The sequence below is a fragment of the Malania oleifera genome, chromosome 6 (genome assembly GCF_029873635.1).
Source record: "Malania oleifera isolate guangnan ecotype guangnan chromosome 6, ASM2987363v1, whole genome shotgun sequence".
Taxonomy (NCBI): domain Eukaryota; kingdom Viridiplantae; phylum Streptophyta; class Magnoliopsida; order Santalales; family Ximeniaceae; genus Malania; species Malania oleifera.
In genome coordinates, this window is record NC_080422.1 from 16,463,111 (window position 1) to 16,533,310 (window position 70,200).

Sequence of the window (70,200 nt, forward strand, 5' to 3'; positions counted from 1 at the left end):
AGGGTAGCTAACTTTAATAGGCAGAAAATGAGCTATTTTTATCAACCTATCAACAATTACCCAAATGGCATTCTAACCATGCGGCGCCTGCGGTAGTTCAGTAACAAAATCCATGGATATATAGTCCCACTTCCACTCGAGAATGAAAAGTGGCTGCAACTGTCTTGCCGGCCTCTAGTGCTCAGCCTTAACCTGCTAGCACGTCAAACACTGTTGTACAAATTCTGCAATCTTCTTCTTCATGCCACTCTACTAGAAATACTCTCGCAGATCCCTATATATTTTCGTACTGTCAAGATGAACAATGTATAGAGATCTGTGAACCTCTTCTAAAATTGTTCTCCTAATGCTATCATCCGTAGGCATGCACAATCTGATGCGAAATCTAAGAGCCCCGTCATAAAAAATGCTGAATTCCTCTCCTTGACCATCTTGTATTATGGCTATGTCTTCTGCTAATTCTGGATCTTTCCCTTGAGCAACTTTAATCTTTTCATATAGTGTAGGCTGTACAACTAGACTGACAATAAACGCCTGAGGATCATCTTGCACCAACTCTACGTTGAACCTTTCCAAGTCCATCTGAAATAGGTGCTGAATTGCTACTGCTAACTGCATTGTATCCTCTGATTTACAGCTCAGTGCATCAGCCACCACATTAGCTTTACCTGGGTGGTAACTAATGGTGCAATCGTAATCCTTGATGAGTTCTAACTACCTTATTTGCTGCATAGTCAACTCTTTTTGTGTGAATAAATACTTTAAACTCTTATGATCAAAAAATATTTCACATCTCTCACCATATAAGTAATGCCTCAAAATCTTCAGTGCGTGCACCACTGCATCCAATTCCAAATCATGAGTAGGGTAGTTCTTTTCGTATTCTTTCAACTTTCTGGATGCATACGCTACCACCCTACCATGCTACATCAGTACACAACCAAGCCCTTTCATAGACGCATCACTGTAAATTACATAACCATCACCTTCTGATGGAATTGTTAGTACCGGTGCAGTGAAGAGCCTCTACTTTAATTCCTGAAAACTCTGCCCATATTCTTCATCCCACACAAAGCTGGCATTTTTTCATAGTCAAACGCGTGAGAGGCCCTGATAAGGCTGAAAACCCCTCAACAAATCAATGGTAATAACCTACTAGTCCCAAGAAACTTATGACTTCTTGCACGTTTTTCGGCCTGACCCAATTCACCACCACATCAATCTTGCTGGGATCCACTGAAATACTATCTCCTGAGATTACATGGCCCAAAAACGCCACTTTCTCAAGCTATAACTCACACTTGCTAAACTTGGAATACCTTCAAATGCACCTCATAATCCTAAAAAATCCTCGAATAAACTAGTATATCATCAATAAAAACTATTACAAACTGATATAGATACTGGTTAAAGACTTTATTCGTCAAGTCCATGAACACAGCTGAGGCATTCATTAGACCAAATGGCATAACAAGGAATTCATAGTGCTCATACCTGGTCCTGAAGGCTGTCTTCGCAACGTCCCCCGCTTTTACCCTCACTTGATGATAACTTGATTTGAGATCGATCTTAGAATACACCCGTGTACCCTGGAGCTGATCAAATAAATCATCTATATGGGGTAGAGGATATTTGTTATTAATAGTGACCTTGTTTATCTCCCTGTAATCAATACACATCCTCATACACCCGTCTTTGTTCTTTACAAGAAACATTGGAGCTCCCCACGACGATACACTGGGTCGTATAAATCCCTTGTTCAGCAAGTCTTGCAATTGATCCTTTAATTCTCCCAATTCAGCTGGAGGTATACGGTAGGGAACCTTAGAGATTGGTGTTGTCCCTGGAGGTAAATCTATAAAAAAATCCACCTTGCGCTCGAGAGGCAACCCAGGTAGCTCCTCTAGAAAAAAAACATTTGGAAATCCTCGTACTACTAATGTACTGTCCAACTTCAATTCATTTTCTGACATTTTCTTTACAAAAGCCACAAATCCCTGACCTTCGTCCAAGAGCAATCTGCTCGCCTACATAGCTGACACTAGCTGCAACGGAGCACGTACACTTGAACCAATGAATCTGAATTCCTACTCACCAAGGGGTCTGGAAATTACTTCTTTCTAATGACAATCAATACTGGCGTGGTTAACCGCCAACCAATTCATACCCAGTATTACATCAAACCCATACATATCTAACACGATCAGGTCAGCTGGTAACACTCTCTCCTAAATTTCTATTAGATGGCCTTTGAGTACCATTTGACACCTCATCACTGACCTTGATGATGTAGCCACTGACAATTTTATATCTAATGACAAGGTCTCACTTTCAGATAATTTTGACATAGGATGCAGAGACAAAGGAATGAGTAGCACCTGAATCAAATAAAACAACAATTGGATATGATAGAACAGTAAAAGTACCTGTCACCACATCCGTGGCAACCTCAGTATCACCTGGCGTCAAAGTGTAAACTCTCGTCGGGGCTACATTCCTCTGTTGACCTCCCCGAGCCACTTAATATCCTCCCCAATAGGGCCTGGGGGTTGGAACCTGGTCTGGAGGTCTTGGGCATGCACGTGCCATGTGGTCGGGTCTCCCACAACGATAACAAACATCTCTCCCTGCCCGGCACTCCCCCAAATGTCGTCTCTTGCACGTCTAACATACGAGGAAGGTCTGCATACCCTGATTCTCCCGAGGTCCTACCATCTGCCTCAGACCTCCTCTATCACGGCCTCCTCTCCATGGGCCTCGACTAGACCCTGTCTGAAAACTCTGAGGCGTAGGCCTCTTTCTCTGATTATGGGCTGTAATACCTCTCTATATACCACTCTCAATAATCGCAATCTTATCTACGACCTCTGCAAATTTCTAAGCCCTAAAACCAATCACCTGCTCAAACAAGTTTTGCCTCGGACCTTCTTCAAACTTTTTTGTCTTTTTCTCTTCATCTGGTGCTAAGTGTGGGGCAAAACGCGACAACTCAATAAATCGAGTTACGTATTGGGATACTGTCATCTGCCCCTATACCAGATGCATAAACTCTGCTGCCTTTGCACTTCAAATGATAGCAGGGAAATATCGCTTGAAAAATAGCTTATTGAATCGGTCCCATGTCATTGGCACTGGAACTGGCCTCTGCTCCTCAATTAGTCGCACTGATCTCCACGAGCGCTTCGCCTCTCCTGTTAATTTAAATGCCGCAAATACCACCTTCTGTTCATCCGTATATGGAAGCACAACCAACGTCTCCTCAATGTCCTCGACCCAATTTTCAGCTATCACTAGGTCATCTCCTCCAACAAAAGATGGGGGCTTCATCCATGTAAACTACTCGATCGTGCAGCTACACTCCCCTGAGCTCCTGGCCATCTCAGCCATCACCTACTGGGTGACGCTACGCAGTAGTGCATCAGTATCTCGACCTCCCATACTAGAAGGTCCTAGCCTGTGTTCCCTGGTATTCATATCACTGCTTCCTGAGTCCATCATGAAAAATAAGGAACACACTTTAAGAACTTTATCTCCTATACAAACCTAACCTATTTCATTCGACTTGAATCTCATATTCACACTTTACTATCTCCCTTGTTCTAAATTCAAAATCAGATCCTGTAACCCAAACACACAATCCGAAAATAGTTTACTATAACTTTCCTGAAATCGTCACCCTAGGAAAAACATAAAAACCACCACGAAAATCCTGTACCCAGACTATAGAACAAACCTCAAATCCTTTCCTATACTCTGGTATTGCTTCTGCTGCACTCTAAAGTCTACAGAACCTAACAACCTAGGCTTTGATACCGAACTGTAACGACCTGCTAAAATTATAATAAATACTATGAAATTCCGCTACTCCGATACCTTCTAATAAATATACAACCAACAACCTAAGTAGCGAGAAGCTGAATTCATATAACCATAATCATATACATACAAATACTAGAGTGTCAAAATACTCCCAATTCAAAACATATACAGTTGTATCCAAAATACCCTCAACTGAAACTAGGGCTATATGTAGATAACCCCCCAAAACATACTCACTCTACTGACAGGGCAGTACAATAGCCCTTTTACCTGTGAGCCTGATCTGCTTGTCTAACTAGATCACCTGAAAAATATTAAACCACTAGGATGAGACAAAACTCAGTAAGACAAAATATGTTATTGCTAGTGCGTGGCAAGTGAGCTACATGCTCGTAAAATCTGATTTAGAAAATATCATAAATATGTAAACTAAGAAAAACCATATACGTGTTACAGTGTAAATCATACCTATGTTGCTTAACTTAAACTGATTTTTCTGGATATTCTATTCATAATACTTCTAAAATCTATAGGTATGTCTATTTTCTGTAAAACTGATCATACATATATATAATAACTGAGAAAATTCTCTAGATGGATAACTGAAAGTCATGATTTAACCCCTCATGATAGGGTTGTGTGGCCCGTAGGCGAGACCTAACCTGGCTAGTCGACCAGGGTAAGTCAACTGAACTCCAACAGTTAGATCAGCCCCCTCAACCCATATCTAATGGGGAGCCTGTCCACAACATAGGCACGATCGACTTCTAAATACCACATACTATATGAGTAATGTGGTTGCACTCTGAACTGAATATAACTACGGTACCGAGCTCTGCTGATTGAATCTGGTCCATCAGGGTCCAATACTATATAGGTAGTTGATATCTCTAAAATACTGTTTTTACAATGATTTTAAAAATAACCATAGCCCCGTAAAACTTATCTGAGAATCTGAATAACTGACTGAATATTTAGTTTTTGTATAACTGAATAGCTGTCTAAATATCTGAGTATCGGGGCGTTATGGTATTGAAATCATGATATTCTGAAATTGCTGAAAATATATGTTTCTGAGCATACTATACACTGAAGATTCATCATTCTATAAACATGCAAATATCGTGATATTTCTGCTAATAAACTGTAAACATGGTATTCATAAATTGTACAAATATTGTACTGTTTTGTTATCAACTCATGCCACACAAATAAATATTAATGTTATTAGGCTCTGAAAACTGTATATATGGTCTGAATAATAATTTGATTAAAACATATAATTTGTACTGAAATCATAAAAAGGTTTCCTAGAATAACATATTTCCCTTACCTGATTCTTGCTAAGGTATTCTATTGTGACGGGTCCTACACCCGCAGGGTTCTCCACTCAACACCTTGAAAGAAACATTCCCTATAACAAAATATCATTATCTCTTCAACTACTACATTTCCTATAATTGTTGGAAGGCCAAATGTTAAATAAAAGGCGTTACTCTGGATTTGGGATGAAATTCAACTCAGTCCCACCAACGATCTGCTCCAACAAACTTGGAGAGAACTTCCCCATGAGCGTCATAGTGGCCTCAAATCGTCGATTCGACGACTAACGAGGCCGAAATCGAAGAGAGAGAGAGAAAACTTTTGCTGAAAATTTTACGTAAGAAAACCGAGTTTAGGGTTATTTATACTATGGACTTCATCGACGAGGTCAAGAAGGAGGTTTATTGACGAATGCTATCTCCTTGTTGATGAAATTCAGAACTTGGAAAAACAACCTCTCGGTTTCTTCTCGTTGACGAGATGTGTCCTCATTGACAAGATCCTCATGTACCCTTATCAACGAATCCCTTGTGTTCGTCGATGAGGCCCTGATCAAATTCCTTGGGTTATTACAAGAACTACTCTCCTTTTTCTAGTTGTAATAAGAGAAAAAAAAATAAAGCAAAGTAATAGGAGAGAGAGAAATAGAGAGAGAGAGAGAGAGAGAGAGAAAGAGAGAGAGAAATAGAGAGAGAGAGAGAGAGAAAGAGGGAGAGAGAGAGAGAGAGAGGGCAAGAAGCCGTGAGCTATGGCAAGATGGCAACAACAGTTTTCGGGTGCCCTTGCTACGAACCAGAACAAACCGAGACCCCTATGAAAAAAAAAACTTCATAAAAAAAAAAGAGAAGATAGAGATTAGAAAAGAGATGAGAGAAAAATAAAATAAAAAGAGAGAGAGAGAGAGAGAGAGAGAGAGAGAGAGAGAGAGAGAGAGAGAGAGAGAGAGAGAGAGAGGGCGAGATGCTTGCTACACGAGACTCCCCTTGCTGCCCCCTGCTAAAGCAAAAGTTGCTTCTGTCCATTGCCTCTCTAAAAGCACCCTACAATTAAAAATAAAAAATAAAAACTCCAAGAAAACCTTCCTAAGCTGTCCTCTTCATGCGCTACCTCCCACCTCTCTTGCATGGCCGAGTCAAATCAAGCCCGACCTCTCCTTTTTTTTTTTCTTCTTCTCTTCCAGCGCATACACAGACCTAATTTCATGAACAACCCTTCACGAGCTCCTTCACAAGCCCATGTAATCTTCTTAAGCCCTCTCCACGTGGCTATCCGACTACATGGGCTTCAAAGCCCGTGCACATACACACGCATGCCTCACTAAGCTCAAGCCCTCACTCTTCACGTGTATGCATGAGATGGCCAAAGTAGCTTCTTCATCTCAAACCCATACACCCATCTTCCTGTGTATGACTCTCATTTATGGCCCGGGTCTTTTTTTTTTCTTTTCTCCAAATAATTTAATTCTCACGGCCAACTTGCATTTAATTCTCGCAGCCCTTCAAGTGCATGGTTCCTTGGTTCTTTTTCACGCACACGACTCATATACCTTTTAATTTCAAATTTAAATTTTCAAAAATTATCCTGCAATAATAAAACACGAATATCCATAAATTCTTTGACAAAATGGGATAATTATCAAACGAATTCAATAAGTAAAATAATGCACATAATCAGAAATTTAATTAAATTATAATTGTCAATGCATGAATTTAAATGTCAAATTGCGCATCTTTGACGCGTAATCACATCCAAATTGTTTTAATCCATATAAATAACGTTGAAGTTTAATTGAATATAAATTTTTGGGTTTTGCTTCCTGCAATTTAAGTCCTTCAAAAATTTTCATATAAATTTCACTATCCAACGATCCATATAGGTATAATGTTACTACGTTCATAAGACGCATGCTTAGCCATTTAGCGATTGCAAGCCCAATTAGGAATCTGAAAGTGATTCCATCTATTGCAGGAAAATATGTCTCCTCATAATCAATTCCGAGCTTCTGCGAGAAACCTTATGCCACAAGCTTTGCTTTATATCAAGTAATTTCTTTATTTTCATTTTGCTTGCGCACAAATACCCATTTGTATCCAATTGGTTGGACATCTTCCGGTGTCTGGACTGTAGGTCCAAAAACTTCTCTCTTGATAGATAGTTTAATTCTGATGTGGTAGTCTCTTTCCATTTTGGCCAATCACTTCTATATCGACATTCATTAACAGATCGACGTTCAGGATCCTCATTACTTCTGGTAATGTCATAATTACTTTTGGTAATACTAGTACAGGATTTTCATTACTTATGGTAATGTTAGTTTGGATCCTTATTACTTTTGACAATATCAGTAGCTACTGCATATGCATGTGTTTTGACAACAACTTTATTTCTATCCCACATTTCTCATGTGTAATGAATTGAGATCTCATTATTATTATTGTCAGGTACCTGCCCCTTTTCAAGGGATGTCTCTTCAGAAGTTTTCTCTTCAGGATATTCCTCTTCAGAAGGAGTTTTCCTTTTAGGAGATTTCTCTTCAGGATGTTCCATAATAGGAATTTCATTTTTAGGATAAATGAGTTTGTGAATGTCGAATGAATTATCTATCTCTGTAACCTCTTTTGGAGTGTTTACAGATTTCAATCTTCTCCTTCTAGGAGTTTTATCTTTTGCACCAACGGGCCTTCCATGCTTAACATGTGGTTTAGGTTCATTAGCCGACTGTTATCCTTCAGGGACATCAATACATGCTGGAATATATGCAGTAGGTATATGAGATTTTAATATGGCATTAGTATCTGCAAAAGAATATGGAATTTGATTTGCAACCCCTTACAAATGGATAATCTTCTAAACTTCAAGTTCACTTTGATTTGTGCAAGAATCTAAATGAGATAAACTCATGGCATTCCATGTGATTTCATGTTGCGCTTCAGACACTAATTTTTGCTCCCCCTAGTGTAGGGAATACTGCTTCATGACAATTAATTTATTTTTAAAACAAATAGTACACATGAAATCAGTTGATAAAAGAATCTTATGGTTCTTTTGTGGATTACCATGTGAATTCTTAATGATTATTCGCATCATTACATCTCTAGGATATCCACGATATTCAAGCCAAAGTGTTAATAACTTTGGGTCATTGCAGTTCTGGTGCAAGACATTGTATGATCCAACTGTTTTAATCTTTGCATAAGACAAACTAGAAAATAAAGTTGACAGTTTTTTTTAAATTTGTTTCTTCCCATATTCTTTCTCGTGGATGGTGTTCCCGGGCTAAGTTGTTGATTATTTGGGAATCCTTTTGCTATTCATCATCTTACGACTTGCTGTTGGAGGGTGCTATGCCTTGATCCATTATGGAGTGGATATCCATCATCTCATGACATTCTTTCTAGTGATGACTTGAGTTCTAAGGTATTTTATTTCCCTTTTTGATTGAATTATGGTATATAGTAAATTTTTTGGTTTTGGTTTGATGGCTTCTTGCCCCTGGGAATGCCCAGGTTTGATGTAATAGTGATAAACTTTTGATGGAAGTCTTATTTGACTTCCTTCCTCTCGGGTATGCCCAAAGTTTCTGTCCATAACCATTTGATCAATATAATTTATCATTTACTGATAATATATATATATATATATATATATATATATTTATATATAAATTCTTTATTATCTTCATTTGTAGTTTCAATGTGATATTATCAATTATCCCGTTTCTGGGGGTCTTCTCTCTTCTAGGGGTTATTCCTCTTTTGGGGGATCATAACCTCACATCTCGATGCTAGTGATTATTTCAATCACGGCCACAACCATGCCCACGACTCTACCTTTGACCTCATTCTCAACCACGAAATGTGTTCATATTCACTTCAGGGAATAGGGTCAAACCGGTTGGACGAGTTTGATAATATTTGATCAAAAGCTCATTATTTTGCTCAGCAACAAGAAGACATAATATGAATTCATAAAATTTACTAAATTTCTTATCATTATATTACCGCTGCAAGAGCATATTAGTGGGATGAAAAGTAGTAAAAGTCTTTTCAAACATTTCTTCATCAATAATATTTTCACCACATAGTTTTAGCTTCGAGCTAATTTTATGTAGAGTTGAATGATATTTACTTATTGTTTAAAAAATTTACAAATTTTGGTGCAACCGTTCATATCAAACTTTTGGTAAAATCTAATGGTCAAATATATCATTTAAAATTTTTTCGTAGGATAAATGAGTCTTTAACAGCGGGGTATTCAATATTTAATTCTTCCTCTAATTGGAGATAATAATGATAAAATAAGAATTATTAATTAGATGGGAAGCTGAATATTAAATAAAGGAGGCAAATACGTTTGAGCCCATGCATGATTATATATATAATAAAATATAATATTTTCTTAATAAGCCGCCTACTCCATGCACCTTCCACACACCATTATACGTACATGCGTGAGGAAGATCATGACTTTAACAATATATATATAGCATCTTGAGGATAACTATTTTACCATCTCTTATGGAGATTGGTACTTTATGTATATGCAGTATAAAAATAAAACCAACCATTAAGACTGTATAAACATAAATGAAACTGTCCATTAAGGCGGTGTAAATATATAAAAATATGTTAGTTGGTTAAAGTCTCGTGCTGATTATGTTTTATAAAATGATGCAAGAGTTAATAATAAAATAAAAAGAGATGAGCAGAAAAATAAATGAAGACGATACATAAATTTTACATGGTTCGGATATACCTACTCCACAGGCGGATTAGATCAGAACTTCACTCTTTCGGGAGGAATTAAAATATGATATCAATATGGTCTTATGCAAAATAACTTTCTCCTTATTTCTTTTACATATCTCTTATTTCTTTCTACTTCTATCTTTTTCTTTTATTCTTTTATTCTTTTCCTACTCTTCCTTTTTTCTTTACTCCACTAGTTATGTGAGAGGAGGTATTTACAGTATTCACAAGCTAGCTAATGCTAACTTTATTAGTGCAAACATATAGGGTAGGTTTACATGAGAATATAATTAATGCAAATATACAAGACAGGTTCATAGGGATATGAATCAGTGCAGTCATATAGGGCATGCTCATAGGGACATGAATTGGTGCAGACATATGAGACATGTTCATGAGGACATAAAAATGTGGACAAGATATGGATGAATGACATCCACACTCATCAATTCATAACAATATATATATATATATATATATATATATATATATAATATTTTGATTTGTGAGGGAACTCTAGCCATTGACGAGCCCATTGGGCCCCCGGAGCGACATCCACCCTGATGAACCTCTCGATTAATATATATATATATAGATTTGCATGGGAACTCTAGTCATCGACGAGCCATTTGGATCCCTCGGAGCGGCGCCAAACTCACAAGGCAGCGACCTTCCCCCCTCATAGACCTCCCGGTTAAATCCAAACGCAGTCACAATTATCCGTCCGTCAGGCACACCTCTGCTCGCAAAGATGTCCACTAAGAAGCCCAGGCCCACCTCCACCAACAAAGATCTCAACTGGGGCGAGTCTACTGGGAATCGAACGATACTCATACTTTATTGCAGCGTCTTTCCACGGTGCCACACCCGTGGAACTTACGTTTTTTTTTTTTTTTTTGATTATATAGGAATTCTAGTCACCAACAAGTCATTCAGTGAAAAACCTATTTTATCATGACTGATTGATGTCTTTCACTTTGAACTTTTAATTAAATTTTTTTTTTTTTTTTGTGTTCAGGTATTAAACATGCCTATACATCAAAATTTCACATCAAATTTTCTTGTTTTATTGACTTGTGGGATTTGGCGTTAGACGATGTTATTGTGGGATCCGTAGTTTCGTTTGCAAATTTTGTGAGACTCACTCTCGGCGATGTCTTCAAGAATCCTACTTTTGATCCGTTGTTATTAATGAGTCTTATTTGCGGTTTTGTTCTTTTCATAACCGTCTTTTTCTAAAAAAATTCGGCAAAACTCACCCTCAATCAAATCCAAGCGGCCAAGCCACAAGACAATGGGGCGAAATCTTCCTTCGTGGATGAGTTCAGGAGACGCCAGCAAATCCCATGGAAAGAAGCCAAATGATTTTGGTGGAGACGATGAAATTTCTGAAGGTGAGAAACTTAAACAAGCTAAAGGCAGGAGTAAAGCCAATGCGAAAAGTTCTACTTCCGAGGAAAACAAGATCATCGATAAATCATCTTCATCGAGTTCCGGTATCATGAGCTTCTCCAAACTTTTGGTACTTCACTCGTTGAAATTCAAGTTTCATATTTTCTGGAGCCTTTTTTTTTTTTTTCCGCAAAATAAATATGATATAGAGTCTCTACTTGGGCAGGAAGGGGTAGTTTTCGCACTTTCTGGGTTTGTGAATCCCGAACGCAGTATACTGCGGTCACGGGCGCTGGAAATGGGAGCAGAATATCAACCTGACTGGAATTCAGATTGCACTCTTCTGGTCTGTGCATTTCCCAACACCCCAAAGTTCCGGCAAGTTGAGGCAAATTGTGGTACTATTGTCTCAAAGGTTTCTAAATCTCTACCATATTACTTAGACATTTGATTCGTTTATGAACTCGCAAATTTTTGTACAAGTATGAATGCATCGTCTCATTTCATATCTTCCTATATTTAATGGGGGCTGGGGAGCTAATGTCCATTGAAAACTTTGTGCCATATCATTTTCTTTTGTTACGCGTGTGAAGGCATCATAATATTTGTTTCTTTTCCAAGAAAATAGGTTATGGCCATATATGGGGAGCCATATCATTTTTGTACAGCCACAATTGTTTCTTTTCCAAGAGTCTAGGTTATAAATAAGACCAATGAACACACAATACCTGGTTGTCAAAGAGCGACCCAGCCCAATCAGTGTTTGTGTGTCCATGAACACCTGTTGATCCCAATCTTGATACAAAAAGCATTTCGTAAAGGCATCTTTTAGGTACCGAAATGATATGAACAATGTCAAAATGACTTGTTCGAGGAGAATCAATGAACTAGCTTACTGCTTTTGTTGCGAAAGATATGTTTGGTCAAGTTACATTAAGGTAATTTAACTTTCCACAAGCTTATGGTATTGTCCAAATCAATTAACAAGTTACCCACATCTGGCACTAGTTTGTTTTTAGGATCCCTAGGTGTATGGTTTAGATCCTAACAACCCGGTCTCCTCTAAAAGGTCTAGAACATACTTCCTTTATAATAGGATGGTCTTTATACGAAATACAGATACTTCTATGCCCTAGAGGTATTTTGACGGTTCCAAACCTTTAGTTTGAAAGTTTGTAGAAAATACTTTAGGTGTTGTATACCTTGATTATCACCCCCAAACTAACAATATCATCCACCTACATAGAAAAATCTTATTAGCACTAGCATGGTGGTAGAGCACATTTCGAAGGCCAAATTCAAGCATTACTATACTGAACATACCAAACCATGCCGAGGATACTGCTTTAAGCATATAAGGAGTTCTTTAGATGACACATCAAGGTTGACTCCTTCTGAGCTACAAACCAATGTGGTCACCCCATAAAGACTACCTCTTGATGATCGTCATGTAGGAAAGCATTTCTTCATATCTAACTTATGCAACGGCCAATTATAGGTGGTGGTTAGATAAATATACAAACTCATGCAAGTTTGATGTGTAGGGAGTATACGTCAAAGTAGGCTAAACCCATGCACCCAATTATACCCTTTGGCAACTAGGCAAGCAATGGAACCATCAAGGTTGACCTTGGTGTACACCTAACTGACGACCACAAACTCATGACAAGAAAGTGGCACAAGCTTCTAAGTATCATTTTTCTGTGAAGCATGCATCTCTTCATCCATTGTCACTCTCCACTCTCCACTCTCCACTCTCCACCCAAAGGGAAATAGAGGATAAATTAGTAATAAAGAAATAATATGGAGGCGATAGAATATCATAACAAATAGAGTTAGATGTTGGATGTTGGGTACATGCATGTTTACCTTTCCAAACATCAACAAGTAGGCGAATACCACATGAGACTAGATCATCAGAGGAGGAATTTGAAGGCACAACATTAGGATATGGAGGATCCTCTCCTCTCTTAAGTCATAGTTGTGTGCACATGTGCTAATTAAGATGATCAAAGCAACTAGAAGGGCTGAACTAAGATGAAGGCTAGGAGGATGGCTAGGGAGAGACAATAGATGAGAATTTGGAGGACTAGGCATAGGAAAGGACACATAAAGATTGGCAAGCGGAGTTAGATTAATATGGTATGAACTCAAATAAGGTAGTATTAGCATGGATACAGGAACGATGCAAAGTGGGGTTATAACATTGGTACCTCTCGAGTACGAGAATATCTTAGAAAAATACACTTCAGAGAATGGTGATCCATTTATCTACCCCTAGAGTTGACTTGAGTAGCAAAGAATAGAGTAAGGTATTTTACCACCAAGGAGAGAGGGTGGCATTGTAGTGAGCCAACATCCCTCGGTCCATATTTACTCTTTGGTTGAAAAGAAAAAAAGAAGAAGAAGAGTAAATTTCATATATGTGGTTCCTACATAGTTGGCAATTCTCAACAATTACTGGACCAATTGTGTAGTCTTAGACAACTTCTTCTAGTGTCACTGATTATTTCCTTAAATTTTTGAGACCTCATTTATTGATATTCTCTTAGTAAGGAACTTAGAATGGTAATTTTGTTCAAGAAAGGGTTGAGGTATGAAATCAAAAGGTTTATGATTATGTGAATTCAAAAATATCCCACTACTCTATCTGAGGCTTGCCACATGGCTTTGGTAGCTGAGAGATTTATCTAGCCACCAACCTATAACACCACTTCCTATCTTAGAGAATTTCATCATTCTAGATCAATTTCTCCATGGTCGTGTAGTATTCCTAGATCCTCACAAGATGTTCAAGAGAAAACTCAAATTGTTGAGGATAAAAAATCAAATATCAAAAGTGCCAATGCGAATTCTTGTGTAATTTAGTATCATGACTACATAAATGTTTTGCATATTACTAGTGCTCAATTTTTTTGATTCCTAAGTGTACGTGACTCATGAATCTTCTCAATGCTTAGAAGGTAGTCCTAGGCTTATTGAAGATGTTCAAGAGAAAATTCAAATTGTTGAGGATATCAAAAGTGCCCATCCAAGCTGTTGCATAATACAATATCATGACTACATAAATGACATGCATATAACTAGTGCATAATTTTTTGATTCTTGTGTTGATGTGAGTCATGAATCTTCTCAAAATGAGGTTGTAGACTTGTCTTTAGTGACCCTAAGCACTTTTGGGGTCTCTGGGCCAGGGATGGGCCTTGATTTGGCATCACACTTGGTTGCTGAAACTTGCAATGAACAGCAAGATGAGTTGCCAACTACCAGGACATATATGCTTGTCAATGACCATGCTCTTCAACCTCAATTTTCCATTTCTAACCCAAAGAGCAAGGAACAATTGGCTGCTGTAGAGTTTGTTGAAAATTCTTCAATCATGGAACTGATTGTTGAAAATCTTCTTGAGATTATTTCTCCTCATTCCAGTAAACTTGCACCTCCATGCCTTTCATCCATCTTCTGTCTCTACATTTTCCTTAACCAAACTTAGTGAAACATTGTCCATCATCTTAGAGTATGGACCGAATGCATAAATTCTGCTGCCAATAGATTTGGATATTAAATTGATTTCTTGTTTGGAGGACTTGTTATTTTATCAGAGGACATTGCAGCCTTCTATGCCACTTGCGGTTGGACAACTTACTACATATTCTCCAATGGTGATTGATGATGCAATGCAGATCATGCCTCCTCTTGATTTGCTTGCATGTTTGACTTTGTTCCCATACATGGAGCTAAAGCTACTACGCCATTACAAAACTCGAGGTCGAATTTTCTCTAACAAGGGAGTTAGATGGAGAATCACCAATGGAGCATTTTAGATGTTCATGCTGTATCTTGGTTTTTATATTTTAGTTTGGGAAAGTCTTTTTATTTTAGAAGTTTAGTTAGTTTAGGTTTATTTTGTGTATTTAAGTACTTTAGGGTTATTTTGTAATTTCTTGTTTTATTGGGGCTTTTATGTAAATATGTGTTCTAGTTAGTAGTGTGTATAAGTGTTGGACATGTAAGTTATTGTTTTGAATCAATTGCAGTTTCCCTCTATCTCTCTCTGTCTCTGTCTTTGTCTTTCTCTCTCTTTCTCTCCTGCAAGTTCTCTTCTAGTTCTCTGAATTCTATTTGTATATATAAGTTCTAATACCTGTCCTACATCACCTTGTTACTGGCCTTTATAAAATCCTGTCTAAATCCCATGTTAATAGACTTAGAATTGTCTTAGGGAAAACTATCACCTTGGCTTAATTTGCTTTATCCATGACAAACATATCTTAGATGTAATGTTGGTGACCAACGAGGTTGTAGAGTATGTCAAGAGGGGCAAAAAGGGTATTCTTTTTAAAATGGATTTTGAGAAAGCCTATGATAGGATCAATTGGGGCTTTTTAGAAAAGGTGATGAGTAAAAAAGTTTTGGGGATCTGTGGAGAAAGTGGATTTAAGAGTTGTCACTTTGTCCCATATGTTTGTCATTGTTAATAGTCAAGTGAAAGATTGGTTCAAGGCCTCTTGGGGTCTTAAGACAAGGGGACCCTCTATCCCCTTTCGTGTTCACCTAAGCCGTTGATTTCTCAAACCATTAATTGAACCGTTTATTCAGTTAACTAATTTTTAGACCAATATCTAGTACTTAACCGAACCAAACCGAACTGTATGTATAATTTAAAATATTAAAGTCACTACAAATAATTTATTTTCTTCCATACTAATCAATATGTAAATTTAAAATATTCATCATTAAAATTTAAGCATCAATCTTAATGCAATACAACTTTTTTAAAATTAAATTATTAAAATATTATACAATATTATATATAATATGTATTTTTTTATATATATTTATAATATATCAGTTTGGTTTGGTTCAGTTAATTGTGGTTATTGAATGAGCTGAACTGAAACTGAATCGATAATCGAAAAAATTAAAAATTCTGAATTAAAACCGAACCAAAAAAAAAGGATTAATGGATTTTTTGGTTCAGTTTGGTTTGATTTTACTTCATAGGTTGTTTTTTCATGCTTAGGCTATGTGGGTGATTAGAGGCCTATGCATGGGGAGGGAGGCAGTGGACATATCACACCTCTAGTTTGCTGATGATTCTCTGCTATTCCTAGAGGATAGTCTAGAAAAGTTCAAAAAAGCTATTCTATTGCTCAAGATCTTTGAGAAAATCTTGGGTCTTGAGATCAATTTTTCCAGGAGTGGTATAGTTGGCATCAACATGGGTGAGAGGACTCTTTAGAATTTCAAATTGAGTGCAGGATGTGAGTCTATGCAGTGGCCCCCAACTTATCTCGGCTTCCCCATTGGAGGTAATGCAGCCTTTGAGGCCTTCTGGGATCTTGTCTGGGAAAAGGCGGCTAGGAGATTGGAGGGATGGAAGAAGGCTTATTTTTCCCTTGGGGGGCCATGCCACTCATTCATTTGGTGCTTCTCTATTGAATATTCTGATTTACTATCTCTCTTTGTTTAGAATACCCTCTAGAGTAGCAAATCCTTAGATAGGTTGATGTGTGAATTCTTTAGTTGGGCCCTAGGGGGGTTGGTGGGACCATCTTTAGTTTGACACTTTTAAAGTCAACCTTGATGGTTTTGTGGTTCTTCTGAAGGCATGTCTTGTTGCTAAGGGGTATACTCAGGTATATAGTTTGAATTATTTTGACACTTTTTCTCCGATTGCCAAACTTACATTAGTACATCTGTTCATCTCCTTGGCTACCACTTGTCACTGGCCTTTGCATTAGTTAGATGTGAAAAATGCCTTCTTGCATGGTGATCTTGAGGAGGAGGTCTACATGGAGCAACCACTTGGGTTTGTTGCTCAAGGAGAGTCAGGCTTAGTGCGTCGGCTCAAGACTATATGGTTTAAAATAGTCTCCCAAAGCATGGTTTGCTCGATTCAGTGCTGTAATACTTGAGTTTGGTCTTCAACGGTGTGCAGTGGATCACTCTGTGTTTTATAGTCATACTTCATCGGGTAGGATCCTCCTTGTTGTGTATGTGGATGATATTGTTATTATAGGTGATGATGATGAAGGTATTTAGAGCCTCAAACTTTTTTTACAAACTAAGTTTCAAACCAAAATTTGGTATTGTTGAAATATTTCTTGGGTATAGAAGTATCTAGATCTTGTATGGGAACTGCTTTGTCATAGAGGAAGTATGTTCTTGATTTGTTGGATGAAACTGGATTACTGGGATCCAAACCGACTATACACGCATAGATCCTAACAGCAAGTTAGTGTCGGATGTGGGTGATTTGTTGCTTAATCCTGGACGATATCGTAGACTTGTTGGAAAGTTGAATTATCTCACAGTCACTCTAGTAGACATATCTTTTGCAACAAGTGTTGTGAGTCAATTTTTGAATTCTTCATAGACAAGTCACTAGGACGCAGTAATTTACATCTTGAGATGTCGCAAAGGTGCACTTGGAAGAGGTCTTTTATGTCGAGATTAGGGTCATACTTATATTCAGGGATATACAAATGCAGATTGGGCTTGGTTATTTTCCGACCGAAGATCCACAACTGGATATTGTATCTTGGTTGGTGGTAATTTGGTTTCTTGGAAGAGTAAGAAACAAATTGTGGTGGCCAGGTCAAGTGCTGAATTAGAGTATAGAGCTATGACTCACACTACTAGTGAGCTTGTTTGGTTGAAGAACATGTTGGAAGAATTGGGTTTTCCACATTCTTAGTTGATGGAGTTGTTGTGTGATAATCAAGGTGCTCTTCATATTGCCTCCATCTCGATCTTTCATAAGCGAACAAAACACATTGAAGTTGATTGCCATTTTGTTTGGGAGAAACTTGTGTAGAAGCTCTTGACTACCACTTATGTGAAGTTAGATATGCATCTTGATTTGTTTACCAAAGCTTTGGTGGGTGCTCATGTTAAATTTATTTGTAACAAGCTAGGAGCATATGATATTTATGCTCTAACTTGAGGGGGAGTGTTAAAGGTTATTTTAGTCTTTAAGTATTATTTATGCTCTAACTTGAGGGGGAGTGCTCATGTTAGTATGTTAAATAGCGAGAGTTAGTAAGGTTATTATGGACATTAGAATGTATTTGATTTATATTATAATAGAGGGAAAGACCTATCTTCAAGTTAGGTCATTCATTTAATAAAATCTCAGCAATGATAAAAGTTTTTTAGTACTTCTTATTATATTTAGGTCAGCCCCCATTATAAGCATATCATCCACATATAAAGTTAAAATGACTCTAGAATTATTTTCAAATTTACTACAGATGCACTTATCGGTGCTATTCACTTCAAATCCATTTGAAACTAGTGCAGTGTTAAATTTCTCATTCCATTGTTTAGGCTATATAAATATTTTACTAGTATGCACACTTTATTTTCCATCCTGGGGCTTTCAACCCTTCAGGTTGTTCTATGTACATCTCTTCTTCTAGGTCACCATTCAAAAAAGCTGTTTTAACATCCATTTGATGTATTGTTAAGTTATGCGCACATGCTACTGCTATCAAAGTTCTAATGGATGCAATTCTAGCCACAAGAGAATAAATATCAAAATGATCTATCCTTCTCTTTGTTTAAGACCTTCGCCCACTAATCTAATTTTGTATTTTCATTGTACCATCTGTCCCCCCCCCCCCCCAAGATTCCATTTACATTCTATGAGTTGACTTCTTGGTGGTAAGTCCACTAATTCACAAGTGTGATTAAATAGGATGGAGTTAAGTTCATCATCTATTGCTTCCTTTCCAAAAAGAAGCTTTAGGGCAAGAGGTTACCTCTAAATAAGTTGAGGGTTCTCTTTCTATTAGATTAATTGTGATAAAAACATCTCCATAACTCTTTCCCATCCTAAGTCTCTTACTCCTTAATTCAAGTTCTATATTTTCTGAAGATTTTTCAGTTTTTTTCTTAAAACCATCTTTGAATGGGAAAATATTTTCAAAAAATTCAGCATCTCAAGATTCAATAATAGTGTTCACAACATGCACTTCAGACTTAACAACCAAAAAACGATAGCACTCATTATTTATAGCATAACCAATAAATACACAATTAGAGGTTTTAGGACCTATTTTCTTTCTTTTAATTTCAGGAACTTTCAACTTACTTAAAAAAAACCCACACTTTGAAAAACTTTAGGTTGGGTACGTAGCCTCTCCGCAACTCATATAGAGTTTTGCTGGTTCTTTTAGTCTGAACACAATTTAAGAGATGACATGCAGATAAAATGGCTTCCCCCCACATGTTGGAAGGTAGTCCAAAACTTATTAATCACGCATTCATGATGTATTTAAGTGTCCTATTTTTCCTTTCAGCAACGCCATTTTGCTATGGTGTATAAGGTGTTGTCACCTTATGGATTATACCATTATTTTCACAAAATTTTTCCAAGACAAAAGTGTCTCACCTTCTCTATCTTAATTTTGTTACCCAATTGACTTTTGTATTTAACAAAATAATCAAAAGCCTCATCCTTAGATTTCAAAAGATATTACTTAGAAAGTCTTGAATAATCATCCACAAACATAATATAATACTTTTTACCATCTCTTGTCATATTATTTTTTTAATCTCCTAATCACTATGGACAAGACTTAATGATTTTGTTTTTCTAAAATTATTGTTAAAAGGTTTTTTCGCAAATTTTGCTTTTACACAAATTCAAAAATAATATTTGGAATTAATCCTAAATTTTTCTATATTTCCGAAGAATTAATATTAATTTGACCTAATCTACCATGCCACAAATAAGAAGATTCAGCCATATAAACTAAATTTGCGGTGCTCTCATTCCCACTTAGAACAGACAACATATTGAATACAACAGACCATTGCTGCAGTACCCTTTTCCCACAAAAACCCCATTTCGAGTTAGGACTAACTTATCTGACTCAAATATTAGTTTGATTCCTACTTCATTGATAAGTGATCCAAACACCAAGTTGCATATGATGTTAAGGACATGATAAACATCATTTAGTTGAATTGTCTTACTAGATGTAAGTTTTAAGAGTACTTTACTTTTACCTACCATTAATGAGGTTCTGGAGTCCCTTAAGTAGACTAACTCATTACCTGTTGTACGTGTGTAGACATTGAACATCTCTCTTTCGCTGCAAATGTGCTTGGTGGCTCCAGTGTCTAATGCTTACTCTTTTTCTCCTAAAACCATTTTGATTTCTAAGACGATTGCTACCATGGTGATTTCTATTAAGTTAGCTCGTGGCTTGACTGAGTTCTGGGTCTTTTGGAACCTGCATTCACTAGCATGGTGCCCAGGTTTATTGCAAACAAAGCAATTCCCCTTTTTCTTTTTGAACTCTTGGTTGCTTGATCCCTTGAAATGGTTCCGTTGCCCCTTGAAGTTTTTGCATGGTTTTTTACAAGGGAACTTTTTTTAGGGTTGTTTCCCGTTGGAGGAATTTTTTTATATTATAATTGAAATTTAGAAGGATTTTTTTTTTGAAAAAAAAAAAAAAACATCAATACTGATTAGTTATATTTGCTTTGGAAGTCTCTTCCTTGGTCTTCTCAGCTTGGTCTCGCAAACGATTGGTTTCCTCAATCCAGATGTGCACAATTAAGTCTTGCAAAGTCATATTTTTGCATTTGTGCTTTAGGGTCATCTTGTAGTCCTTCCAAGATGGAGGCAACTTTTTAATTAGCGTGCCAGCTTGAAAACTTTCATCCTATGTTGGTCCCCTCGTTTAGGACATCATTCACTTTGGCGTTCCATAATCTATTGTGAAACAGACTCATCTTCTGCCATGTTCTACTTTAGAAAATTAGCTATTGTGAACTTTTTGGACCCAGCATCTTCAATTACATAATTTTTTAATAAAACATTCCAAATGTCGTTGGCAGTGTTGAAGGTGCAATAAATGTCATAACGCTCATTTGCCATGCCATTGAGGATGTAGTTCTTGCGCAAGTGATTAGCTTTGTCCCACTGTTGGACTAAAGTTGTATTGGTTGAATCAATATCATTCGAAGGCCTAGATTCTTTAAGTACAAAATATGCTTTCATAGTTTTTAAAATATGGAGGAGTTTAGAACTCCATCTCTTGTAGTTGGTTCGAAGGGGCTCCACCTTAGTAATTTTAGTGACTTGAGTAATAATGTCTCCCAAGTTCATTGTGCTTTAGAACAATAGAAAATTCAGTTTTAGATTGTTGGAAATAATTTACATTTTATTTCATTTAATCGTGATGGAACCTCGGGGAGTTAACAAAAAACAGATTACTTGGAAAGATGAAAAAATTACAAAGAATAAGTTACAGTAAGGAGATTACAGGCTGAAGCATAGAAACTCTGTTGTCCTAAAACCAAATTTGCCGCCTTCAACAATGTAGTAGGTACTTGACGTTCGGTCTCCAATATTTGATAGCCTATGCTACTACTGAGCTGCACAATAAACCAGAAGCTCACGAACTAAACTCAATTTGGGCATATGCTAATATTTTATTTAGAGAAAAGCAAGAGAGCGAAGAAGACAATAATATTAGGATAAGCATTGGAAGGTCAAGCGTATTCCTAAAGTTGTGATTCGTGAACTACACCTTTTATAGGCACTACAGGAGGGTGTTAGAGGTGGATTGAATTCACTATCGTAAATACTAAAAAACTGAAAAATTGACCTTGTAAATGATTTAGTAAAAAGACCAGCTATTGCTACAATTAAAATTGTTACAGCTAGCTATTGTATAAAATCAGAAACTGCAACCATTACTACAATTGAAGACCAAAAACTCAATTATTCAAAGCTGTAGAACCAAGAGACAGGTCTCAAAATTGAAGTTTGAAAACACAGCTAAGGCTGTAACTTTAAGACCGTAAAATGGAAGAGTTCTTGCTGGAAAAACTGAAGCAATAACTTCAAAATTTACACTCCAAATCTATTTTTTCAAATCAGAAAGTAGACGTTGCTTTTTACTATAAAAATTCTTCCATATTAGCTAAAAAAAAAAATAGATTTGAAGGAAAAAAAATTGTGTAGAAAATAGGAGTGAACTTTCTTTGATAACCAATATAGGACTAGAGCTTCTATTCAATTTGAAGCACACCTACATCTGCAACAATTTGTTCACCCTATCTTTGACAATTAGGTATATTGAATCATGCTCGACATTTTTATCACATCAAACACATGAATGATGGAATCAAGACTGAATTTTGAAGCAGTATCTCTCCCAGCATAGGTCGGCAAGTAGATGATCATCTTCCATCTTGTTTCTTACTTATGATCATCTTCCATATTGTTTCTTAACTTAGTCTTTACAATTTTTCTGGCCTCAAAGGGAGAACTTGCAAGGATGTAATGGAATAAAAAATAGGGATTGTCTGTATAAGTAAAATTATGTTTACTATATACACAGAAAAGTTGATGGTGTCTGGGGGAAAATTTTTCTAATGCAAAATAAGGTTGGGGCAGGGAGGGGAGGTGATGCAGTATTTAGATTAACTGAATAGAAGTTTGGTTTTTTGGGATGTTGCAAAAACCATCAGGAAAACTTAAAACTATAAACAATAAAATAACAAATGAGGGACTTGTAGACGCCCTGGAAGCACCTTCCCTTCTTTTTGTACGTCCACCGCTGTTTCCAGAATTTTTGTGAAGTAGTAGGGAAGAAAAAATGTTTGGGTGACCTTTTTCTTCCTTCTATTATTATTCTTTAAAAAGTGCTGACAGAATATTGGATGGCAAAAATAGTTGCTACCAATTGTTTTCAACAAAAATCATGTATTGTTGTTTCTGGATTTTTGTGTAAGTGAAAATAATATAAAACATGTTGCTCTTTTTCATTAAAAATCTATAAATGACTGTATTCATACCCCCAAATGTATTTGCCTTCTACCTAGAGACTAGATAATAACTTGCCTTTTAGATAGAACTGGATGCATGTTCCTGTTTAACCCAGTGATTTGGCTTGAACAACTTTTGCTATATTGGATTAACTGCGCAAAGAAATTTCTTTACAGTGAAATGATGAGATATTTTCTTTATTCTATCACTCATAAATTTGGTCCTGCAATGTTTTCTTATGAATGTCATTCCATGCTAAGCATCTGATGATCTCAAGTGTGTATGCTTTAGGAATGGATTTCAGAGTGTTATAACCAGAAGAAGATTGTTGATATTGAAAGTTACCTAATGCATGTGGGGAAACCTTGGAGGAAAAGCAATGTTTCCCATGAAGCCATCCATGGTAATATACTTCATATATGTAATACTTCTAATATGTGATTTTGGTTGAGAATTGAGATGAAATCTGCATTGGTTCAAATATGGGAATCATATATGGGACTTAGCTTTTTTAGGTATGGTAAAGATGTCTTAGACCCTTTGTAAGATGTTAGAGAGTTTGAGTTGAATGGGGCATTCATGAAATGATTACTATCAGAATATACTATGATGATTGAATTGTATCATTGAACTTAGCCCAAAAATGGTCATTTGATATGCATCTATTATTTTATTCTTTTTAATGAGCAAAAGGTCATAATCGTATTCATTTTCCTTGCAATGAGGTTCATTTCCTCCTGGAGGGTTTTGATGATATGACCTTAAGGTTTTATCATAGATAAACTGGGGAAATTGAAAGAAGGGAAAATAGAAAGAGAAAATAGGATTGATCACTTTGAGGAGATCTGCCTCCAAATTAGCCAAAGGCTATGAATTATACTATTGTTTGAATGGAAAAAGTTCCGTATGGTTACAAACTTATTTATATAGGGTAGAGAACCTTACTCTTATTAGGAATGTAAAAATATCCCAATCTAAGTCCTTAATGGGCTCAATCCTAATTGATTTGGGAATCCTAACATAAAATTGAATCCCAATTGATTTTGGAATCATAAAATAGTAATTAGAAATCCCAATTGATTTGGGAATCCCCACTTTAAATAGAAAGTCTCAATTGATTTGGGAATCTTGACACATTAATTTGAAATCCCAACTGATTTGGGAGTCCTAACATTCCAGCCTCCCTCAAATCAGCCTTGTCCTTGGGGCTGAGCAGCAATAAACTTTGGGATTCTCTCCTCCAAAGATGGATAAGTTTCCCAACTTGCATCTTCAAATGGTAAGTGAGACCAGTGAACTAAAACTTCTGTGATGTCTCAACTTCGACTTTTGACCATTTGGTAATCCAGAATTGCTTGTGGCAGCACTTTAATCTCATTAGTAGGTGCAACATCAGGCAAGTGGCACTGCATAGCAACTTGCTCCTCTAGCTTCTGTTTGAGGCAAGGCACATGAAAAACTAAATGTACCTTAGAACCTGTTGGTAAGTCAAGACGATAAGCAACAGGGACTATATGTTCCAGGATCTTGTAAGGCCCATAGAGCTGAGGGGATAACTTCATTGAAGAATGAACAGTCACAGATATCTGTCTTTAGGACTGTAGCCTGAGAAATACCCAATCTCCCATTGAGAATTCCCTTTCACTATGGTGCTTATCAGCTTGCTATCCCATATGAGCTTGAACTACACTTGTCTTGATCATGTAACTCCTTGTGAACTTGATCAACTTTTGGATGATCTAGTTGAATACCTAGCATGAATAGAAGGACCTCAATCACAAATAGCCTTGAATGGAGTCAATTTGATGGAGGAGAGGTGGTATTGTACCACCATTCGGCTCATGGAAGCCATCACATGCAATCCTTTGGTTTGTCGCTAGCAAAGCAATGAAGATAAGTCTCCAAGAACCTATTAACAACTTTAGTTTGCCCATCTTGTGGATGATATGTAGTGCTTATATTCAATTATGTTCCTTGCAAATGGGAAATCTCTGTCCAAATGTTGCTAGTAAAGACTTTGTCATGATCATTGACAATAAACTGAGGGATTCCATGCAACTTGACAATATTCTCAACAAAAGTATGAGTAACACTTATAATAGTATAAGGATGAGTTATAGCAAAAAAAAGTGAGCATATTTTGTGAAATGTTTCAGAACGACAAAAATAGTAGATTTACGATGAGAAGACAGTAGTCCCTTAATGAAACACATTTAGATATCAGTCCAAGCTTCTTTTGATTTGGAAATTCCAATTGATTTGGGAGTCCTAACGCCTTCAAGCCAGATGGATGTTATAATTCCTGTGGTACTCAAAGTTGTACCAAGCAGCCATTTTGCTCCTTCTTAAGGAGCTTCTCCATACGATGGCTCGAAATTGTAGTGACATTACCAAAACATTTGCCTTTAAGAGTCACTTTGTGGCCATTCACTGCGAACTTCATAACTAGTTTGGAGGAATTCCAAGCTATATCACCTAAAGTCCTTAACCATTCAATACCCAAAACCACTTTATAGTCTTCTAGTGGCAGCAAAAAGAAATTAACATGCAACCCATGTTTTGCTTAGTAAGTTTAACCTTCGGACACTTGCTTTGACATGTCAAGGTCCTTCCGTCTACAATCTTCATATTAAACTTTTCACATTGCTCCATAGGATAGGCTAGCCAGTGTAGCTATTTTAGGTCCGTGAAATTGTTAGTGCTACATGTATCAATTAAGATACTAATAGGTTGGCGTTCTAGGAAGCCACTAATTTTCTTGGTTTGAGAATTAGCATAACTAGCTAAAGCATGAATTGAAGAAGTGATAGGTTCATCATTATCATCAAATTCCATACCTTCCTAATATGAATAAGGGGAGTCATCCTCAACCTCTTCTAGCCCCTCCACTAGTTCAATCATCAAAGTCATCCCTTTTTGCAATGGGGCCCTTTGTGCCACTTTTTATCACAATGCCAACACAAACCCTTTGTTGTTCGCTCTTTAAGTTCCTCCTGAGTCAATCATTTGGTAGGAGGATTGCAAGGAGCAGGTGTTGTGATAGTGCTACTGACTTTATGCTTGCTAATGGTCTTGTTAGAGTGATGTTGTTCTTCTCCCAACTTCTCTTCTTCTAACTGTGCAAAGGAAATTACAGTCATCCCTTTTTGCAATGGGGCCCTTTGTGCCACTTTTCATCACAATGCCAACACAAACCCTTTGTTGTTCGCTCTTTAAGTTCCTCTTGAGTCAATCATTGGGTAGGAGGATTGCAAAGAGCAGGTGGTGTGATAGTGCTACTGACTTTATGCTTGCTAATGGTCTTGTTAGAGTGACGTTGTTCTTCTCCCAACTTCTCTTCTTCTAACCGTGCAAAGGAAATTACGGTCATAGTCCGTGGCCAACACACTTTGGCATCACGCCGAATGTCAAGTAGGATACCTTCAATAAAAGTACCCACTAGTTGGCTTTCGTTCCAATCTTTTGTCCTATTTGATAGCCGCCCAATCGTGTTTGGCACTCCAAGACAATGCTAGTTTGGCATATTTTGGCAAGCTCTCCATCAATATTCTCATATCTAGTGGGCCCAAATCAAACAAATAATCCAGAAACAAATTTTGCCCATGAAGGCATTCCATAACAAGCTTTAAACTAGTCATACCATTGAATAGCATCGCCATCTAGACTAATAGAAGCACTCTCAACTTTAGATGTTTTTAGAGTGTGGTGAAAGAGAAAGTTATTTTTCGGCCTAGAAACTCAACCGATAGGATCATCACTATCCCACTGAGGAATTCCTCCTTCATATGAGAATGACCACGATCACACTCTCCTTGGTAACCTCCTCCTCATATGTACGTCCACTTCCTACGATTAGTTGACATAGAGGCATCATCTTCTCTCTCTTGTGTTATCAGAAAAAAAATTTCTTTCTTTGTGGGAAGATGTAATGAGCAACTTATAGAGTGATGCCTAGATCTCTTCAAATTGAGACTTAAACATGTTGCTAAGTTTAGCCTTTAGCCTAGCTTTCAAGGACTCTATTGAATTTTCCAAGGCCATTGCATATTAATGAAGATCAAGAATTCCGAGTTCTTGCTTTTGTTGGTGGGTTAATGGCATCCACAAGAATGCCGACTCTGATACCAAATGATATGACCCTAGGGTTTTATCGTAGAGAAATTGGGGAAATTGATAGAAAGGAAAATAGAAAGAGAAAATAGGGTTGATCACTTTGAGGGGATCTGCCCCCCAATTTGCCAAAGGCTATGAATTACACTATTGCTTGAATGAAAAAGCCTCATAGGGTTACACACACACACACACACACACACGTGTGAGTGTGTATATGTAGGGTAGGGAACCTTACTCCTATTAGGAGCGTAAAATATCCAATCCAAGTTTTAATGGACTCAATTCTAATTAATTTGAGAATCCTAACAAATTAAATAAAAATCCCAACATTAAATAGAACCCTAACGTTAAATAGGATCCCAATTGATTTGGGAATCATAACACATTCATTATAAATCCCAATTGATTTGGAAATCATAGCACATTAATTAGAAATCCCAATTGATTTGGGAATCCTAACATTAAATAGAAAATCCCAATTGATTTGGGAATCCTAACACATTAATTGGAGATCCCAATTGATTTGGGAATCTTAACATCTGATGGTTCAAAACTGCTGTTTTCTTCCATTAACCCAGTACTTGTGTTTTTTATGCATGTGCTTTTAAGAAAAGAATGAATGTGCAGATTCCAGACCTTTTTTTCCTTGGCAGGTTCTTGCTATTCTATACTGAAGTTTTCTTCCTTATTGCAAGAGAGATGAGTTTTAGCCCTTGACATATAAAAAGAATTCTGCAAGCCTATCGAGCTGACTTCTCCTTCATATATTATTTCATTGATGTACAACCCAAATCGGATTACCATTTCTTGTTCTTGAATGTGTCTCTTCAATTATTTTAGGTTAATGCTCTACTACAGGTAAAGATCTGCCCTAGAAAGTTGTTGTATTCAGTTTCGTTGCAAGGAGGAACTGCTGTTTTCCACTCCCAGTAGTCTTGCACCTCAAACTTTTAAAAGGCAAAAGCATAATGCGAGGCATTTTTAACCCTTAAGAGGCAAGGCATAAGCCTTTAGGTGTTGGGGTCTAAGCCTTTTGAGAATATTTTTTAGGTAAAAATATGTAGATAAGTTGCATATATTTTTAAAATGAAGAAAAAATTAAGAAAATCACAAATATAACAAAAAGAAAAATCAAGTATAATTTGCAAACTACTTGTTGGCAATTCAAAAATTGCTAACTTGAATTCATATGTAAATCATGATAAGAGATAGCTATTAACTTTGCGAAGTTCAAATATACAACTCTCAATTATTTTGGGAAGGCCAAGGTTCAAGAGTTTTAGAAATTAACTCATAATGTGGCATTCCTTTTACATGAACATGGTGTAAAAATTTTCTAGCCCAATATAACTCGAGAATCACACGCCCAAAATGCATGAGCCTCAACTAAAAAGGCACAAAAGGCCTTTTGTACAAATGTGTATGCCTTAGTGTGTAATGCATTAGCCTTTTTGGGATTTAGTATTTTAGATTGAGCCTTAAGGCATTTTAGGCATGCATTGCCTTGAGGATGCATTTTAAAACCTTCTTGTACTTTTATATTCTCAACAAAGGGCTCAACATTCGAGTCTCCTTTGTGAACTATTTTATGAGTACCGGCAATTTCTAACTGGCAGCTGGTTGAGATGTTAAGAGTTCGTGAGATGTCCATGGTTAAGCCAGTGCCTAAAAAATGGAAAAACGCCTATTCTTAATATAAGCCTGTGTTAATCCTTTTTAATTCTCCATTTCTTTTGAAAAACCATTCATCATTAATCTAGTTGGTCCTGTTAATAAAAAAATTTTGATTCTTTGCCTGGTCTTATTGCTATGATGTCAAAAAATTTCATTAGTTTGCTATAGTTCCTAGTCTAAATATTTGTCTTGTTTATATTGTTGATGTGGAAACAAACTCTTGGCCTCATGTAAGATTGTATCGGAATTTTTTGAATCTCATTTTTTTCCCTTAAAGCATGCATCTCTATATATATCTCTCTCCCCCCCCCCCCCCCCAACCAAAAAAAAAAGAAAGAAAAAAAAATATCCTGCTGCTCCATGGGTATATTTCAAGGTGACAGGTAAAGCTAATAACAGAGTTGAGCACCTGTTATGTGCTTATATATTTTTTAATTCAGCAACTAACAAGTCTACTTTTATGGTGAAATAAACACTAGCAGACCATGAAATTGAATCTCCTAGAAAGCCTAGCAAGCAAATTAAAGGACCACGTGCAAAGCCAACTGCTGCTGCATGCTCAAAGGTTATTTTCTGATATTCCCTCATGCTTGTATTAGTATATCAATCGATTTCATTGCTATAGTATTCTAACCATATGCAGTAGGTCTGAGGGGCAAGTACCTAGGGACAAGAAACCAATTGGATTATTGGATCACATGGTTCTATTGCTCTTTGTTTTAACCTTGTTGTTTTACCCTATGTCAAGCAGAGTGGAGCTTCTGGTCTTGCTAAGGACAACTTTTCTCCCTCTAAAGTGAAGAAGTGGGCTATTGATGATTTAAACAAAACTATGACATGGCTAGAAAGTCAAGAAGAAAAGGCAAGTCACATTTTATTGGTTCCGGTTTTAATTTGTAAGTATTTGATATAGTATCCTTTTTCAACCTGGACTGCTTTGTAATTTTCTGACAATGGGCATATTTCCTGGCTTTGCAAAACCTTTTGAGCCTCATTTACTATTGACATTATGAATTGCTATAGTTTTTTGGTCATATTTTGACTTGGCCATTGGTAATTTTCCGTATGATAGGATAGTGTTGTTCTGTTTAATGGCTGGTTCACCAGACTCCAAAGTGAACAGTCACATTTTTGTTGATGTATAGCTCCTTTTAAATTGGTTTTAGGCATCCATTTTTGACTTCTAGAAATGTGAGAAACTCAAACCTTGCTTAAACATTATTTGCATATGAGGGCCAGCAATGCCTTTGGTACTTAACTGACATTATTTTTTTTTTTACTTTTAACAGCCTGAACCAAGTGAGATAAGACAAATAGCAGCTGAAGGGATCTTAACTTGTTTGCAAGATGCCATAGATTCTCTTGAGCAAAAGCAGGTATGCTGTTTTTAGAGAAAGGTATTTTGCTCTTGATTAGACAAGAATTTTTTTTTATTTATTTTATTTTTAGATTTGAACTTAGATTGCTCTTGGAAATATGAATTTCACACAAAATGCAAATAGAGCCAGGGACCCACCATCAGTAAGTGTAAGATCAATTAGATTCATTACTGTCTCTTACAATGGAAAGATTTGAGTGGTCTAGCAATTTATCACAGTTCCATGCATGATGTGAAGAGCTTTATGATTGTTCTAGAAGAAAAATCTGGAGAAAGATTGCTTGAATTCTTTCCATGAAATTGACTTGTCTGGGCTGTCTGCATTCTATTTTAAATTCTGTACTCCAGATGCATGCTTTTTTTTACCCGTTTGTTGGTGATTTATACAATAAGGCTTGTAAATGAAACTTATAGAAATCGCTGCTGATTGCTAGACCTTTTCACTTTTTGAGCATCTTTTTTAGGGCATGTGGAACATAACCTCATGATTCTTTTCCAATGCTAAAAATTTGATAATTTTTATATACATCAACTGATGTCATCCCTAATAATTGTGGCTTACTTTTAAGGGCTTGTTTACACATGATTTTGGAGTATGGCAGGCCATGAGTTTGAATCATAGAGTGGTAGCATGATTAGATTTTTCTTTTCGTGTAGCTCTCCAGCTCGATTCAGCTGGATCCTCAGTGTGGCTTTGTCAAGCTATGACACAAAATATTCAAAGTGCCTGCCCTGTGAAGGGTCTATAAGAAAGAACCTTTGCCTGTTGATCCATGGTCCTCCTAGTATTGGTTCCCTCTCAAGTATGGGCTCCTATGGTACTGCCTGAGACTTATGACGAACTGGCTGCCCCTTTTGACGTTTTTTGCCCCCCTTATATCAAGGAAGGGATTGATGAAATGGTTGCCCTGGGCATCATCTGATCATGGAACTCACCTCATTCTCGTGAGTGTCCTTCCAAAATCCTAGCATATTCAATGAATCCATTGCTGATGATTAAAATGCTTTCATCTCCCATTTGGCATGACAAAAGGATATGTTTTCTAAACATTGATAAACAATAGCCCCTTGCATGTTAGCTTAGGGGCTGTTTGGTATCACAATCAAGAATTTTGAAAACAGAAGCTAGAAAAATAAATAATAATAATAAAAAAACCTATAAATAAGAAACCGAAATTGAAAATTGAAAGCTAGTTACAGTTTTGGTTATACTCCTAAAACAAAAAGAAAAACTGAAAACTTGATTAAGACCTGTGGGTACCACCTGTAAATCCTTATAAATCTAGCATTTAGAAATAGAGTTAAAAGCCTTAATCAATTAAAATAGGGTTAGAAGAATAAAAAGTTGTCATAGGACTCTTAAAATCACCATAAATTTGTTCATCTATAGTTCTAACTAATTTAATGTTTCGCTACTAAGCCTTTTAAGCCATTTTTTTTGGGACAAGGAAAAATATATTAACAGAAGAACAAAGCACAGAAAGAGGAGAACAAGATGTCCTCCAAAGAAACAAAACTAAAGTTATGAACAATTACAAAAAACTACCCTCCAATCCCTTTGCAGGTTGGGCAGAGACATCCCCCAGCAAAACCCAAAAGAATGAGTCCAACAAAAGAGGCAAGAATAATAATAAACTTTGAAATAGATTTGAAACCTTAATTAATTCAAGTATAGGATTAGAATAATAAATAATTTAAAAGAATATAAATTACTTAACGATTATACATATAAGTACCCTCTTTACTATTCCAAGAATAGTTCTGTCACAAATGAAAGTTGAAAATTGATGAAAATATTTTTTTTGGATGACGTTTCTTATTTTCCTTTTTTTTTTTTGGAATTTCAGGGATAATTTTTTAATTTTATTTTAAATTCACATGGCAGTTTTTTTTTTCTTAATTAGAAAAATTTTGTACACAATGCTTTAATCTACAAAAGTAGATTTTAGTTATTAAAACATTATGGCAAGAGATAACCCATTATTTCTGACTTTTTGTCTTCTGCAAGGGGATAGTCTCTTTTGGAATTTCCATTTTGGGAGAAATCTCTATGGTAGAGATATTGATGAGTGTTAAAATTCCTAGTATTTTGTGAATAATGAATAAATTAGGAAGGTGGATAAATGTAGGAAATTTTATTTTATTTTATTTTATTCTGTAGGGAGATTATTTCCTTATTTAGATGAGTTGATTGTATTATAAAAGATTGGGATGTACATGTGTGAATAGAATTGAATAATTATTCATATAGAATTCTACTTGCATGGTATTAGAGCTAGGGTTTTTAAACCTTAGCTAACTATGGCAGACGAGGCAGCAGAGGGTTGAGTTCCTCTGAAACTCTCGACGACAACTCTGACATCATCTCAACCGTGAGTTCGCAGTGGCTAGACAACACGGTCTTTCCACTCTCGGTGGAAAAATTGAATGGACAAAATTTCCGTGAATGAGTTCAGTCCATTAAACTAGTGATTGAAGGAAAAGGGAGGTTAGGATACCTTACCGGCGAATGGAAGAAGCCCGCCACAACCGACATTGTAGCTCTACAAAAATGGAAAGCCGAGAATTCCATGGTGATGGCGTGGCTCATAAATTCGATAAAGCCCTCAATCGGCAAGATATACTTGTTCCTTCCAACGGCGAAGGATGTTTGGGACGCAGTTCGCGAGACATACTCTAATGCCGAAAGTCACTCCCAAATCTTTGACATTAAGACCCGACTGTGGCAGCTGCGGCAAGGAGAAAGGGAGGTCAACGAGTACTTCATGGAGATGACCACCCTCTGGCAGGAGCTTGACCTCAGCGTCGATGAAGAGTGGGAGTGCTCTAGCGATAGCATACGGTACAAGTGACGCCTTGAGAATGAGAGGGTGTTCGAGTTTTTGGCAGGCCTCAATCGCGACCTGGATGATGTACGAGGAAGGATCCTTGGCCCCCGTCTCCTACCTTCGACTCGAGAGGTCTTCGTAGAGGTGCGGCATGAGGAGAGTCGCCGCAAGGTGATGTTGAAGATGCACACACCTGAAATTTTAGCCCTAACCCGAAAAGACATGGGGCCTGAAGTTTCAGCCCTAATGTCAAAACATCCTACGGGCTCAGGTGCAGGCTCGAGCTCCAATTCTGGACAAAGGCCACAAAAAGGAAAAATTTGGTGCGAATATTGTCGAAAGTCAGGACATTCAAAAGACACTTGCTGGGAGATTCATGGAAAACCTGCAGATTGGAAGCCGAGACAATATAAAAAAAATCGTGGGTATCAGGCTACTGCTGATTGTTCAATTGAAAAACCACAAGGTGAAAAAAACAATAATATTTCAAGTAGTGCATTCAGCCCTGAGCAGTTGGATCAACTGTATAAAGTGAATTCCTCAATTCAAACATCGGGTCAGTCGTCCACTGGTTCTCTGGCTCACTGAGGTAATTATTTGTCAACCTTAAATACTATATCCTGTTACAAATCATCATGGATAATTGACTCAGGTGCATCTGATCATATGACTGGTTCATATCAATTGTTTTCATCCTATTCACCATATGCCGAAAATTTGAGAGTCAAAATTGCAGATGGTTCTCTCTCACCAGTCGCCGATAAAGGAATTATTCGCATATCTGACTCTGTAACTTTAAAATCTGTCCCCCATGTTCCCAAGTTATCTTGCAATTTGTTATCTATCAGTCAGTTAACAAAAGACTCCAATTGCTCTGTTAAATTTGTTTCATCTCATTGTGTTTTTCAAGATGTCATCAGGGAAGACGATTGGCACTGCGAAGGCGTATGAGGACTCTGCTACTTTGAGGAGGCAAGCTTGAGTAAACAATATAATACTGCAATTTGTGATTCTGTATCTATCTCTAGAGAGAATGAACTTTTGTTATGGCATTCTAGGATGGGTCACCCAAATTTTCAATATTTAAAACATTTGTTTCCATCTTTATGTTCAAATAAAAAGTCTTCTGAGTTTCAATGTGAAGTGTCTGAGCTTGCAAAACACCGGCAAGCTTCTTTCCCATTATCCATATACAAACCATCCCGCCCGTTTACTATGATTCACAGTGATTTGTGGGGACCCTCAAGATCCCCCAATCGCACCCATACAAAATGGTTTGTTATTTTTATTGATGACCATACTCGTCTTTGTTGGGTTTACTTTTTGAAAGATAAAATAGAAGTCCGCTCCATTTTTGTCAATTTTTATTCCATGGTTCAAACACAATTCCGACTCCAATTCAAATTTTACGTATTGATAATGGTATAGAATATTTTAGTGAAATTCTGGGAACCTTTCTTCAAGAAAATGAGATTATTCATCAGAGTTCATGTGTAGACACCCCTTAACAAAATGTGGTTGCCAAACAAAAAAACAGACATATACTTGAAGTAGCTCGGGCTTTGATGTTCACTACAAACATAAAAAACTATTTTTGGGGAGATGCCATCTTAATAGCTACCCATCTCATTAATCAAATGCCAAGTCGAGTACATTCCTTTGCCACTCCTCTCTACAAATTCTAGGAATTTTTTCCTACCTCTTGCCTTCCCTCCAGTCTTCTGCTAAAAATCTTTGGTTGCACTGTATTTATTCATGTCATGCTCACCATCGAGATAAATTGGATCCTCGTGCTGTTAAATGTGTTTTCATCAGTTACTCCCCTACCCAGAAAGGATACAAATGCTATGATCCTGTCTCAAAAAGGATGTTTGTTAGCCTGGATGTCACATTCTTTGAAATCACTCCTTATTTCCCCAAGACCTCTCTTCAGGGGGAGAAATGGAGCGAAGATCGGTTCGTTGGCTTGTTTACTACTGAATATGTACCATCTGAACCCGTACCATCTATTGAGCCTCCCATTGCTTCATTCCCTAACCCATATATTGAGTCTTCCACTGCTTCACTTCCTGACCTGCCGAACACAAAAGAACGCTTAATCTTAGGGGGAGATACAGGAAAACAAAACAACTCAGATATACTTGTTTACTCAAGAAAGTCAAACACAAAAAATAGGGAGAATCTCATACCCGAGGCACCTAGAGCATTGGAATCGGTGATGGCTCTGACTAACCATGAGTCCACACCCATTCCTGATCCGGTAATAGAGCTCCCGTCTAATAATCCTGTACCCGAAGACATCAATGTACCTATTGCAATCAGAAAACAAACCAGGTCTTGTACTCAATATCCTTGGTCTAAATACATGTCTTATAAAAGTTTGTCTACAGGATATCGTGCTTTTACCTCTAACCTTGATAGGACGAGAATCCCTAAGAACATTCAGGAAGCCCTGGAAATACCTAAATGGAGGGAGGCGATCATGGAGGAAATGTGGGCTCTAGAAAAAAATGGAACTTGGGAGTTAATGAATTTGCCGAAAGGGAAGAAGCCAGTTGGTTGTAAATGGGTCTTTACAGTGAAACATAAATCTGATGGGACTGTTGAACGATATAAAGTCAGACTTGTTGCAAAAGATTTTACACAGACTTATGACATTGACTATACGGAGACATTTGCACTAGTAGCAAACTTGAATACAGTTCGGGTCCTCCTGTTTTTAGCAGCCAATTTAGATTGACCACTTCAACAACTTGACATTAAGAATGCATTTCTAAATGGTGAGTTAGAAGAAGACGTTTACATGACTATACCGCCAGGATTCAGCAGGAAAGGTGAAGAAAACAGAGTGTGTAAACTCAAGAAATCCCTGTATGGACTTAAACAATCTCCCAGAGCATGATTCGACAGATTTGTAAAAGTAATAAAGAACCAAGGATATCGACAAGGGCAATCAGATCACACCCTATTCTTCCAACAGTCTGAAAAGGGCAAGAGAACAATTCTAATAGTATATGTTGATGATATAATCCTAACTGGGGATGATACGGTAGAGATGGAAAGATTGAAGAGGGTTCTAGCTACTGAATTTGAAGTTAAAGACTTGGGACAAATGCGGTACTTCATGAGCATGGAAGTTGCTAGAACGAAAAAGGGAATTAGTGTTTCTCAGCGAAAGTATGTTACTGATCTCCTAATTGAAACCGGCATGCTTGGATGCAAACCCAGTGAAACCCCGATTGAAGCAATAAAGATGGTTGAAGACTGTGGGATACTAGTTGAAAAGGAGGTATCAGAGATTGGTTGGTAAGCTAATCTACCTATCACATACTAGACTAGATATTGCATTTGCAGTCAAGGTAGTAAGCCAACATATGCACTCACCAAAAGAAGCCCACTTAGATGCTGTGTACAAGATCCTTCGATATCTCAAGGGCTCCCCGGGCAAAGGACTCTTCTTCAAGAAATGTGAAAATAAGAAAGTAGAGATCTTTACAGATGTAGATTGGGCAGGATCAGTGGAAGACAGAAGGTCCATCACAGGTTATTGCACATTCATCTGGGGAAATCTGGTAACTTGGAGAAGCAAAAAACAGAATGTAGTGGCTTGTAGTAGTGCTGAAGTTGAGTTCAGGGCAATTGCTTGAGGAATATGTGAAGGACTATGGTTATAGAAAATCTTGGAGGAACTATAGGTCCCGGTGGAATTTCCTATCAAACTTTATTGTGACAACAAGGCAGCCATCAGTATCTCTCTCAATCCAGTTCAACATGATAGGACTAAACATGTGGAAGTGGACAGACACTTTATCAAAGAAAAAATTGAAGAAGGAACTATCTGTATGACTTATGTACCTACCAAGGAACAAATTGCAGATATCTTCACTAAAGGGTTGGGACCACAGAACTTTGATGACCTCATTAGCAAGTTGGAAATGATTAATATCTATGATCCAACTTGAGGGGGAGTGTTAAAATCCCAAGTATCTTTGTGAATAATGAATAAATTAGGAAGGTGGATAATCGTAGGAAATTTTATTTTATTTTGTAGGGAGATTATTTTTTTATTTAGATGAGTTGATTGTATTATAAAAGATTGGGATGTACATGTGTGAATAGAATTGAAGAATTATTCATATAGAATTCTGCTTACAATGAGTAAGCTCTTTTAACCAGTTTGCTTGATTCTTTTCATGTTCATTTGGGGAATGGTAAAAGAGTTTGGAGTTTAGATCCTTCTACGGATTTCTTTTGAAATTTTTGTTCTCTTGTTTGACTTGCAACCCTAATGAGGATCCTTTTGGTTTGCTACTCCTTGATTTGGAAGCTAAAGCTCCTTCAAAAATAAAAGCTTTCATTTGGACTGCGGTACTTGATAGAACTAATACTAATGATGTGCTTCAGAAGAGAAGGCCTAACAAGGCCTTATCACTGGATGTTTGTCTCCTCTGTTTGAGTAGTGAGGAGACTTGCTCTCACTTGTTTCTTCATTGCCCCTTTACTTGGGCTGTCTGGAATAAATTATCTGGTATATGTGGTGAAGCCTGGATTCGTCCCTTCACTTTGAAGGCTTTTTGCTCTATCACATTTGGAGGGTTAGGAGAAGGGAAGGATTGGAAAGCCTTGTGGTGTGTTGCACTATTATGGCCGTTGTTTGGTGTGTTTAATTGGAGAGAAATGCCAGAATTTTCAAGGGGTGGCCACAGCTAATTATTTGGTTTGGAGTAGAGTGGCTTATCTTGCGTCTTTCTGGGTGTCAGCTAATGGCTATTTTCATCATGTTTCTCTGTGAGACCTGCAGCGGGACTGGTTGGCTCTGCTTCATTGACTTGACTTTTAGATTATGATGATCTCCTGATGTAATTTTTGTTATTGTTGTAAAGGGAGGATTTCTTATGCTCCTAGTTTTCTTTTATTTTCTACTTTTTTTTTTTGTATGTTGTTATCTCGTCTAATAAATTTCTTTGTTGATCAAGAAAAGAAAAACTGAAACTCGAAACGAAGACAAACACAGTATAGCCACCTTTCCTTTCTATCCTGCAACAAAAATAGAAGACATGAAACAAAAATGATACAAAACAGCCCTTTAATAACCACATACTTGCACTGCATTTTCTCTTGCCAGAACAATGATTTTCATAGTAGAGCCACCATACATCTCATAACTCCAGGTGCCTTGTTGAAGTATGGGAAATTATTACAGCCATTTCTTTTGCACTCATGTTTTATTAATGTCTGTTGAACTTGTATCTAGGGTATTGGCCAAATGGCTGAGCAGTGGAGATATGTTCCTCGTGTGGTTGAGGAGCTGGTGAAGCTAGAGGCTACCAAAAATAGGCCAGCTTCAGTTTCGAAGGAAGATCTCTACAGGCAGGCTGTGGCTTGTAGACATTTGTATGATACGGTATTAAATAGTGTAGAAGATGATTCTTCTGCAAAGAACAAAAACCTAAAGACTGATGCGGATGCATATGACAGCGATGAAACAATTGAGATGACAGAGGAGGAAATAGAGCTTGCTTACAATACCATGGCCTCTTAACATCTGTGAATGATGTTCGACCTTCTGCCTAAAAGATGTTATACTACTCTGACTTCATGTTGACAGAGGATGGCTTTTGATGCGCCTTGTCCTCCCATTCCCCTTTTCCTGCTTTTTCTCTTATCTAGGAAGTGTAAGAAATTTTGTAGAGAGAGAAAGAGATGCAGTCCAGCAGTCAATAGCTCCTTGCAGTTGGCCCTATGTTTCCAAAATTTGTTACAGTTTATTTAAATGACCATTAAATGGTTGCTTTCTTCCCTTTCTTTTGTTGGGGAGAGGGTTGTTGGGGTTTGTCTACATGCACATTTATTCGCACACGTGCACACACACATATATTTATTTATAAATATGTATTTATGAATAGTATAAAATTTGAAATTATTAACACTGGAGAAACATGTCATATTTATCATCAGCTCCTCAATTTTGATAATAGGTTAGAATCATACCAATCTTTTTCCTGCCGCAAATATTGCTATATTCACTTGTCTAGAGGATCATATGAATGGAATGGCATTGTGGCCAATTGCACTTCTTGCAATGTTAATTTTATTTGCAATAGATGAAAATAGGGCTGCAAATGGATCAAATTAATTTTATTTAGTGAACGGGTTTGAATATGGTAAAAGTTTCGGTCATTTGCAGCCCTAGATGAAAAGTTCGTTGGATCCAAACAATTTGTTTTCAGTGTGCTGAAGTTTGTGTTTTTGCTAAGGGAAAAAAAAAGAATAGTTAGATGTGCTTTAGTGTTTTCATCTTTCATTAGTTAGAGTTCTTCAATCATGTATTTCTTAATGACATTACCAATCATATTTTTCTCAACAACATTTGTGAACTCACTAAGGAGAAGCTAAAGGCTTGCTTTTGTTAGAAAATCTTGAGTCTCTCAACGTAACAACTCTGATTTCAGGAAAATTATTGATCCAAAATGACGTTTGATAATCGAAATTTGATTTTGTGAATCAAAATTAAATGATTGATTTTGATTTTACTTGTTGGAATCTAATCCCAATTCCTATTACATAAAGGAATCAAATTTACCCATCTCACTAATTAAGAATCCAATTTTGATTTTTACCTTTTAGCCTAAAATCAAATTTTGAATCCAAAGGAAATCATTGAATCTTTTAAAAGCACGTTCTTGCAAAACTCATCACAAATGTACTTGAAACATGTACATTTATATGTAACAAAAATATTGTTCCACGTGGATGGATACATATATATTCATGCATAAACATACATTTCCATAACATAAATAAGTATACATATACATATAATATATTAGATTGTATGCTATATGTTGTACTGTATAATATTACAATACTTGATGTTATACGTCATAAAATATAAATATAAAATATAATTGTCGTTACTATTATTGCATTAAATGATATTATTATATACTATGATAATATACAATATATATATATATATATATACACGCACACACACATATACATATATACATGCATGTGTGACAGAACACTGTTGGACAATAAAATATATTGCTATTATAAAAAAAATAAAAATAATTAAATTAAATTTGTAATTATGTTTACTAAATAAATTCATAACAATATAATATAATATAATAACAACAACAATAACAAATCATGTTTACTTTTTGAGTTTGATCCCTATTTTGATTATGACAAACCATAGTATCTCACTTGTGTATTTAATGAATGTATAGGTTTATAATTCTATAAGTACAAGTGACGAATGCAAAATAGAAGCCGTAAGAGCACCTGAACAAGCATATATCGGCGTATTCCTTGGGATTGCAAAGGAGTAAAGCACGAAAATTTTATTTATTTTTGGATTGTAATAATAATTAGATTTCAATTTGTGCATGCATAATCATATGATTTGAATTGAAGTTCAAATGACCTTAGATTGACTATAAGACCTAAGTAATATGAAAACCCTTTTTTAATAAAATGTTTAACTTATAAAGAGGTTTTAAAATGGTTTTGAAGTTAAAAGAATGCAAAAACTAATTTTTACAAAGGGGTCGATCGACCGACTAGTCGACCAAACAGTAGAAATGAGCCATTTTCTCGATCAATTAGTTTTCATACTAAAATATGTTCAACATAAAAAATGTGACATTTTTCTCCAGCTTTCATTTGATACTAAGAACGCCTCATTTGGAGTTTTCTAGAAAAAGTTATGGTCAAAACACTGAAAGGTATCCGTAGTAGAAAAATTCCCTTCATGTTTCTTCTGTCTCATTGATGGACATTTTTCTCAATCCATAACTTCTTATCCTAAAATATATTCAACATGAAAGTTGTGGGATTTTATCTTAGCTTTCCATTGATACCTAGAACGTCCAAATTTGAGTTATATAGAAAAAGTTATGGCTAAAACACTGAAAAGTGTCCGAGTAAAAAACTCAAGGCCGATCGATCAGTCGACTGAGCTTGGGCTCAGTTGACCAATCCTCTCGGTAAAGCGTCCCAATGGTCAGAAAACGGCTAGTTTTCAAAATAAAAAAATATTTTAAGGTCCCAACAACTATATAACAGTCATAGGGGTTTTTTGGCCAATAAATTCAAGCCCCCAAACACTTGAAAATGTTGGAGAATCGCTTTGTGATTCATGTTAAACATTTTTTGATTCTCCCATTATTTTTAAACCCTTCTTGTGCTTTAAAATTTATATTTCTCTTACTCTTTCACTTTGAAAATTCTTTTTGGGAGAAAAATCTTGTGGGTTATTGAAAGAAGCTTGGAGCACATATCCACTCATATATTTTTGCTTCAAAGGCTTCTTTTTCTTTAGGTAATTTTATTTTGATAAGGCTTGAACATATATTCAAGTTTATATATATTGCTTGAATGCCTTTATTCTTTATCCTCATGCTTTTATCTAAGATCAAATTCTCCCACACTCTTTCTTGTGAAAATTATTTTTTGAGAAAATATTTTTAAGGATTTCATTTGAAGAGGCTTGAGCTTATATCTCTCATATATTTTGCTTGAAAGTCTCTTCTTTATTATTGCTTTTCAAAGATCAAAATTTCTCCCTTTCTTTTTATTTGAAAATATTTTTGGAGAAATTTTATTTTGATTGTTGTCTTGAAGGCTTGAGCATGTATGTCATATTCATATATATAGTACTTGAGAGTCTTCTTGCATTTATTTCAAAAGGTCAATCATATTAGAAATCCCTAATTTCTCCTATTCTTTTCCTTGAATATATTTGTGGGAGAAAAACTATGGCTAGTTCAAGAATGCTTTGAGCATATATATTCATTGATATATATATATAGTGCTTGAGAAGCTTCTTGACAATGACTTGAGCTAATATTTGCTTTCATATATTTTGCTCAAAAGTTTTATTTAAATTAATTTTTAAAAAGGTTATTTTTATAAAGAAAATCATTTTCCATACTCTCATGTTTTAATTGAAAAATATTTTTGAGAGAAAACTATACTTTAGTGAGCTTCAATTTATAAATCATATAAGAGTGCATATAGTATTTCAATGTGTATAACTCTACTTATTTGAGAAGCATTTATTTTGTACGAAAAATATTATTTGTACTAGTTTGACTCAGCCTGATGAATTGAGCTGGGGAGACTTCGTCCCGTAAGGAGAAACCAGTTTGGCTCAGCCTAGTGAATTGAGTTGGGGAGACTCCGCCCCGTAAGGACGAACTAGTTTGGCTCACCTTGGTGATTGAGTTAGGGAGACTTCATCCTGTAAGGAGAAGTGTAAACGGCGTCACTCCACCCAATTAAGTGAGCATATAGTGGAATTCTTGGATGGTTAGCCCAAGGCGGGAACGTAGGCAGGATTGACCGAACCTCGATAACAAATCTTCTATCTCTCTCTCTCATTTAAATTTCCTCACTTTAATTTCCGCACGTGTATGCCTGTTTATTTATTGTTATAATTATTTTGCATATACATATTTAATTTAAATAAGATATGTTCTACACGTGTATGTTTATGTTTATTTTACATACACACTTATATTTAAATGGGATATGATTTATGGTGAATCGGTATAAAAATAATTTAGCCAAAAAGTTTTAAATACCCAATTCACCCCCCCTCTTGGGATCACACCTTAACTGTCAAGCATTAAATCCAACTAGGTGAGGTCGGCTATATAAATCCATTTCTGACAATTTATACAATCATAGGCAGTTTCATATGACAAATTTAGGGTTATTAAATCCTTATTCACTATCTCATTCCCAATTATTTTAAGTTTACTCCTACCCCTTCTACTACCCCTTATAGTAACTAACTCTTTCTCACTAGCACACTATGTGTCTATGTTGCAAGTGTCCAAATCGTCAAAATCATCCCTCCCTTGTCTTATCTCCTATAAAAGTTACATCTAACTTACCACAAATATGTTATTCTTAATTCATTTTTTAACATTATACCACTCATCCATCTTAACATTCTCATCTTGATAACTTTAACTTTTTTAGATATGTTATAACTGCCCAACATTCTTATTCATATAGCATAATTGATCTTACAGTTGTCCTATTAAACTTTGCTTTTAATTTTAAGAGTATTCTATGATCACAAAGCACACTTGAAACACTTCTTCATTTTACCAAACCTGTTATAACTTTATGCATTACATCTTCTTAAATTTCTCCTTTTGCTTCCATAATAGATCTAAGGTGTCGAGATGTATTAATGTTAATTGATTTCTTCATCATCAAGATTATCATTATCTTCAATATTCCTCCTATTATAACTCAAATTACATGTCATATCTTCTGTCTTATTCCTAGTTAATCCTTAAGTCTCTAGTTTTTAAAACTTTTATTGATAGTTCTAATTTAGATTTTACTCCACTGCTAGTTTCATCAATGAAGACAACATCTATACCATGGAACCTTATTTTAGATACTTCTAGTCAGTTCATCCATCATTAAAGCAAAAAAGAAAAGGGCTTAAAGTAGATCATTGATAGACACTTATTGTGATTGGAAATTTCTAATCGCTCCACCTATAGTCCTAAAATTAGTCATTACTCTGTCATACATATCCTTAATGACATTAATACCTACTACACACACCTTTTTTTTTTTTTCTAGAACCCATCATAAAACTTCCCACCTTCTCATTCGCTTTCTCAAAGTCAATAAATACCATATGCAAGCCTTTCTTATTTTCCCTAAACTTTTTTATTAATCTTCTTAAAATATATATAACTTTTTAGTAGATCTCTTAGGTATAAAATTAAATTGATTTTCTGAGATTCATTTCAAACCTTAATTTTTATTCAACTATCATTTCCCATAGTTTCATTGTATGACTAATAAGATTAATTACACAATAGTTATTAAATTTTAAATACCTCCTTTTTTTTTGTATAAATGTATTAAAGTATTTTTCCTCTATGCGTATGACATTTTCTTAATTTTTATAACTATGTTAAATAAACTAGTTAACCATATAATCTCAATATCACCTAGGCATTTCCAAACTTCACTTGGGTTGTTATCCGATTCTTATAGGTTTTCTATTTTTCACATTTTTTAATGCAAACTTAACTTTTTAACCCCAATTTTGCGAATAAATATCATGTTTTGGCCTTGTTCTCATTTATCTATTCTAATTTTAAGTCTTCTACTTGATTTTTATTAAATAGCTTACTAAAATAATTTCATCATCTTTCTTTTATACCTTCTTCCTCAACCAAGACAATATTATCATCACTTTTTATACATTTTACAATACCTAAGTCCTTAATCTTTCTTTCTCTAGCTCTAGTTAGTTTAAAGATGTCTCTTTCTCCTTCTTCTGTATCTAATCTTATATACAAATTATTAAATGATCTATGTTTACCTTCACTAATAACCTTTTTTGCATCTTTTCTAACCTCTTTATACTTTTCAAAGTTTTCCATGCTTATATATTTTTGCCATATGTCATACCAGATTCTTTTTGTCTTTACAACTTTTTGGACATCTTGAAATTTTTTTTTTTTTTTTTTTTTGGGGTAAAAGAAGGTGGTACCTCCTTTCTTTATTAGAAAACTCATCACTTATGGCGGAGGAATATCATGGTTCCAACCTTGAGACTTGGGGATAACAAAATCAAACCCCAAGAATCTAAAACTGACTTAACCAACTTAATCAAAACCAATAAACCAATGACGAAACAACCAAACAAATAATAAGAACTAAACAACTATAAGTGAAAAACAAACAAAACTCTAGAAGATCTCGAGAAATAAACCATCCACTTCAACCTTCACAAAACACTAGCACAAAGCATCACGAACACAAGGAAGGAAATCCCAACAAATCCAATCGAATCATTCCCCTGACTTGTTATGGAAGATCATCCTAGCAACTATATGATTGAGATATACCAGATTCACCCTGCTTGGCAAAGAAATCCGCACTTTGATTCGCCTCTCTGTACACACGTTCCACTTTGTAATGTATGCCTCTCAAAACTAACACAAGCTCTTCCCACAATTCTCATAAGTTTCAAGTCGAACACTTCCCAGAATTAATCCACTGAACCAACAAAGCAGAGTCACAGGCAATCTCCACTTGATCAAATCCGAGATCTTTGCACAGATCAATTCCTATAATAATCACTTTCAATTCAGTCATATTATTGGTTCCATAACTCAGTAACGAGGAAAAAGCTGCTTTAAATAATCCCCTTTCATCTCTTATCACGCCTCTGCCACCACAATTACCTGGGTCACCTCTATAGCTTCCATCCACATTCAACTTAACCCAACCTATCACAGGTTTACACCATCTAACTACACAAGGAATACGAACCCTTACATTTTTTACTTGAATATCCAAAGCACGAAGGACTGCAATATCTGTGTAAGAAGCAGGTGCACATTTATATAACTTGTCTGAAATGGATCTCATCCAATATTCAATATTGAGTCACACAGTTCTCACCGAATCATGAATTGATTCCATCCTGTCTCTACATCGATGAGTCCAAAGTCTCCAAATGATGAGACTAGGTATGAGACCTACCAAAATGCTTAACTATGAGGCCCGTTTTGCATAACTAAACCAAAAATTAACTTTGACTTTCCATGTATTCGTTGTCATACAACTAACACTCAACGCCACTACTGCTTGTTTCCAAACCTCTTGAGCAAAAGATCCCGTGCAAAACACATGGTCTAGAGATTCAATCTTGGCATTTGAACAACAATCACACCGAGAGGCCATCTGAACACCAACTTCTTGAATACGAGTATCAATCGGATGACAAGCGAACCAAGACTTCCACATTCAAATTAACACCCGTTTTGGCAACGTAGGATGCTAGATCCATTTTGAAACTAAGAATTCCTCTTTACGCTCCCTTATAATTTACCAAGCACTTGTCGTGGTAAATTTTCCATCTATTGAAAGTTCCCAAATTACTGTATCTGGACCCTCCTTACAAGAAATAGTAGAGTTTATTGCTTCCTCAGTCTGTTCTTCACCCAGCAAATCCACTAATAAATTAACATTCCACCAATTTCTATCCCAACAATCTCATGTTCGTAGCTTATGGTTTCTGATTTCTTGAACCTTAGCACAAAGGGGAGCGGAGGCTAATTAACGATCAAACTAGAAAGAGGTCGACCCTTCTTTAATTTGAACCCGAACATGCTCTAATACTTCAGGTATCACACGTGCAATCAATCTCCAAAATCTGGTTCCTTTATCTGGCTTCATTTCTCTCAAGTGGTGTCTATTATTCAAATACTTGGCTTTAAAGAATTGAGTCCATAGATTATCCATAGTTAACAATTTCCACACAAACTTAATATGCAATGATTTTTTTACTTCCTCAAGATCCCCAATACCTAAACCACCCTCACAAACAGGCTTACATATATTAGGCCAGGAACACCATTTCCTTTTCCTTTTATTATTTACTCCACTCCAAAAAAAATTCGATAACAGAAAATTTATCTTTGTGAAGACAATATTAGGAATGTCAATTACCTCCAATTGATGAATCTATTGATGATAATACATGCTTAATTAAAGTTAAGCGGCCTCCTTGAGATAAAAGCTTAAATTTCCAACCCACTATCTTTTTCCTCAATTTAGCAACTAGAGGCTCTAAAATACGGACCATAATACGACCCGATACCAAAGGAACACCCAAGTATGTAGTAGGGAACCCTCCTTCCACAAAGTCAGTCATCCTTAACAAGGATCGCTTCCGAGCATAAGCAATTCTCTTTGACAAAAAAAATACTTAACTTGTATTTATTTGTCATTTAACCAAACCAATCCTCATATTTCTTAAAAGTCTTGATAAGCATTTGAATGGAACTTTTCTTACCATTGGCAAAAATAAGAATTTCATTTGCATAGAATAGGTGAGATACCAAAGGCACCCCACGAGGATGATAGTAAGCCCCTATCTTATTCTCCATAATTTTTTTTTAGAAGCCAAGAAAGAACTTCCTACAAAATAATAAACAGATAAGGTGATAGAGGGTCTCCTTGGCGAAGCCCTCGAGAAGGTTTAAAGAAACCTTTATAAATGTCATTCATCATAATGGAGAACCAAGGAGAGGAAACACATTACACCACTAAACCACAGAATCTCTGGGAGAATTCAAAGCTTTTCAGAACCAAGTTTAAAAAATCTCAATCGACCCTATCATATGCCTTAGCCATGTCAACTTTGATAATTACATTTCCACCATTAGACTTCTTATGCAGTGAGTGAACCATTTCTTATGCCAATGTAATATTTTCAAATATACTTCTACCGAGAATGAAAGCTCCCTGCTCTGGAGAAATCAATGAAGACAATAAACCTGTCATCCTTGCAATAATAATTTTTGAAAAAAATTTGTAGATAACACTACAAAGACTAATAGGTCTAAACTTGTCAAAACTCTGGGGATTCTGAACTTTTGGGATTAGAACAATGTAAGATGCAGAATAAAATCTAGGAAGAGGAGACCCGGCAAAAAAATCTCTAGTTGCATCGATCATCTCTTCTTTTACAATATTCCAACAATCATGGAAAAAAACCGAACCAAAACCATCCAAACTTGGGCTACTATTTCTTGGGATAAAAAGAATAGCATCCCTTACCTCTACCTCGGACAGTGCACGACAAAAAGCAATATTATCCTCTTCAGAAACCATAGGAGATATAATATAATCAAGGTAAGTTGTTTGACTGGGTCCTACACCTGTTAAGAAAGATTGAAAATACCTTACGACACCCTCATGAACAGCCTCTATAGAATCCAGCACTTCTCCATTCGGAAGCTTCAATGAATGAATCATAGACTTCTTCCTCTTTTGGTTCACAAATGCATGAAAAAACTTTGTATTATTATCCCCCCACCTCCAACCACTTCTTTTTAGCTTGTTGATAAATACAAATCTCCTCCCTCTTTTCCCATGCTTCCAACCTAAGTTTAGTAAGGAAGAAATCTTTCTCAGTTTCTGGCGAATACCCTTCCTAAAACTGAGCCTCTAGAACCTCCATACTTTCCTCCAGTTTTTTAATGTTCTGATGCACATGTCCAAATACCTGCTTGTTCCAGTTTCGGATTGCAACTTTCGTATGCTTCAATTTAGCAGCAAGTCTAACTAAACTCGTGCCAAGGAATTCCTCCCTCCAGGCTTCCTCTACGCAAGACTTAAAAGACTGATGAGTGCTCCACATATTTTGATACTTGAAGGGAAAAGAACCATATCAATGCAAATCTCTATGCAACCGAATAATCAAAGGGTTATGATCTGAAGTCCTCCTATTTCCATACTCAAAATAAATATTTGGTAAAGATTAGAGAAGAGTCAAATTATAGAGGACCCTATCCAATTTTGCCCAACTCCGAGAATGTCCACTGTGACCATTACACCAAGACATGTTGCTTCTAGAAATAACCAAATCCATAAGACCGCAGTTGTCCAAGCAAGTATTAAATTCCCTCATAGCCAATAACGACCTCGTATGACCACCAATACATTCCGAATCTGAACGAATGATATTAAAATCTCTCCCCACTAACCAAGGAAATCATCCCTCTTTACAAACTCCAAATCATTCCAAAGATCCTGGCGATCTGTTTGACAATATTTAGCATAAACAAATGAAGCCAAGAAATTCTGGTTCACAGAACTAAAAATACCCGAAATAACTTGATCAGACATATGTTGTAACTCAAAGTGCACTTCCTTTTTCCAAAACATCCAAATTTTACCCCCCACTGATGCATTCACACAAAAATTCAGAATATTTAGAAAGTCAACCCATAGCAACATCAAACTTTCATCAGAAAATGGCTCTGTAAGAACCAAAATTGAAGGCGAAAATTTCCTTATTAACTTTTGTAAACGGCTTTTAGACGTGCCTAAACCCCGCATACTCCACACTAGAATTGCATTAATCATAAATCAAGCTTCTTTGGACGGGTAATAACCCGTTGAGACTTCTTCTCACTTTGCCCATTAATATCCTTCAACTTAACAAGTGGAACATGTAAATCATCATCCGAACAATTGTCTTTTTCCAAGGGGAGTTTCTCCAAAGTATTTGTCTCCACCTCCCTATCCGATTCACAATTATGTAGGACATGCTTGAGCATGATTGTATACTCTTGTTCCAAGATTTCTGAAACCATGTTACAAGATGTCATCAACTAATCACGCACTACTATAATATCTTCCACTATCAAAATATCAGAGTTGGGAGCACCCAAGACTAGTTCAACAATCTCCTCCCTCTGCTCAATCTCATACTATTTTGTGTTCATCTGCAAAATCTCCACTTTAGGCCTTGGTTCTTTAAATACAAACTCCCCCTCTTCTACCTCACTTTGCGGAACTGTCTTAACCACTGTCAAAATTTGTGATGTCGTTGCACCCTCTTGAACATGATTCACCTCTAAGGTTTCTTCAACAATGCATGGATCTCTCAATTCTTTATAAACTTCTTTCCCTTTATCCAAATGCTTCACACGCCAAACTTCTCGTCGATTTTCTTGTCTAGCATTTTTCGTATCCTTACGTCTATCCCCAAATTTCTGTTTCCTTTCACCCACTTGGCATACCACCTTGGAATGCCCTTGTCTATGATATTTCTCACAATAAAATCCTTATTTTTCGTATCTCACTTCCTATCAAATCTTTTGATTTGCAGAAATAACAATCAGAAAAGCATTCACCTGATTTGCCAATAAATCCACCTCAATGCACATTCTCGCACCCATAGCCCTAGTTCGGTTAAGCATAGCATTGTTAGTTCCTAGGTATCGACCAAATCTCGTGGCTAGAATTTGTAAACAATTAGGCATGTACATGTGCATAGGACGACTATGGAGAAATATTCATTGAGGGGCCAAGGATGGTTCCTGCTTCAAATTGAAATCATTGGTCCATCGAAAAAGACGAAACGAGAACCCGACCAAAATTCTTCCTTCACGTGACCATCCATGAAGAAAATCTCGTTCATTATTGCGACCTTTTACTTTCTTTGCTATTGGAGAATCTTCCTTTGATTCGCCTAAAATCTCTATTACTATTTGTCGAAGGTCCATTTTATCTGAACCCTTTTTAAGGTTGGATTTTGTTTTTGTTTTTTTGTTTTTATTCTAATGTGTCTTATCCTAAAAAGTAAGCTTTGTGTTTTTTCTAGAAATTCTTTTTTAGCCTATTTTTCAAAATTGTAACAAAATTGGATTTTTTTTACTTCTTTCAATTCCCTTAAAATAAATTCTAGGTTACCTTTTTGCTTTGAAAAAATTTGATTTTGATGTGCTATTGGTAAATTTTAGCTCTGTTCTTAAAATTAAAAAATAGGCAAAACTTTGGAAATGTTCTTTCTATTTTGGTGATACACTCAAGGACAACTTTGATTTCTTAAGTATTTTGTGCTTAATCCCTCACCTCTCACATCAACAGATAGCAAAATCATATTTCTTTTGCAATTAAGGAGGGTTTATTTCTGCATTTCACATCACCCATTCATTGTAAATAAAAGTGCACTTGAAAATATGAAGACATAAAAAATATAAAAAATTCAAAAAGAACAATGCATAGAAGAAAAGTTCTATATGCCCGCATCTTCATTCCATCACCTATACAAGCTTAGCCAAAACCCCCTACTCCTTCAAAATTCAAGTACAATTCCTCCTAATTTTCAAAATTAAGGTCTAATTGAATCTTAATCTTGTAATTTAAGACTAAATACATTTTGATTTCTAAAAATAAAGTCTAATGAGCCTTTAATTTTAAAGATAAGACTTAATTGAACCTTAATTAAGTCTAATCTCATTGTTGGAACATTTAATCCTAATATAAGATGCCCAAATCACCACTAATCTTGTTTTTGCTTTTCGTTGTGTGCTCTTTAGTGGGATAGGGCCATTTGACCCAACACCCTTGTTGGCCTAACATAACTTACTAATCTTGTTTTGATGATAACAAATAAAATGTCACTTAACATGTTTTGTTGCAAGTGATGAAACTTCAGGAATCAAGTTATTAAGCTCAAGTTCAAATGAATACAAAAGTTGATTGCAAAACTCTATGGAAAAGGAATATGAAAGCTTGAAGATCATGAGAGCATGAATATCAAAGAGGACTTGCTAAAAGCTTAGAGAATTTGAAATTCAAAGTCAAGATGGAAACAAAAGACAAGCATGAAGACTCCAACCTTAAAATGTTTTAATGTCTTAAGAGAGTCTCTATGTAAGTACTTCATTCAAATGATAATTTGATTGGATTTGAAGCTCATTAGGAATCTCAATGACTTAGTGACCATGTTTTGAAAACCCCCAAAAAATACTTTTCAAAAGTCTTAAATTATTTTGGGGAAAGCAAAAGAGCAAAAAGAATTTGGAAACAAAATTGAAAAATCAATTTTTGGTCTTTCCAGACAACTGACAATGTTTTCCCAGTCGACTAACAAATATTTAAACTGATTTTGAAACAACCCGAGAGGACCTAATCAACTAACTCGTGTGTTCCCAGTCGACTGACTCATTCTGTGTTTGAAAATCTCAATGTTTTAAATGGATCCAAGCGACTAACTCCTATTTCTCAATTGACTGACTCTTTGAGATTTTAAATTTTAAGCATAACGGGTACTTTTCAAATTTGATTTTTTAAATTCTAACCGTTATGAAAACTTAGGAAACACTCCAAGTCACTTGAGGAACACGAAATACTCTTGATTAATCATCTATAAATACATCCCCAAGGCTAAGGATTCAAACACACCAAGCAATTACAGTAATCAAGCTTTCTTGCTCTCAAAACTCTCAATACTCTCACAAGCTCTCTTTGCAATTACTTTATGAAATTATCTACTGAGGTTTGCTAGGAATCTCTTACACAATTCTGAGCCTATACTAAATTTTCAATCTAGAAAGAAAAACTCACGGTGATATACTTATAAAGGCTTCAAATTCTTTCAATTGTTATTTTGAATTGAAGTATATATTGTGTTAATCAATTGTACAAATCGGCTCTTGTAGAGAGTGTCATTATATACAATTTGTTTTTTGTTTTTGTGATGATTCAGGATTATTGAATCGTTATACCGAGCGTGGGGTATCGCTTGGAGAGGGGGGCTCCACCCTAATTGAAGGAAGGATTGTAAAAGGCTGCTCCTGCCCGCAAAGAAGTGTGTGAGGTTGCTCCTACCCGTAAAGGAGTGGTATAGTGGAATCCTTAGGTGTGTTGCCTAAGGCGAGGACATAGGTGGGCATAGTAGAACCTCGTAAACACGTCTCACTTTCTTCCCTACTCTCTTTAATTTTCCATTCATATTAACTACGTAGTTGATTGTTTATTTTTCAGTTCATATAAACTGCATGGTTGGATTTTAATTTTCTATTCATAATAACTATGTGGATTGGATAATAAATAAACTGAAGATTAATTTGATATTGGGATTGCAAAAACCGAAAGGAAGTACGTTGGTTGATCAAATCTTATTGCGGAAACCATAAGGGAGTACGTTGATTGATTAACACCCAAGACTCAAAAATCATTAAAAGAAAATCAACAATGATCTTTAATATTGAAAGTGATTGGTTTGAAATCAGAGTTTTGGAAGAGTAATTGGAAATTTCTATTGTGTTTCATATTGAAAAATCAAGTGTATCTTGTGTATTAATAACAGGGCTTTTGTCAGCTACATACATAAAAGCTGAATCTTGGAAGCATTGCTGAAATTGTGTTATTATTTCATATTGTGAATCTTAACTTGGTTACCTTGGTTGGATTGATTAAGATTCCTTAACTAATCCATAAAGCATTCAAAGTAAGCATACTCATTCATTAAGGTTGATAACTAATTTAATCTTCTGTTGTACTTATTATTGTTAATCAATCTTACATGTGTAATTGTTAAAACTAAAGAGGATTGAGAAAGAGTTTATTAAAAAGGATTTAAAGAAAATTTTAAAATCCGAATTCACCCCCCCCCCCTCTTGGGAGTACACCTTCCTTTTCAACCCTTCCTCCACATGCCCTAAGTGGTCATACCCTATTGGTTAAATTTTTTTTTGTCTTATTCATTGGGACACTTGTCCCAATCTCCCATAACTTTCCTTTACATGCCCTAAATGGTGGCCACCTCCTATTCGACAAAATTTCCTTTTGTCTTATTCATTGGGATACTTGTCCCATTTTTTCTAAACTCTAATGTCCAACCAATAAGCTTCTTTCAATATACCACCCCTCTTCCTCACTTTTTCACCTATAAATATTCACTCCGGGGGTAAGGGCGAGGAGACACATATGCATTTTTCAAAGCATTCTCCTTCTATGATCTTTCCCATTCTTCTCTCTACCTTCACTCCCAATACTCCCCTTTCACTCTCTCAAATGGCACGAGAAAATAGTGAGAAAAAGAAAGAAAGTGTGAGAAAGTGAAAGAAAAAGATAAGACAAGAAGAGGAAAGTGTGAGAAAGATTGTGTCGGGGAAAGAGAATTTCTTTGTACTCAAAGTTCTCACTCTTGCACCCTTTCTAATCTTATTTTTCATAGATAAGAACATCATCTTTTTCCATTGAAGAAAAAGAGAGAAAGTGATAAAAAGTGAGAGAAATATCGAGTGGTGGAAGAAAAATTTCTTCATACTTAAAGTTCTCACTCTTCCACTTTTTTCCAACCTCATTTTACATACTAAGAAACAAATTCTTTGCAAAAAAAATTTATTTTTTAAATGAAGAAGATAGGTAAAGAGAATTGAAAGTATTATTTTTCCTTCCTCTTCTTCTTTTTTATTTATTTATTTCTTCCTTGATCTTGGTGTTCCCCTCCTACACTCTTCTTTTTGTCTTTTGTTTTTAAATAATATCGCCATTTTGATGTGAAAATGTAGCGCCCCAACCTGGGTCTGTCAAGGAGCACTGCGTCTCTCCTCCTCCACCTGGACTAGACAAAAGGGGGGGCGACCTTATAAGACTAATGACTGACCCTACAAACCAACACATGTCCTTTTCAGTGTTTTTATCCTTACTTACACACTTCCTGAGAAAACTTCCCAAGTGATCACCCATCCTAAGATTGCTCCAAGCCAAGCACGCTTAACTATGGAGTTCTTATGGGAAAGCTTCCGAAAAAAAAGGTGCACCTTGTTGATATGAGTAGTAACATATAATCTTTTAAGTCTTTCATCCATGGGGTATCACATTCTCCCCCACTTATAGAACGCAACGTCCTCATTGCGAACTCACATTTCCAAACCCACACGATGTGAATCTCATCACACTTCCAACTGGGTGTTGGCTCTGATACCATTTGTAACGCCCCAACCTGGGTCTGCCAAGGAGCACTGCGTCTCTCCTCCTCCACCTGGACCAGACAACAGGGGGGCGGGCCTTATCGGACTAATGACTGGCCCCACAAAACAACACGTGTCCTTTTCAGTGTGTTTTGTCCTCACTCACACACTTCCTAAGAAAATTTTTTAGGAGGTCACCCATCCCAAGATTGCTCCAAGCCAAACACGCTTGATCATGGAGTTCTTATGGGAAGGTTCCCAAAAAAAAAGGTGCACCTTGTTGATATAGGTAGTAACATCTAATCTTTTAAGTCTTTCATCCATGGGGTATCACAGAAAATGCCCATGAAATAAAAATATTCAAGACATTAAGTGAAGTGATTAAAAACATTTTTATGTAACAAACTAGGTATACTTGATCAATCACTTTATAGTCTTGCATTGGGTTCATATGATTGAATTTTGGAGCCTAAGGTCGATTGTTTTAAGGGCATTATAGTTTTATTTTTAATGGTGCATTTCGTGCACTTGGACTTATTTCGTAAGGGAAATTATTCACACCTAACCAAAACATGCCTGACAACCTCCTGGTTTGACCACACTTTGACTATATCCCATTTTCTCACCCCTTTTTATTTATTTTACAAATAATATATCATTTTAAAGCTCTAAGAATCTAATTTTTGATGATTTTTTTCGTGTATAATTTGAACTCTGAAAAATAAAGTTATGGCCATTTTCATCCATATTGGCAATATGGATTGCATGTGCCATGGATAGTTTTTGAGACTTTATTTTGAACTCATATTATGAACTTAAATAATTGAACCATGTGACTTATTACCTATCATTTTTAAGTCTCATGAGTCTAGGTTCAAGTAGTGGTACTTTTGCCTAAATTGAAGATTTGTGGTGGAAGTTATTGGTTATTATGCATAAATTGTTCAAATGGAGTTTATGTCCTTTTTAATAAGTTTATGTTATGGCCTTAACCTTTAGCTTTGGGATGTTGGATTTGTTTTGTTTTGGATAATATGAAACCATATTTGGTACCAACATAAGGTTCAAGGGAGTAAGCTCCTTTATTGAATGGAAGATTTATTTAAAATTCTCTTCTTCTTTTTTTCAACCTGGATCTTGATTAAAGTAATAATTAATCTCTTAAAAATTTTGACACCCCAAATTTCCAAAGATAGATATTTAAAAATGGGGTCAAAACCTTTTTCATGATTTCAATAGAAATATATATTTACCAAAATAGAAGAGACCCTAAACTTGAGGTTTTACTTAATCCATAAGCATAAACCATGAGATGAACGTAGGGGCCTAAAGCAAACTCAACCTTCAAATCATTTTGTTTTATTTCCAAAAGGTAATTTGAATGTCATATCCTTATCTTTTAATATTTTCAATAAAAAATAAAAGAGATCTTTTCTTTCTAAATCAAAGCATTTTACACCACCCATTTCATCTCTATTTTGTGGCTTTAAGTCATCTTATTCATGTATTATGCATCTAATTAAGTGACTTTGGTTCTCAAAATCTAATCCTAACTTACGATGAGAAAAAGAGGAAGATTTTACTGCATAGTATTTTCTTCCCTTATCCCTAGGCATGATGGAGATTTTTAACTTCCAAAGACCATATGATCGAGGAGGATTATGGTCTCAATCAATGGGTTAGATTCAATGAATCGAAGAACACTTAATTAAATGCTTGCTACCTAGGAGTCCGCCCAAAAAAATGTTTTCAAAAAACTACAAATTGTTTTCAAAAGTCTTCTTCATTTTAAGTAAAAGGCCAATGATGAAGCCCTAGATTTTCAAAAAATTCATGTATTTCATCAAAACATTTTTCAAAACTCACTATTTTCACTCACCTTCTTCAAAAGATCGATAATACAAACTTGGTGCACATTTTTATACTTTAGTTTTCAAGATGGTAATACAAATTTGATGTTTTTCAAACCAAATCCCTTTTTAGAGTTATTCTTCAAGCTTCTAGAAGCAGTTTTGGACCACTCATAGATAGTAGTTCATGACCAAAAATAGTGTGTTTTTTTTTTCTTTTTTTTTTCTTTATCATTTTCATAATTTTAAAAATTGGAAGAAACACTAACACATATAAGTGTGGTTTTCGTTCTATGAACCTGTACTGTTAAGGGTACTAATTGGTTAACCATCATCAAGATAGTTAAACATTCACTTTTCCGATGCACAAATGTACTCCAGGATTCGATCTCTAATTTTTGTAGGCTTAGGGTTTTCTTTATTTTACCTATATTTTTTTTTAAAAAATAAGGTGGCGACTTGATGTCTTGTTTATGATTATTCGTCTCTTCTTTACAATTGTTTTCTTATTAGGGAATCACCATGCATATTTCCCCGTGTCAATACCCCAAAAAGAATATGGCGTTGAAACTTTTTGTCAATACCCCAGATAAAAAGTGTTTGTGCCTACACCATCTTCTATAGTCCAACTTGTAGCGCCCCAAACCCGGGTGGTCCGGAGTGCTATTTCCTACACATATATCTCTGATACCATGATCATAACGACCCGAACCCTAATTGGGGATCCTGAGTGTCCCTGTCCATAACTCAATATAAATATGCAGCGCAAGATAATTAAACCTCAAAATATTTTACCAAAGTTCTAACCATCTCAATTAACCAAATATGTCTTCATGTTATATATTACATCCCAAAATAAAACATAAACATAGTAACCCAATGTCTCGTTTACACTTACAATAACTCAAAAATATAATCCCAGCCCCGTAGCACGCTAGGCTCGATTCCCTATAGGACCTGAAAAATGAATTAGGTATCGGGGTGAGACACTTCTCAGTAAGACGGATTAGATTAGTATTAGTGTGTGGCTATCATGAGTTTTAGTGTGATCATGAAACATTCATATATTTAACTTTAATTGAAATGTCATTTGAAAACTGTACTCACACCTGTATAACTGAAAATACATAATTTCCCTGATAGCATACTCTCAGCTCATTATAGCCCAGTTTTTATAAATAACATATATGCATAGAGAACCCTCCTGATTGGACTATCGTGTAACATCATATAACATCATGTATAAACCCCCATGATCGGGTTGTGCTGTCCAAATACTGAACTTAACTTTAACTGGCCTACCACCAAGCTAAGTCAACATGATTCATCTGCAAGTACGTCTACAGGAACGATTCGCCTCACCACATCTTGGTCTAGACTCAGGAGGGTACCTCAACTCTTCGCAAGTCAAATCGTCTATCTATTGCCTACACTTCTCTTGCAGTGTGGCTGCACTGGTCTTTCTTACTAGCCATAGTATCGAGCTTTTATAGTATCGAGTCTCTTGACGTTTATAAACCATATATATAATATACATAGTAAAAATAGTAACATGATATCATTTTCATAATTCAATATAAAGCCATCATATTCATAATTTTGTATAGAACCTATCATTTCCAAAAATCGATATACAACTGTCATATCATAACTCTCGGTATAAAACCGACATATCATAACTCTGTATAAAAATCGTCATTTCATAGATCCACATTATTCTTAACATTTCCTGAGATTAGTATAAAATCGTATCTTTTACTGTGTAATACCATAAAAACTTTGGGTTTAATTATACAATAATAATGAACATTCTCATGCCACATGTTTTAAGTGATACATCATAATATCATAAACTGTCCGAGGGAAATATGCTTTGCTAAAAATAAAGATATGATCGTCTCTAGGGTTTAATTTAACTTAAATATATGATTTATAGGAAAAAGGAGATGATTACTCTACTTACTTTAGTTTTCCCCAGATACGTATAATAACCAAAACCAACATTTTCATATACCCGATCCATTTAGAAAATCATATATAGTATTCCTGTAATCATATAATTCAGTTTAATTGGTTCACATTTCAAAAATAGCTGATATAATCTAATCCCTTTACTTGTTCCTGAAATTATGCCTACAGTGTTCAGAGGACGGAAACCCTAGCTTCCTTAGCTTGCCGAGGAGAGAGAATGGGCAAGCCGAGAGGAGGGAGAGAGGACCGGAGAGTACGTGTGGAGAGATCCTAGGCTAGAGAGAGAGTGAGAGAGTGAAACCCTAATTTAGAGAGAGAGAGAGAGAGAGAGAGAGAGAGAGAGAGAGAGAGAGACGAATATCAAAGTTATGAAAATTTAAGCTTACTTCTCACTTAAGTAAGCTCAGCTCGGGGGGAACCGTCGACGGTTTTCCTGAAACCGTCGATGGTTTGGTCACTTACCAAACCAATTTTTCCAATTTCTTATATAAAAACTCTCGGTTGTTGAAACCGTTGACGGTTTTATTGAGCTCCCTGGAACCGTCGACGATTTGGTCTTGTGCCAACCTTTTCCCTTTTTTCCTTTTTCTTTTTCTTTTCTTTCCTTTTTCTTTTCTCGGTTCGGATTCCTACACAACCACCATCTTTGATCATTTTACCTACAAATCTTATTACATTTTTTCCCTTTAGGCTCCACCACCTAATTCTCTTGCACTAGTTTATTTTATCCATTCTCTTCCATTTGTCAATACATATATATGATACTAGAACTCTATGTTGTGTGATTAAGCTTTCACCCAGGATAACTTTACAATCCTAATGCAATAAATGATCTACCCTCATAGTTAAGAAAATTTGGAAATGCAATATAAATCACAAAATAAAATAAAATTTATTATTCATAATATAATAATAACAAAATACAATGATAATGGGAAATACAGTAAATATATGTAAAGTGTAATAAAGTATGTAATGATAAAAATATCGATATTACAACTTAATCATTTCATAATTAAATATAATAAACTTTTTATATTAACTTATAATATTTTTTAATTAAATTACTTTAGTTTCTATACTATTTTATGACATAAATAACAAATAAGATTGATTTTGATTCTAGTGTTTGCATGTGTCAAACAATATAATGCAATTTCAATAATGATTATATGTCAAATCAAACACAATACAAAATTTTTCTATTCTATCCCAATTCTAATACCAAGTTTGATTCCAATTCCAATCGCGCGCCAAAAGTCATCTTAGGTAGAGTTGGGCTTTGACAACTCCCAAAGCTAATTCTACTTCTACTTTGTAACTGTGATGTGCAATAGATTTGCTTCATTGTGGTTTTGGGTTATGAACAATGTTAGATGTGTTCCATGATGTTAAATTTGTCACTCATTATGTTGAGTAATGTTGAAATATATGTAAATATTGTGAATATTGTGCTCACATTGTAAACATGTTAAAATATTGATATATATATGCATATAGCGATTTGTGCATTGTACATATATTTTCTCAATATTTTGAAGTATATGTGCTTCATATATTTGTTTGTTAGATAGTTATTTTTTGCATATTGAGACTTAAAATACTTATAAAATAGGTCTGAATATGTACTAATTAACATGAGTCAACTCGTGCTTAACATAAACCCGTGTGCATGAGTAGACTTATAAAATTTTGTAAGTCAACTCATGGATAGAGATAACAAAAATTCATATTCTACCTGCTCCAGTTATCATTATTCTTTTTAATATTTTGAATATTTTTATTTTATTTACTAAACATGAATACTCACTTTATATGATTTTATGAGCTTATATCTTATATATTCTTAAATGTTCATATTTAAAAAAAGTGCATACTACCTATTTTTGGAACATTGACCATCTAAATTTGTATTTATTGCTTATCAATTGAGGTAAGAGTATATTCATAACCTTAATTTTAAATTGAATATTTGTGTTCCAAGCATTTTAGTTAAATAATGTGTGTTGAAGGATAAGGAAAGCTCCACATACTTCCTTCTATATTTATTTAGATCTAGCTTGCAACGTTAAGATAACAACACATAATAGCATAATGAAGCAAACAAAAGGAAAAAGTACAAGAGAAAAAAGAGAGTTTGTGTCTAATTTGAGTGAATGCTTAAATCTTGCCTCCTAGCCTTGGAAAGACTTGATCCTCAAGCTCTTGAATATCAAGGAGCAATTTTATTTGATTTTTAAAATTTTAAATTATTTTTGAACGTGTATGCTTTGTTAAAAATCTAACAACTACCACCCATATGTGTTCATGCATGCCCACAAGTAATACTTAAATAAAAATTTTAAAAGTAGATAATATATATTTTTAGAGTTTCAATTTTTTTTTTCACTTTATAGAAACAATTTTTAAATCTAAAAGGGGGTTAAAATAATTTCAAAAATAAATAAATAAAATAAATAAAAGTAGCTTGGTTTGGTATAGTTGACCCTGTTTGCTTGTTCAAGTTGAATAAGTAAAATTTGACCCAAATTTTGTTTGTGGACATACATAGAAGAAATACAAAAGGCACTCACCTAAGTCCCCTTTGTTCTAATTTAATTCCCTGTTGTTCGCAAATGCGCAGCTGAAGCTCTCACTCAAACTCACGAATCAAACAAACAAGCAATGCAATCACTCAATGATGAATAATATAAAAGAAGCAATCACTCAACAATGAGAAAAACGAAAGACATAATCAAAGACACAAGATTTAAGTGGTTCAACAGTTTGCCTATGTCCACGGGAGCAACAACTCTGATTCTCACTATCAATAGTGTCAAGCTTACAATTAGGATTAAAAAATATGATTATATACGAACCCTATGCATACAGGAACTTTATAACCTATCTAAATCATCCCTATGACAATCCTCAAAGGAAAATCCTCCGATCCCCCCCAATCTACTAATTTCCAAATTCAAAAATTGTAACTTGCTCCGAACGAAATTGTTGACGGTTTAGGTCAAACAGTCGACGATTTGAAGCCGAAAAGAATACTTTTGCATACTGCCTGAAACCATCGATGGTTATAGTACAAACCATTGACAGTTACCCTTTGGCTTTGAAACCGTCGACCCCACTATCACCGATTTTCATCCTGCAGATTTCTATTTTGTTTATTGCTTCACAATGCTTTGCTGGTGCATGCAGTCCACTCAAAATATGAGCAACAAACCCAAAAATCTCCACCTTAGCAAATATTCACCACTTAGGAAATCTGAAAGCATTAATCGCTGCTGCACTTGGGACAATAGATTGGGGTCGTCTCCCGTCTAGTACCTAGAGACGTTGATCAAGTCTAAGCAATGCTTGAACTTGTTTGTTGTTACTGGCTTCGTTAGTATATCAATCGCATTGTTAGATGTATGAACCTTCTCAAGTAGAAGTTATCCTGAATAAATCAGTTCCCTAACCTTGTGATACCACACATCAATGTGCTTTGTCCTCACATGGTACACCTGATTCTTCTCCAGGTTGATGGCACTCTGACTATCACACTGCAACCAAGCTCCGCCTTGTTGGACACCCAGATCCCTGACCAATACCGTAAGCCACAATGCTTCCTTGGCAACCTCAACCACTGATATGTACTCCGTTTCAGTAGTACATAAAGCTACGAGCGACTGCACTATAGTCCTCCAACAAATAGGTCCTCCCCCAAAGGTAAATATGTACCCTGTGGTAGACCTCATGTCATTGAAGTCTTTTGCGTAGTCAGCATCCACGTACCCTACCGCTGACGGATCACTCTGTTGTCCACTAAACATGATGTCATATTAGGTTGTACCCCTTAAGTACCTGAGAATCCACTTGACCACATCCTAATGCTATCGACTTGGATTCAAAAATAACTTTCTCACCATGCTAACAGCATGTGTCAAGTTCTGCCTTATACACACCATGGTATACATCAGACACCCTATTGCACTGGCATAGGGGACCTTCGACATATCACGAACCTCATCGTCTGTCTTTGGGCATTAGGCGGTAGACAGCCTGAAATGACTTGCCAATGGTGTGCTCACCAAATTAGCATTAGTCATGCTAAACCTCTCCAACACCTTCTCCACATAGCTGCCCTAAGATAACCATAATCTCACTCTTGCTCTGTTTCTGAGAATCTTCATGCCAAGTATCCTCTTGGTTGCACCCAAATCTTTTATGTTGAACTCTTTTCTCCACAAAGTCTTTAACTGATTCACCTCGATCATGTATTTAGCAGCAATCACCATATCGTCAACATACAGCAACAGAACTTAAGAGACCTATCCTCAATACTCCTCACATAGGCGCAGCAATCGTACTCACACCTCATGTAGCCAATACAGGTCATATAGGCGTCAAACCTCTTGTACCACTACCTTGGAGAATGCTTCAGCTCGTAGAATGACTTATTTAGTTTCCAGACTAAATGCTCCTGTCCAGGTTGGCTAAATCCTTATGCTAGTGTCATGTAAATCAGCTCCTTCAGATCACCATGGAGAAACGTCGTCTTTATGTCCATCTGCTCCATATGCATATCATGTTGCGCCACCAGTCCCAACACTACCCTAATGGAAGTGTGTTTGACCAAAGGGGAGAAAATTTTATCATAATCTTTTCCCTTCCTCTGCAAGTATCCCTTTGCTACCAAGCAAGCCTTTTACTTCTCTTTTTCCTTTTCTGAAACTGCTTCTTTCTTCCTGTATAACCAATTGCATCTAATCGTCCGCTAAGCTTCACCAAGTCCCACGTCTAGTTCTTATGCAATGATTCTATCTCCTCCATCATAGTGCCTATCCAGCTACCTTTCTCCTGGTTGTGCAAGGCCTGCTAAAAGGAAGTAGGATCCTCGCTGCTGGTGATAAGTGCAAAAGACACCAGTTCATCAAAACCGTACCTGAGGGGTGGCGTGACGATGCGTTTAGGTCTGTCTACAACTATATTGCGACATGGCTACTCATTATTCAAGCTAGAACTTCTTGTGTTATGAACATCTCATCTCCACCCTGAGTTTCTGACTCCACCTGCACCCCCGACTAATCTCTCGAGTTAGGACTCCCTGCATCTCTACCTTGAGTCTCCAACTCCACCTAAATCACATGCTAGCTGCTGCTGCGAATTTTTGGCACCTGTTTCTCTATTATCTCCTAAGTACACCGCAACATGATTTTCTCATCGAAAATCACGTCCCTATTGATTACCACCTTGTTTGCCACTAAATCCCACAGTTTGAACCCTTTTACGCCTTTTTGATATCCTAGAAAGATGTGGGGGTACATACAAAAAATACATAAATATTACAAAAAAAACAAGATAAAATTTCTTGCCCTCCATTCCTGGTTTGCCACCTAGCCAAAGTTCAGAACCCTCCAATCTTTAATTTCCATTTGGAAACATCTGCTCAAGATCACCTGTGCACAAAGAGGAATGACACATCAGCTAACAGACTCGCATGTGCAGAATGGAATTAGTTAAAAAATAATAATATTCCCTGCCAGCACAGGGAATAAGGGAATTCTGTTAGGCATTTTGGCGCCAATTAAGACCCCTGACCTCCCTATAAATAGGGAGGCTCGCACTGTATACAGACACCAGAAGAGAGAGCATAAGAAATTTCTGTTGAATTTGAGAGAGACTCATTCAGAGAGTATGGAAAAATTCTAAGAAAATAAAGAGAAAAAAAAAAAAGAAAAGGAAAGAAGCTCTACACTATACAATGTGGAGAACAGAGAGAAGCTCTACGTTACAGAATAACAAGGGAGCAGAAGCAGAGCAACAGTTCACACTCAAACCAGACATTGGGACAGACCCTCAAGCAGACAACCAGAGAATGAGGGAAGAAGAAGGAGAAAAGGAGAAGGGTAACAATTCCTAAACTCTCCTTTTTGAATTGTTCCATTCATATGAATAGTGTGTGCGAATGCAGGTGTGCCTCGCAAGCCTCAAGTTCGAATTTGAACCTGAGCTCACCATGAATTGGATTAGGGTTCAGATCCTCTAATTCGAACCTAAGTCCGAACCCATACCCGAATTGAGGTCTGAACCCCCTATCCAAATTCCAAAACTATCCAACCCAACACCTTTAACCCCCAAACCCATTTTGAATTTAGCCCGAACCCATTTTAAAACCAGACCCAACCCATTTTAATTTTAACCCAAAGCCTAAATGAACCCAGGCCAGCCTGTTTTAAAACCTCACTCAGGCCCCTTTTCAAATTTAACCTTAAGCCCATTTTTAAAATTTTAAACTTAAGGCCCAAAATCTGAAATACCCCAAACCTATTTTTTTTTAAATGCCCAGAAGCCCAACTAAACTTTAAAATCCCCTCGGGCTTGGTTCTAATTTTTTAAAACCAGCCCATTCTATTTTTTGTTTAAACCAACCCATTCTAATTTTTTAAAACTAGCCCATTTTTTTTTACCAACCCATTATGTTTTTTTAAAACCAGCCCACGAAAACCTCTTAACCAAGCCCATTTTCAAAAAAAAAACCCAGGCCAACCCACTCTTTAAAACCAGCCCACTTTTCAAAAGTTGCAACTAGCCGGTTCCTTTTTAAAAAAAAACAAAATTTTTGAAAACCAAACCCAGCCCATTTGAACACACTAAACTTAAGTCTATCAAAGCCTACACGTGTCTAGCCCGGACACACGGGGCTCACTCAAGTTCATATGAATCATCACACACACACATTGTAACGACCTGCTTAATTAACATGATTTTTTATTCCACTGTAATAATTATCATACTCACTTTGCTGTCAAGGCACCACAAACGCCCCTCTACCTGTGAGCCTAATCTGCTCGCTTACCTGGATCACATGAAAAAGGTTTTAACACTAGGATGAGCCAACGCTTAGTAAGACGATATATGCTATTATTAGTGTGTGGAAAATGAGTCATCATATCATAAAAATCCGTTTCCATATAATCATGTATATCTGGATCCATAAATACAGTACAAATCATAATATTCATTACCATTTTCATGTCATTTAACACATCTATATTTAAGTTACTATTCAAAATACTTCTAACATACATAAGTAATTCCCTTGTCTTTGTAAATCAGAATATACATAATAATAACTGTAACTTTCCCCTGTGGATATCTGTATGTCATGATTTTAACCCCTCATGACAGGGTTGTGCGGCCCGTAGGCGGGATCTACACTGGCTGGCCAACCAGGTAAATCACTTACTCCCTCGGTCGATCTGCCCACCTCAACCCATATCTGATGGGGAGCCTGTCCACGTCAAGGGCACTATACGATCGACCTACAGCCTATTATTTGAATAGGTGGTTGCACTCTATAAACTGTATACTGCATGTAGCTACGGTACCGTGCTCTGTAAACTGTATGGTCCAACAGGGTCTGATATTATATACATATTCATATATATACTCTTTCACTGTTTTCATTATGTTTTCAAAATTACCATAACGCTATCTTTCTATTCTGTACATACTATAACTGTAGCATCTCGATGCTATCTCTGTATAACTGTTTATATATTCTGTAAATGCTCTGTCTGTATACTTTGAATGTTATGGTAATAGAAAACATGACATACTTTAAAATCTGTAAATCATAATACTGGAACTACGTAATCATAATACTGTATCCGTAATTCGTAAAATCATGGTGTTAAAATTCGTAAAATCATGGTACTGTAATTCACATAATCATAGCACTAAAATACATAAAATCATGAAACTACAATTCATAAAACATACACCCATACTACATACATATTTCTCAAGCCACACCATACTTGAGTACATAATTTTCATAAATAAATACACTTCATAATATTTAAAAATTTCCTAGTATAGCATATATCCCTTACCTTATCTCTGAAAAACCCCTACTGTACTATAGCCCAATACCCGCAGGGCCTTTTACAAAACACCTTAAAACCAATATTTGCTAGAACTAAACATCAATATTTTTCTGCCTGTATCATTTCCTATAACTACCACAAGGCCAAAAGGAGACTAAAAGGCCTTACCCTGAATTTGGGATGATTTGCAACTCTGATTTCTTGACAATCCGGGCCGTTAGATGCGTAGAGAACTCTGCCAGGAGCGTCGTGGTAGCTTCGGATCGTCGATCCGGAGACTAGCGGGGCCAGAAATGAAGAGAGAAGGGAGAGAGAGGAGAGAGAGAGAGCGGCGAGAGAACTGATAAAAAATCCTGATTTTCCTCCTTTTATAGGGCCAGGTTTGTTGACGAGACACGTCACCTCGTCGACGAGCCCTTCACAAATTTCGTCGAAGAGGCCCTATGTTCGTCGACGAAATTCAGAGCAGCCCGAACCGTCTCCCGGTATTTTCTCGTCAACGAAGCCTTGTGTTCGTCGACGAAATTCTGAAGACCTTCGTCGACGAAGCTGGGCAATTTTCTGAATTTATGATTATTTATTATTATCTCCAAAATGCAATGTCGTCGACGAACGCTCAGCGTTCGTCGACAAAGTCTACGGCCTCCTTCTGATTCTGGTTCTATTCTCTCCCTCTTATTATTACTAACAGCGTTCGTCGACGAAGTCTACGGTCTCGTTCTGATTCTAGTTCTATTCTCTCCCTCTTATTCTTACTAACATGCTATTATTCTTCAGGTCACTAAACCCACACACACATACACACACACACACACACACACCAGGTTGACTTATGTGAGCCAACCCTCCTTCACTTGCTCGCTGGGTGAAGACGAGTTAACTCGTCTTCGTCCCCCAACCAAACCCTAACCATGACAGGGACTTTAACCTGAAACTTACTAGATCCTAACCCTAAGGCAATCCACACACAACTAGTACCAGAAACATCCCCAACCTTGATGAGCTAGGAGCTCTAATCCGAAAGCCTAAGAAAACTCAAACACCCCAAACATGATCATCAATAACCATCCTTGTAAGAAGGTCTAAAAGAAAATAAAACAAAAAACAAAAAATAAAAAGAAATAGGAGGCAACACTTATCTGATTGGGGAGCACTAGGTGGGTCTTCACCCTTGGTCATTCAAACAAGCTTAGGAAAAGCTTAGACCTTCCAGCTTGCCTTGCCGTAACCATAGAATCTTCAAACCTTACATGATCAGAAGAAAAACTAGTTAAGGCATTCGGGTTCATGGTGCTGTGAGCAGATAGGATATGAGAACGTTTGAGATGTGAGGATTTTGAGAGTTTATGAGGTTTCGAAAAAGAGGAGAGGGGGCTTCTGAAGGTCCAGGGAGGTTCAGTTTCAAAGAGGAAAGGAAGGGTTAGGGTTTTTTTTTTTAAAAAAAAAACTTTGCAGGATTACAAAGGTGTAGTTTAGGGCTTTTAAGAAAGTATGTGAGGAAGAAAAAAGGTTGGGGTTCACTGGGAAAAGGAAGGAAGGAGAGGAAGAACTAAGAAAGAATGAGGGGGCTGGTTTCGATTGCAGGGAATGTGAGAGACTGAGAGAGGTTGAGAAAGTTGCAGAGGGCTGAGAGTGGGATCTTAGGGTTTGTGGTGACAGGAGAATGAGAGAGATGAGAGGCTACAAAAGGTTTGAGAAGAGAGAGGAGGAAGAGAAAGGTGAAGAACTAGAGACCCTAGGGTTTCTGTTCGTAGGAGAACCAGAGAAAGAGGAGAGAAAGAGGGAAGGGAAAAATAAATGAAAAAAATGAAAGAAAAAAAAAAGTTTTTAGTATCTGTTGCTCGAGGTCCATAGGATTGCAGCACGTGTCACCTCTCGGGTCGTGCGATCAGAAGGCACACATGGTTTCTCCTTCGCTGTCCATCACGTGTTGCCTAAGCATGAGCGGGATTTCACCAGGTCACCAATCCATGCACACCATGCTATTCATCGTTCGATCAAAATAACTCTGCATGGTCAAGATTTGCACACGTCAGTGGTTCTAACACACTTCGCCTTAGCCATTGGATCTACGATCTTCATCAACGGCTAAGATAATGCGTGTTAGCAACAATGATGACGCCCGCTGCCTTCACCTGCACCCGCATTTGCTCGGAAGTGACACGTGGTTGTCTTAACCTCCACCATTAATGTGTGAAATGGTTTCCTCTCAATCGTCAGATCCTCACTCTCAGTGGACGACTAGGATCAAGCCACCACGCGGATCCTCACTAGCATGAGTGCCCCACTTGTAGACAAACACGTGTCCCTGGTCTTGACTAAGACCTTAAATTGGTTCTCCCCCTAGGCCGATCAACGTTTGACTGGTTCACCTCACCCCCTGAACCAGTTTGCACCGGTTTTTCTCATTTTACTATTATTATTTAAATGTTTAGATAATTCATTAAAAAATCCATAAAAATCATAATAAATCCATAAAAATTATAAAAAAATAAAAAAAATTGGAAAGATTCTAAAAATGTTTCCAATCCAGCTTTCATTGCTTTTTTTTCATCTTAAACTAATGTTTATGTTAAATTTAACAAAAATCACATAACAATACAAAAAATGCAAAAGAAAATGCACAAAAATATTTTGAAAATTAAAAATTGTTTTGCACTTGAAAAATCTTAAGAAAATTCAAAAACTTTACAAAAATTCTCAAGAATAAATTTGAAAGTAAAATTTTGTGTTTGCACTTGAAAAATTTAGAAAAAATCCCCCAAAATATTTTTGAAGCTAAAAATTGTTCCTACACTTAGAAAAAAAAAAAACACAAAAAATCCAGAAAACTCATGGAAAAAATCTAAAAATATTTTTTAACTTGATTTTGCTTTAATTGCTTTTTGTTATTTCAAAATTTAAGAAAATTATAAAAGATTTCAGAAAAATGGAAGAAAAATAAAAAAAAATATTTTTGAGGTTGAAGATCATTTTTGACACTCATGAGGTCCCAAACATCCCGAAATATTATTTTTATACTTAAAAAATCCTATGATAAATTTCAAAATCCCAGGAGCGTACTTTTCTAACTATTTTATCGATTTTTCGATCCCGATGATTTAAAAGGGAGGTACGAGTTATTTGGAGTACGATATGCCCTGGTTCTGAGGAAATACTTATATAATATTTATTTTGTGCATTTCTTTACAAATTTTTGAAAGGGAGTGATTTCAAAGACTTATTAAATTAAATTTGTGGGATAATTTTTGATTAATTAGGTGCCGTTCGTAAGAACGGGCGAGTAGGGGGTGCTCATACCTTCCTCTCAAGTAACTGAACTCCCAATCCAGATTGATTCTATCCCTACCGTGGTAGTAATCAAGTGTTCTAATCATACTAAAAGGTTAGTGATGACTCAATTACGCCATGTTTTTCACGAAAATGTATTTTCAAAATCACACATTTTCCAGCCCTCGTACCCCGGGGCAACACACACTCTATGGTTTTCGCCCCGTGCGGGAGCACGTTGCGACAAACACTACTAAAATTGTAAAGTTAGTCTAATATGATTAATAAGTAAGAGAAAAATTAGATGGTAATGATGTGTAAAAAATAAAATTTTCATTTACTAATTTGGTGCTTGTGTGCAACCATATACATTATTTTTTGCTCACTTTACTCAATAAATGAAATATGGAAATTTAAGGATCCACTTGGAACTTGGAAAAAATGTCAGCCAAAGGGGAGAAAAATATGAAGGAATTCACACTTTCATATTCTGTTATATATTTTAGAAACAAAAAATATATATAACAAATCAATTAATAAAATTTTAATTTCACACATCATTAGTATTTAAAATTTTTCTTAATTTTTGATCATATACAACGAAAAATTAATTTTTAATAGTATTTGGTATATATAGAAAACATAATGAAAAATGGATCTCCTTCTTTTTCTTTTTTTCTTTTTCCCTTTCTTTTTCTCAAACAAAATCTTGATTCAAATTGGCTCCTTTCATTTCCCAAAACAAAGTCCTTCAAGCTAGTTTGGATCAAGGATTTTGTCGGGAAATCAAAAGAAATGAAAGAAAAATAGGAAGGAAATTCATTTTTCATTATATTTTGTTTATATATAAAAAACTATTACAAATGATTTTAATATGATTAAAAATTAAGAAAA

The 70,200-nt window shown here is 36.0% G+C and overlaps 1 protein-coding gene across 2 annotated transcripts; it reads left to right on the forward strand.

The window, feature by feature from the left end:
- Window positions 1–10,884: 10,884 nt before the first annotated feature.
- On the forward strand, window positions 10,885–38,869 carry LOC131157771 (DNA-repair protein XRCC1). Of its 2 annotated transcripts, none has more exons than XM_058112151.1 (7): window positions 10,885–11,412; window positions 11,509–11,697; window positions 23,368–23,479; window positions 29,346–29,428; window positions 29,615–29,725; window positions 30,153–30,239; window positions 38,324–38,869. In XM_058112151.1, exons 1-7 carry the CDS (start codon window positions 11,185–11,187, stop codon window positions 38,609–38,611), a joined length of 1,098 nt encoding a protein of 365 aa, XP_057968134.1. In that variant the 5' UTR covers window positions 10,885–11,184; the 3' UTR covers window positions 38,612–38,869. The 2 variants fall into 2 exon arrangements, with proteins under 2 accessions (XP_057968134.1, XP_057968133.1); XM_058112150.1 differs by having other exon boundaries at window positions 10,949–11,412; window positions 29,343–29,428.
- Window positions 38,870–70,200: the final 31,331 nt, after the last annotated feature.

What these genes read in the sequence shown, in the direction of transcription:
- LOC131157771 (XM_058112150.1), top strand. Translation starts at nt 11,185, where the DNA reads ATGGGGCGAAATCTTCCTTCGTGGATGAGTTCAGGAGACGCCAGCAAA. An exon ending in TTCCCATGAAGCCATCCATG is followed by an intron (nt 23,480 to 29,342) that starts GTAATATACTTC and finishes AATAAACACTAG; the next exon opens with CAGACCATGAAATTGAATCT. An exon ending in CTGCTGCTGCATGCTCAAAG is followed by an intron (nt 29,429 to 29,614) that starts GTTATTTTCTGA and finishes TATGTCAAGCAG; the next exon opens with AGTGGAGCTTCTGGTCTTGC.